At 42.7% G+C, this 72,089-nt stretch overlaps 1 protein-coding gene across 2 annotated transcripts; it reads right to left on the bottom strand.

The window, feature by feature from the left end:
- Positions 1 to 39,466: 39,466 nt before the first annotated feature.
- On the bottom strand, positions 39,467 to 56,604 carry SKA1 (spindle and kinetochore associated complex subunit 1). Of its 2 annotated transcripts, none has more exons than XM_047765054.1 (7): positions 56,323 to 56,604; positions 55,290 to 55,388; positions 51,043 to 51,167; positions 47,934 to 48,031; positions 44,451 to 44,588; positions 40,698 to 40,867; positions 39,467 to 39,781 (listed from the first exon to the last, which is right to left on the bottom strand). In XM_047765054.1, the coding sequence occupies exons 2-7, from the start codon at positions 55,375 to 55,377 to the stop codon at positions 39,633 to 39,635; spliced, it is 768 nt and encodes a 255-aa protein (XP_047621010.1). In that variant the 5' UTR covers positions 55,378 to 55,388; positions 56,323 to 56,604; the 3' UTR covers positions 39,467 to 39,632. The 2 variants fall into 2 exon arrangements, with proteins under 2 accessions (XP_047621010.1, XP_047621000.1); XM_047765044.1 differs by having other exon boundaries at positions 56,480 to 56,604.
- Between the last annotated feature and the right edge of the window lie 15,485 nt (positions 56,605 to 72,089).

The following is a 72,089-nucleotide window of genomic DNA, read 5'->3' as shown; positions in this document are numbered from 1 at the left end:
GAGTGCACTGAGCCTTTTTCCATTTCCATTTAAACTCTAGCCTGCCTGAAAAGGATTTCTATCAAACCAGGGACCCAGAAGTCTATGTGGATTAACATGGATTGGCATTGTCAACATCCTTCATCACATCATATTTTATTTTCCACATTACAGACTGATATTTTTCAACTTCTTATTTCTGAGCTGTTTTTAATGTTTGGCACACTTCTGGGTGGATATGATGCAAGACTTGTACCCCCTTCCAGATCATTTAAGTTAAAAACAATTGGGCCAAAGTGTAATTTTTCAGTACTCTGCCGGATGCCACCAACCAAGCTGCCATATGGTCTTTTGCCCTGAGTGTGGCCTTTCAGGCAGACATTCTGTTTGAAATTAACAGATTCTGAATGTCAAGTCTCTGTAATACTGACCCTTGTATTTTTCTGACTGCGTTCCTGATTTAACTAGAAACTGTAATTTATATCTTCAACCTGCATCCTAGGAATCTTCTCACTCGAAAGAAGGAGAGCTCAACTCAGGAAGGTAAATATGATATTGATGGTGAGAAGTAACATTTACTGAGGGCTGATGACACACCAGGCACTAGGCTAAGTATGACTGTGGTATAATGAGAAATAGATTTCTCTCCAGTGCCTGGCACAGAGGTTCTAAAACCCTTGGGAATTCCTGATAGGAGTCTTTTTTTTTTTTTTTTTTTTCTTGGCTCCACCCATGGCATGAAGTTCCAGGGCCAGGGACTGAACCTGCGCCACAACTGTGATACCACTGGATCATTAACCCATTGAGCCCAGGGAACTCCTGATAGGTGTGTTATTGTTCTTCATAAGGAAGCCCTTTCATCACACCTGAGTTTATGCTGATGAGGGGTCTGAGGTTAGAGCCACTACCTAACCTCAGGATGGTGCTGGTCACCAGAACGATGAGGCTATCTGAGAGTAGGAAATCTCAGCCCCACTCTCTGATCTCTGAGAAGGGGGAGGAGGCTGGAGACTGAGCTCTAGAAAAACTCGTAAACAAGATTCAGAGAGCTTCCTGGTTGGTGACTACACGGAGATGCTGGCAGGGTGGTGTATACCCAGAGAAGGCACAGAAACCCCTGCCACCACCCCCCACCTCATCCAGTACTCAGCCCTAGGCATCTCTTCCATTTGGCCATTTCTTCACTGCTTCTTTTAAAATAAACTAATAAACATAAGAATTTCCTGAGTTCCGTCAGCCATTCTAGGAAATTTCTGGACCTAAGGAGTGCATTGTGGGAACCCCTCATTTACAGCCAGTTGGTCAGAAGTACAGATGCCCTGGGACTTACAAATGGTGTTTGAGTGGGAGGTGATCTTATGGGACTGCACTCTTAAATCAGAGGCTGTTAGTGTCAGAATTGAATGGAATTACTGGGCACCCCATTGGCGTCCAGAGAATAGGTTATTGGTGATGAATGACCCACATATCCCATACTGAAATTCCAAAACAGTGTTACGAGGTAAGTACTATTATTACGCCCATTGGACAGATGTGGATCCTGAAGCTCAATGAAGTGGCCTTGAGTAACTTCTCAAGGTCATACCATATGTGTAGAGGCAGGATTCAAACCCCATTGTCTGACCCCTGACTTATTCAACACCTCAGAGGAGGAAAGGAGAATGGTATGGTCCCTGTGCCTTAGCATAGCAGCAGCAGAAGGGGAAAAAACTCAGTAGTTGAGTCAGTTGGCCTGCACTTGTTTTAGCAACAAGTATTTATGAAAAGCCTACCATGTACTTAACTGTGTGAGGCATCATGAGCGCCTATGGTGACCCTGTCCCTGTGCTCAATGAGCTTGCTGTCTGTTAACAGGAGCAACTGAATGTGCAAGACTATTACAAAGGAGGAACAGAACATGATGAGTGCATGGAAGGTACAGAAAATGGGGGATTCAAGGCAGATCAAGCGTTTCAAGTTGAAGGTACCAAGAAAAAAAACTGCAGACTTAAGAAACAACTTTTCTTCTCTGGCTTATCTGAAAAAAACTGACATCACCCCACCTCAGTGCTTTATTTTTTTGTCTTTATTTGTGTCCGTTTTAATAAAAATGCATGGAGGAGTTCCTGCTGTGGCTCAGCGGGTTAAGAATCCAACAGTGGGAATTCCCATCATGGCTCAGTGGTAAAGAAGCCAGCTAGTATCCATGAGGACATGGGTTTGATCCCTGGCCTCGCTCAGTGAGTTAAGGATCTGGAGTTGCTGTGAACTGTGGTGTTGGTCACAGACAGTGGCTCAGATCTGGCATTGCTGTGCCTGCGGTGTAGGCCAGTGGTTATAGCTCAGATTCAAATCCTAGACTGGGAACTTCCATATGCCATGGGTACAGCCCTAAAAAAAGACCAAAAAAAACCCAAAAAAATCCAACCAGTATCCATGAGGATGCAAGTTCAATCCCTGGCCTCGCTCGGTGGGTTGCAGATACAGCTGGGATCCTGCATTGCTATGGCTGTGGCATGGGCCTGCAGCTGCAGCTCCAATTCAACCCATAGCCCAGGAACTACCATATGCCACATGTGTGGTGCAATCCTTAAAAAAAAAAAAAAAAGTCTGATGCCCTTGCTCTATTTTGGATGAACCAGCTGCTTTATGCATTTTATGCATTCTTCTTTTGGGTGGAGCCCAGCAAGTTTTACCCCCAGAAATAAGCAGGGGGCTCTTCCTCTGGAGTTCAGGGTCTACTGCCACCATAGCATCTAGGCCAGTTATAGTATTTCCTCCTGGTGATAAAGGAGGCTCTCTGCCATTAGCCCTGCTCACCAAGACTGCCCTCTCTCTTTTTAAATAAAAGTTCCTAGGCCAGAGATCCACCCTGCATCTGAGCAGTGACCTGAGCTTCGGCGGAGGCAAGGACAGATCTTTAACCCACTGTGCCACAGTGGGAACTCCAGGACTGCCCTCTTAAGAGTAGATCTTAACAGGCAACTATATCAGTTTTTTTTCTTCTTTTCATGGTTGCACCTATGGCATATGGCAGTTCCCAGGCTAGAGGTAGAATCGGAGATGCAGCTGAGGCCTACACCATAGCCACAGCAATGCCAGATCCGAGCCGCTTCTGTGAGCTATGCTTCAGTTTGAGGCAACGCCATATCCTTAACCCACTGGGTGAGGCCAGGGATTGAACCCACATCCTCATGAAGACTACATCAGGCTCTTAACCCATGGGACCACAATGAGAACATCCATGTCAGCTTTATGCAGAGATGTGAGTCTCTTTCCAGGGTGATTCTGGTTTAGAATGCTATTCTGCTATCCTATGGTGCTCTCTTCCTAGTTAGACACGTCCTAATTTTAATTGTATGCCATGTGGTCACTGGAAACTTGATGAAGGATACTCTGAAACAGGCATCAGGAATCTTGGGCCCTGGACTAATCCCTATGATCTTGGACAAGAGAATTCCTATCCTGGAGCCTCAGCTTTCTCATCTGTAAAATGTGGCAGTTGGTCTAAAGTGCACACTCCTGATGAATTTCTAGTTGGGATGATTCTTCCTGGGTAGAACTGCTCACTGTGGCAGGAGGTTTAAGGTCCCTGAATTCCAGAGCTCTAACTGCCCACCCCCAGTCATTATGAAAACCAAAACTACCTCCAAGCATTTCCAGATGGATGCCCTGTGGCTGGGGGCTGGGGGAGGGTAGGGAAGAATGGGGTAACCCTACTCCAGTTAAGAATCACTGAGCTGGAGTTCCCATTATGGCTCAAGGGGTTAAGAACCTGACTAGTACCATGAGGATGTGGGATCGATCCCCGGCCTCACTCAGTGGGTTAAGGATCCAGTGTCATCCTGAGCTGCTATGTAGGTCACAGACATAGCTCGGATCCCTTGTTGCTGTGGCTATGGCGTAGGCCAGCAGCTGTAGCTCCAATTTGACCCCTAGCCCAGGAACTTCCATAGGCTGCTAAGTGATTTCCAAAAGGACCTTCCAGACTTATGATTCTAGTCGATAAATATCAGGATAAAGTGTTGTCCCCAGGCTATCTCCCTGGAGAATTTGAAGTGTGCTGTGCCAACAAGGACTTGTAAGAACTTTATCAAAAAAAGACCTACTTGGTTGTCAGGTGTGCTAGAGCATTCTATGTTTTAATGTTGATGTTTTGTTCTATCTAAATGCCTATCGTTGTATGGAATGCTGAAATGAATAATTGAGGCCTCGGGAAAAGGTTCATCTTGACAGCCAGCTCTTCATTCTGGTCAGACAGAACAGTCATTCGTGAGATAATGACTCTGCTGCTTCTTCATCTTCTCTGGTAGGTTTGCTATTTCTAATTTATGCCTCTTCTTAGCTACCAAGCAAAGCTCCAATACTAAGACTTTCTGGTTTATCACTACAAATTACCCCAAATTAAGAAAAACCCATAAATGGTCCAAAATGTCTTTCTTGTGGCTAAATCAGTGTTTCGTCTACTCAGTTTAGTCCCTGGAACTATGGGCTTGACAGCTAGCCGCCTCCTCTCAGGAGCTCTCTCTACACCAGCTGCTGGCAGAATTTGTGCTGCAAATGGCACCACTTTGCTGTTAATTGAAGTGAAGTGGCATACTGTGTTTAAGGGACCTGAATCCCTGTGTGTATTTATGAAGCATGAATAAGTTATGACTTTGTGTCTAACAATCTCCTTTGAAAGTGGCTACTCTGGGCATCCGGCCTGGCCCTGAGCTTTGTGGCTATTCCTAGGTTGTAGCCTTGCTTAGCCAACACCTGTGACGTGCAGCTAATTGTTTTGTCTTTTGAAATCTCGTCTCCGAGCAAAGGCAGTGAATGCTTGTCACTTTCACTTTGTGACCCTCTCTCCTGAGCCACAAGTGGAGGACCCCATGACTGAAATTAACCTGCCCTGATGAGGACCTCCGCCAGCATGCAGGGAAACAGAAAGGACTTCACTGTCTCCGGTCCCCTCTGCTCAGGCTGGCAGCCCCAGAGGGCTTCTCCCCAGTGGTAAAAAAACCAGATGAGCCAGCTCAGAAGGAAACCAGCCTGGAGCAGGAGCCAGGACCTCAAACATTCCCCAGGCTACAGAGCACCAGCCAGGCACAAAATGCACTGTCTGAGCCAAGGCCAAAGCTGGCCTTCAAAGCAAGTAAAGAAGTGGCACTCTTGAAATATTCAATATTCTGCTCTGTGGAGAATCAATCTTAAAATGTCCACTGTCCAGAAAATAGAAGTATTTTCATTTTGCTCTCCTCAGCAAGATCATTAAGCTCTGTTCTTTATTTGTTCAGAGAGTTTCCAGTCTCACCACTCTTTCCCCAGCTCCGGCCAACACTCTGGTCCAGACTCTCCTTGATGCACCCTTTGATTACTGTTGTAAGCCCAAGGAGAGAAATCAAAGAGGGGGACAAATGCTCCTCTTACCACAGATCAAACACCTTACAGGCTCCCAGCAAAGACCATTTAATTCACTGATAGTCACTGTAGAATAAGACAAAAGCTCTGGTTATCTAGGATTATTCAAACATGCTCTGTGGAAAAGACATGGGAGGGATCCCCACTGGCGACTGAAAAAATGCACAACCTAAATGTAGAGAATTACATTTAATTTGGTGGACTTGCTGAGGATTTAAGCCTAGGAGGCAGCTTCTCAGATGGCTCTGAGGGGGCTCCAAAGACGTAAGGGAGGAGCTAGGATACATAGGAGTTTTTGCAACAAACAGGTGGTAGGAACATCAAAAGATCACTCGAGTTAATGAATTTAGCACTCTGCTTTGTATGGGATAAGGCAAAAGTCTGGGCTTATTGAAATCATTCCTTTGATATGCAGCTTAACTATCTAGGGCCAGTATCCTGTTTTTCTCCATCCTGAACCCCCTCAGGGTGGACAGTCAGGATGCTGCAGTGGCTGATGGCTTGATTACTGCAGCATCCTTAGTTTACTGATACGGCCTGGTGACATTTTTGGTCCACACACTTCTAACAGACTTCCCTACCTCCACTTCTAAACCACACCTACAGTGCCCTGTGCAATAAGCACTCCAATTAGTGTCCATTCAAGTTGCTGCCTTTGGGGGATGGGAGGAAGCAACAGATGAGAAAGACAACCTCACCTCCCAGAATTCTCAGACAGGCACCACATCCACTCAGCCTCCCCAGCTGTCTCTGCAAATCCTTTCGGGCACTTGGTCATAACACTTCATTTGCAAACCGTTCTTACTCACTTGGTATTTAGAATTTAACTCACATTATGATGATCCAAATCCTGCAATTGACAATTGTAGATAAGAACTTTGGGAAAATGCAATACAGGACTTGGCTATGTGTTCAAATTTCTCATTTTGCTGCACTTAAATTAGATTCAGTCAATGTTTCATGTAATGACACTGGCAATTAAAACACAGGATCTGATTCCAGAATTTTTCAACCTTTTACTCCATGTACAAGGATGGGCAGGAGTTTCCTCTGTAGCTCAGTGGGTTAAGGACCCAACATAATCTCTGTGAGAATGTGAGTTCAATCCCTGGTCTTGCTCAGTTTGTTAAGGATCTGGCATTGCCACAAGCAATGGCATGGGTTGCAGATGCAGCTTGGATCTGGTATTGCCATGGCTATGGTGTAGGCCGGCCGCTATAGCTTTGATTCGAACCCTAGCTTGGGAACATCCATATGCTATGAGTGAGGCCATAAAAAGAAAGAAAAAAAAAAAGAAAAAAAAAGGATGGGCAAACTACAAGCTTATAGGCCCACCACTAGTTTCGGTAAACAAAGATGTATTGTCCATACATCCACAGGCACTCATTTGCATATTGCCTACACCACCTTTGCTACAATGGCAGGGTTGAGTACTTGAGACGGAGACCACATGGCCCACAATGCCTAAAAATCTTTACTATCTGGCCCTTGCCATCGTCTGCCCTAAATCTATCAAGAGATGACTAACGAGAATCCAGATGTCCCTTCTGTGGGCAGGGCCACAGTCCTAGAGCATGGGCTTTGCCTTCAGACCAACTTAAATCCTGGGCCTTTACTTACTAGCTGATCTGGTTTAAATAGGCACTCTTGTCCTCCTCTGCCCAGACTCTAGCCACAGTAACAAATATCCCAACTCAAATAAGCTAAAAAGTTTGTGGACAACTGTCATCTCACATAACAGACAGCACAGAAGTAAAACAGCCCCCAGGGTTCATGGACTCAAAGATTCAGCACTGTCTCTCAGGCCCCAGGTTCCTGGCATCTCTCTTTTCTCTGTCCCTCTCAGGGATGTCTACATGCTCAGACTGATCACAGGTGATCCACAGCAGTGCCAGGTAACACATCTAGACTCAGATTTCCAGAGGAAGAACAGAAACCATCTTTCCCTTTGGTGCTCTCTTAGGAGTAAGGACAAACTTCCAAAGCCCAATAGCTGATCTTCTCTCATCCCTTGTTGGCAGATATCAGATCACATGACCATGGCTATGGGCTGTTGAATAACAGCATTGGTTTAATTTATGGACTCACTCATTCTTATGTAAGAATGTGCGCATTAATCAGGAAATGGTGGGTCAGATGAAATGGATATAATAGGAGGATTTGAATGCCTCAGAAGCATCAAACCCAGTAGAAGGAGCCTTTCCTTCCCTTCTGATGAGATTACTCTTTCCTTGCTTGAGCACCCCCCAAAGATTGCAGCTGAGGTGGGTACCTTGCTAAGGGAGTCCTTAAGATTTAGTTCTGCCACGCCTTTTTGTTTCCAGGCTTTTGACTAGATTCCAGTTTCCGGTACCTGCAAACTCTGGGATGTAAAGACAAACCCAGGAGGAGTGAACACACCAAAATTATATGTAGGATAGTGCTAATTTTTATTTTCAAAAACTTGCAGAATAGGGGTCTAGACAATGGAGAGAGATACATAATGTTAGAGCAGGCTGAATTTGCTGGTATTTGTATGTACCCCGAAACTCTGAATTCAATATGCCAGGTTGAGCAGGTGGAAGGGATTTTCGTAGTGTTTTCAATTAGGTGACTGATACTTGAGCTCATGGGTGGCCTAACTGCAAGATGCTGAGATGCCAGAAGTTTGCTGGCATAACTGCAGGTCTGCGCTTCTCAAGCTTTAATGTGCACATGAAGAGCATGGAGGTCCTGTTAAAATTCTGACTCTGTAAGGTCTGGGAAAGAGTCCAAGATCCTGGATTACTAACAGGCTCCAAGTAGGAGCCTGTCCTCATGCACTTTGAGCTGTAAGGACACAGGGAAAGGATCCAGTGCCTTGGAATACAGGAGTTTTGAGGTGGAGTTGAAACTGACAGCATTAACAGCCTGAACCTAGCCAGAACACAGATTGGGACTTGAACCCACATGCCAGGACTTCAACCCCGGCCTAAACCCAGATTGGTACTTGAACCCATGGTTTTAAATTAGAATCACTCACGCTGTGTCTGGACTCACTGAAGTTCAGGTTCTTCATGTCTCCACGCAGAAGGAATTCAGTGAGAGACAAAGTGACAGGCAAGAAATAGATTTATTAAGATAGGATGCTTGTCAGAGATGCAAGTGGGCAGGCACAGAAGCTCTGCCCCGAGGACCTGAGGATCTAGTGGGCTACAGTTTTTATCATCCAAGGGAAGTTGGGGTTGGAAAAGACCACCTCTTCCTTTCTGGGAGTACTAGCTCCTCCTTGGTATCCAGTAAGGTGTGTATTCAAATCCCAGAAGGGTGGTCCTCGAACTCTTGCCCTTGGTCTGAATCTGAATGCAGGCCTAATCCCATCCACCACCCAACAACATGAGGCAATTCTCAAGGCTCCACTAATGAAGCAAGCCTGCTTTGTGCTGATAGTTTTCTTGAGCAATTTATTAACTTACAGTGATCTCCCAATGCCCTCTGTTTCCCTCTTTAAATATGGTCCTTTATCGGGACTTTACTCCATCCTTATCAGAGTTATCATGGCCATCTCACTCACCCATTTCCTATGTACCCCAAGGGAACCCAGAATCTACTTCCTTTGTTAAGATCTTGAGAATTACATTGGTAAAAATGTTGTCATTATCCTCAAAAGTAATGGTAGGGCCTATTCTCTACAGGCTGAGGATGCTGGTGGGAGACCCTGATTTCAGTGACAACATTGGGATTCCAGAGGTAGATAAAATCTAGAAGCAGCATTTAGCTTCCAGAGACAAGATGGAGATAGTCACTCAATAGGATGTGGGACTGAAGCAACAGAATAGTCTGACCCATGGGGACCTTTAGCAATGGTTACTGATCATGAGCTCTTTAGTGTTAGGGCCTGCATGGGGGCTCATTGTTAAAATGGCCCTTTACGCTGATCCACGGGACTGACCACCTTGCTCAAGTGACATCCTATCTTCACCACTGGTGCCGACTTTCCCAAGACCACCCCTACTGTGAGACACCTCCAACTTTCTGATGACTACATGACCAACAGAGTCCAGCTGCAGGCAAAAGATAAACTAAACTCCCCTCCCCTGCTTCAGTGAATCCAATTCCCCATCCTTAGAGTATAAGAAAGACCTGCCAGAAGGGTGGGGTCTGCTCCTCAAGGGTCAGTCACCCTCTCCCTTTCCCTTTCCCCTCCAATAAATTTTCTTCTCTTTGCCTGAACACCTGCCTCATTCTCTTTTTCTCCGCGATCTCTTTACATTCTGGCGCCAAACCCAGGGAGAGGAAGTCTCGCCCCATGGCTTGGCAGGGTTTACATCCAAATCTTCTCCTGGCGGACTTCCCCTCCCAAACCTCCCAGGAAACAGAGACAAAGGAGCCTCCGGGACTCTCCACTTGCCTTGCTGGATGGACAGCCACACACCAGCTCACATTTTGTCCACCGGTTGCAAAGGTGAGTGAAACCCCGTCCCACCGGATCCTCTCTTTCTCTCATCTTGTTGTCAAGTCCCTAGCGCTAGGTGGGGAGTATCCCCCATGGCGTTTGGGCCCTCGGCCTTGTGCCCACCTGGTCTGCCCTTGAAATAGGGGATGCCCATTTCAAGGCAGACAACCTCCCTCTGGGAAGGCCTTGAGAACAGGGATGCATTTTCTCTTGGACCTTTCTCCTCACTTTTTTGTTCACCTTGTCTACATTCCCTGTTCTGCCACAATGGGAAATTCTCAATCCCAACCTTCAAAATCGACTCCTCTAGGATGCCTCCTCTGACACCTACAAGCCCTAGGTCTCTGAGGGGAGATCATACCAAAAATACTGATTTATTACTGTAACACTCTCTGGCCCAATACAGACTTGATAATGGATCCCAATAGCCAGAAAACGGAACTCTTGTCTACAATACTGAGACAGAATACTAACTCAGGTAGTTAGTGTAGGAGCATGGGCTCCTATACATTCTTTTGATATGGATATTGACTAAACTTTGTGGTTTAAGGGCTCCAGGGAATAACACCTTCTCAGGCCTTGTTTTATTATAGGAATGTGCGCTCCTCATAGGCTTTGTTTACTATAGGAAGTGCAAATCTCTAGCCCACTCCTCAACTGATAAAAAGGGAATGAGAGGAATAGTGACTTAATCTAAGGAAAGAAAAGGATAAAGAAACCATAAAACTTTGGGGACATTTCCAACCCTAAAAGCCCTGTTGGACAAGGACTGATACAGGTAATTGAGCAAGGCCAATGGGAGAAAATCACATCTTTCTGGACCCCATGTTGTAAAACCTCTAAAGGACAATAGAAAAAGGGGGTTCTTCTACGTGCCCCCCCCCCCCCCCCCAGCTGTCTTGGAAGCTATTTGCTTTTCTTTAATAAAGACTTTGCTTGCTTGTTCGCGGAGTTCATTCTTCCACTGCCGTGAACAAGAACCCAGATTCCAGTGTCATCTTTCCAGTATCAGTACCTTAGGGGACCTAAATAACTTTGCCGTTGCAACAGAAAGTGGTGAGAAATTCCCTATATTCAGGCTTTCTTACCTCTTCGCTCTAGCCCTCTCTCTCTATAAATCTTGTTCTACTTCCTAATACTCTTGCCCACTCTAGACCACCCCCTCCTAATACAACATCTCCTGACCCCTGTTCAGGTTTTCCTTCCTCTTCTCTTTTGACACTTCTGACCACAGCCCACCCCCACCACTCCTAACCCATTGCAGCTGCTCCAGATCCAATTCCAGTTCCACAACCTCCACCTTATGATCTCTCTCAACCTGACCCCCCTCCTATACCTGTTCCAGGAACTCGCTCAAAGCCTCGGCTCCACCCTCTACCCTGAGGATCTCAAGGACCTACCCCAACTTCCCTAAATTCCCTCCCCATACCCAGTCCCAAACGACCTTAAAGCAGGAAGCTTCACAACAGGACCCTGCTCCTTTCTCTTGCTCCCCTCCTCCCTTTAAGGGAAGTAGCTGGAACAGAAGGCATTGCCCGGGTTTCATGTCCATTCTCCCTTTCCAATCTATCTCAAATCAAAAAGTGTCTTGGCTCCTTCTCCTCAAACCCCTCAATGAGACCTTTTTAATTTGGCTTTTAAGATTTTCAATAACTGGGAAGAATAGGCAAAGTTAGAGAGGGCCCAATAAGATCAGACCAATACCACCTTTTAGCCACTGGCCCTATATGGCTCCAACTTTCATCAGTCAACAAAGACAAGAAGCCACCTGGGCCCTGCTTCAAATGTGGCAAAGAAGGCCACTGGGCTCACTCATACCCAAAGCTGAGGCCCCCTCCAGGTCCATGTCCCAGCTGTGGCATAAAGGGACATTGAAATATCGATTGCCCAAATCCCCCTCTAGGGATCCGGACGTCTCCTCCTGGTCCCGAGCAGGAGTCCTCCAACCCAGCTCTGCCCAGCCTCCTTGGACTCACTGCTAAAGACTGAAGATGCCCAGGGCCCCAGGCCCCAACTCTCATCACCTCTATGGAGCCCAGGGTAGCTCTCACAGTGGGAGATTACGCAACTGAAAATAGATCACAACCCCTTTGCAAAAGGATTTGGGGATGACTATGACACGCTTACTACTATGAATGATGCTAAGACGAATATTCTTGTATATGTACATGGGATTTTACTGAATACAAATCTATGAGAAGATTCTCCAGATGAAGGTGCACCAGAACTCCCAACGGGACTTGGAGGTGGCCATCAACAACCAGACCAACCTCGAGCTCTATGCTTCCTACCTCTGCCTGTCCATGTCCATACTAATTTGACTGCAATGATGTAGCTTTGAAGAACTTTGCCAAATACTTTTTCACCAATCTCCTGAGGAAAGGGAACATGCTCAGAAATTGATGAAGCTGCAGAACCAAGGATGTGGTGAAATCTTCCTTCAGGATATTGAGAAAGCAGACCATGATGACTGGGAAAATGGGTTGAATGCAATGGAATGTGTGCTACACTTAGAAAAAAGCATGAATCAGTCACTACTGGAACTGTACAAACTAGCCACTGACAAAAATGAGCCCCCATGTAGCCCCTAACATTTAGAACTGAAATGAGTGGCCATTCCATTTAGTTCCTTCTTGATCAATATAACAAAAAAACAAACAAAGAAACAAAATCTAAGTCTGATGAACAAAGTCCTGACCCACCACACCTCTTATGACTGCTGTGTTAGGTCAAGTTCTTTGGAAGCACACCTTGAAATGAGGATTTCTATGCAAGTTACTTGTGAAGGAAGTACTCCCCAAAGAAACTGGTAAGGACAGAGGAAGCATGATAGGAAAAGGGAAAGAAAACCAGCCAAGGTGCAATCTCAGGCAATGTCTCAGCCAGCATCTGCCTGATCCCACCGAGAGGTCTGGAGTTAAAACTATCTCAGAGTTTGTCCCAGCTCCAGCCTTGCATACTCTTGCTACAATCAGTCATTGACTAGGAACCCCAGGAGCGAGGGGGCCCATAAGCTCTCAGGCACTTCCTGCTCTCTGTGTATGGGACCAAAGTGGCTCCAATTGCCAAAGGATATATATCTGAAGACAGTTGCAGATATGGAGCATCAGAAGCAGAAGAACCCAGAAACTAGGGGAGGGTTGCACAGAAACAGTAAAAAGGACCTAAGGGGATATGGGTGAACACAGAACATCTGCTATAGCACCTCTTCCCAGGTTTAGTTAACTCATAGACTTAGAGTGCCCCAAAGAAAGGGCTTGTAAGGGACAGATCCTGCAGACTACTAGTATACACCCGAAGTGTTCCTTTTAGTCTTGGCCAAAGGGAACTGTGGTCACTTACTACAGTAAGTGGACTCTGGAGTATGGTGATTATCCAGACTCCTTGGGGATTATGAAACAATTCTGAGCTGAACTAATTCCTAAGGTCCCAGAATATTACAGTGGGTCATCAAGCACAGAGGAAACTTGGGATAGTGATGATGAGTGAAATCTGGCTCAAGTCTATCTCATGGTGGTTCTAGTGAGACTCCAACACTGATTCAAGGTTATTAACCCTTTCTGGAGGGTATAGTAGGAATAAATATACTCTAAAATTGGCAGAAATTCCACATTGACTCACTGATCTTGAGAAGAAGGGCCATTATGGTAGGAGGAAAATTAGAGCAAGTCCCTGGATCTCCCCTTCTTTCCAAAACTGTAAACCAAAACCAATACTGCATCCCCAGAAGAAATGCAGATCTCTTGAATGGTCCATGGATGGAAACTCCTGTTGTATCACCTTCTTAATCATATGTTTGGTTAGTATAAAAGACAGCCAGGTCTTAGAAAAATGACATGAGCTTAAGTCAAATGATACAGCAACTGTGATCGCTGTTCCAAAAGCTGTTTCTAGTAAACAGATTAACGCAGTCTCTGGAACCTTGTATGCAGCTATTGAGCTAGTAGGGGTCATATTAAATCTATCCTAAAAAAAAAAAATCCTGAAGAAAATTCTTCCTCCTATCAGGGGCTGCAGTACACCTTCACAGTTTTACAGAATGTTGCACTTTGTGGATTTGTCCTACTGTTTTCTTGTAGTTGTATTGTTCTGACCATTTATACACTCCAGCTCTGAGTGGGGCCCACGCTGAGAGAAGTCTTTTCAGCTGCTTCAGGCTGCTGTACAAGCAGCTCTGTCTCATGGTCCTTTTGACCAAAGACATCTGAGCAAGGCTGGCAGGTCAGCATGCCATAAGGAGCATAGGGCAAGCCTCAAGTGGACAATTTCAGCCACAGTTCTGAAGGGTTTTGAAGTTAAACCACCCCCTCTTTAGAGAGGAAATTCTTCTTTTGAGAAACATGAGAAACAGTTCCTGGATGGCTGCTAGACACTGGTAGTGACTGACTACTTGGTCACCGTGTGACATAGAATGTGAGTTTCTCAGAGTTCCCAAACCTGTCATGGCTCAGCAGAAATAAGCCTGACTAGTGGCTGTGGCCTAGGCTGGCAGCTGTAGCTCCGACTTGATCCCTAGCTTGGGAACTTCCAGATGCCACAAGTGCGGCCCTAAAAAGCAAAAAACAAACAAACAAACAAAAAAAAAAAACCAAAAACAGAGAGTGTGAGTTTCTCCTCCTAATGGGGGATTTCTGAAACACCAAGCAATAAATTCACATGTGCCCAAGAAGTAATATTATGTAGTACTTAGTCTCGCCCCAAGTGTTCCACCTCTGGTCTGATCCCAATGAGTCCACCTCTGGTATGCATGTCTTGTGTAATCCTCTCCCACATGGTGTCAAGGTTGGTCTGTATGGCCACCAGAATACAGCAGAAGTGATAGAATGTAACTTCTGAAGTCAGCTTATAGAGACATAATGTTGATGCCTTGTTTCCTCTCTTGGATCACTAGTTCTGGGACAACTTAGCTGCCATATCATGAAGACATTCAAGCAGCCTATGAAGAAGTCCATATGGCATGCAAATGAAGCCTCCTGCCAGCAGCTGGGGAGGAACTGAGACCCTGACCTCTGCTGTGTGAGGCAGCCACCATGGAAGTGTGTTCTCCAGCCCCAGTCAAGCCTTCAGATGACTGCAACCCCAAATGACACCTTGATTACAGCTTTATGAGAAACTCTGAGCCAGAACCACCCAGCTAAGATGATCCCAGATTCCTGATCCTCAAAAACTATGTATGATGATACATGTTTGTTGTTTTAAACTGCCATGTTTTAGTGTAGTTTGCTATGCAACCGATAACTGATATACAGCATAGTATATTCGAACAGGTCTTAAATTCACACATAAGTGTCATGAGGAAGTTCACACTCCCAAGGGGCTATATCCATCACTGTGACACCCCTCCCTCAACTAATGGGGATTGTTCTAGAGAGTTTGAGTTTTCAGAACACTCTGTAGGTTATGTAGGCACCAGTGGAAATGATATAATGGGCTTTAAGGTCAATGCAGAAGGAAATTCCTCCTTACAGAGAGAACTTGAAGCTGTGTATCTCATTGTCTGCTTTGCTTTCAAGCCTGCCTTGTGGCTGGGGTATGAAAACTAGGCTGGGCCAATTAGACACACTAGATGGGGTATTACTCAACAACTTATGCCAAAAAAGCAGGAATTTATTCTTGTGAAGGTGGTGTCAATAGAAATAGCTATGAACCATTTCCAGTGATTGCAACAAAGTCCAGGTTTCAGCGTTTTTTTGTTTTGTTTGGTTTGGTTTGGTTTGGTTTGGTCTTTTTAGGGCTGCACACATGGCATATGGAGTTTCCCAGGCTAGGGGCTGAATCGGAGCTGTAGCTGCCAGCCTGCACCACAGCCACAGCAACGCCAGATCTGAGCCTCATCTGCAAACTACACCAAGCTCATGGCAACACTGGATCCTTAACCCACTGAGTGAGTGAGGCCAGGGGTCGAACCTGAGTCCTCATCAATAATAGTCAGATTCATTTCTGCTGAGCCATGATGGGAACTCCCAGGGTCCAGTATTGATGGTATCAGTGATAACCAGTATAAGTGGTATCTTCATGGCACAAGCACCACAGAATCATTTTGGACATTTTTACTAGCCTTATTTTTATAGCACTCTAGGATATTCTGTAAGCTATCCAATCATTTAATAATTCCTTCTATCAAAAACTGGCCAGAATTGATCTCTATTATTTTCAATTGAGAACTCTGAGTATGGGACCCAATTAAGTGTAAAAGCTTTTGTCCAGCAAAGGAAACTGTCAACAAAGTGAAAAGGTAACTTACGGAACTGGAGAAAATATTTGCAAATGATATGACCAATAAAAGGTTAATATCCAAAATATATACACAGCTCATAGAAATCAATATCAAAAACAACAACAACAGATCAAAAAAATAGGCAGAAGACCTGGATAGACATTTTTCCAAAGAAGACATACAGAGAGCCAATAGGCACATGAAAAGATGTTCAACATGGCTAATCAAAGAAATGCAAATCAAAATCATAATATCATCTCACACCTATCAGAATAGCTATTATCAAAAAGATGACAAATAACAAATATCGGTAAGGATGTAGAGAAAAGGGATCACTTGTACACTATTGGTGGAATGTAAATTGGTGTAGCCACTGTGGAAAACAGTATGGAGGTTTCTCAAAAAACTAAAAATAGAACTACTATAGGTCTAGCAATTCCACTCCCAGGTGTATATCAGAAGAAAACAAAGACACTGATTTGAAAAGATATGTACATTTCAACGTTCATAGCAGCTATTATTTACAATAGCCAAGATACAGCCACAATCTAAATGTCCATACAACAGATGAATGGATAAAGATGTGGTACACACAATGAAATACTATGTAGCCATAAAAAGAATGAAATTTTGCCTTTCGCAATAAGGATGGACTTGGAGGGTATTATACTTAGCGAAATAAGCCATACAGAGAAAGATAAAAGTGTATGATATCAGTTATATGTGGAACCTAAAAAACACAATAAACTTGTGAATATAACAAAAAAGAAACAGACTCACAGATATAAAGAACAAACTAGGAGTTCCCGTCATTGCACAGCGGAAAGGAATCTGACTAGGAACCATGAGGTTGTAGATTCGATCCCTGGCCTCGCTCAGTGGGTTAAGGATCTAGCATTGCTGTGAGCTGTGGTGTAGGTTGCAGACATGGCTTGGATCCTGCGTTGCTGTGGCTCTGGCATAGGCCAGCAGCTATAGCTCCATTCAACCCCTAGCCTGGGAACCTCCATATGCCAAGAGCACAGTCAAAAAAAAAACAACAAACTAGTGGTTACCAGTAGGGAGAGGAAAGGGGGGAAGGGCAATGTAATGTAGGGGTGAGGGATTCAGAAGCACAAACTGCTATGTATAAAATAAATAAGCTACAAGGACGTATTGTGCAGTATAGGGAATATAGTCAATATATAACCTTTAAAAAAATGTGAAGTATAACCTTTAAAAAATGTGAATCACTATATAGTATACCTGAAACATATATTACAGTATACCTGAAACATATATTATAAAGCAAGTATACCCCAATAAATTAATAAAATTTTAAAAAGAAATGTTAATAAAAGAACCCGCACAGATGAACTTATTTTCAGAACAGAAACAGACTCACAGACTTTGATAAAGTTATGGTTACCAAAAGGGACAGGTTGGGGGGGAAGGAGGGATGGACTTGGGGTTTGGGATTGTTATATGCACGCTGAGGTATATGGAATGATTGGCCAACAGGGACCTGCTGTATAGCACAGAGAACACTAGCCAATATTCTGTGATAATCTATGTGGGAAAAGAATCTGAGAGAGAATGGTTGTGTGTCCAAGTAAAACTGAATCACTTTGTGGTACAGCAGAAGTGATCACAACCTTGTACATCAACTATACTTCAATGAACTTTAAAAAATGAGGGGAAAAAAAGAACCCTGAGTAACAGATTTGCTATCATTTATTCCCTCATATGACTATACTTCTTTCTGCCACCGGACTTTTGCACATTTTCCTCCATCTGTCTGCAATGGCTTTCTTCTCACTTCAGTTATTTCCTATTCAGTTTTAGGAACTCAGCCAATTATACTTCTTAAGGAAGACTTCTCTGATTCACCGCTAAATATTCTCATAGTGTCACTGACCTGTCCTTCCCACGATCTCCTTTGCATGGTGATTTGGTTAATATGCATGTTCCCTCTAGCATATACACTCCCTGAGAGCAAGGACTATTTCTGTTTGGGTCAACATATTTCCAGGGACTAGTCCTGCACTCAGCATGTAATAAGCACCCAATAGATATGTGTGGAATGAATAACTGAAAGAAAGAAAGAAAGAAATCAAAGATGTTTCTCCAACCATTCAAAGCATTAACATGAAGAATAAAATGAGCACATATGCAAAGCAGACATCAGAGGTCCTTGCATAGAGAAATAGATGTGGCTCAGATCTGGCTTGGCTGTGGCTATGGCTGCCGCTCTGGTGTCGGCTGGCAGCTGTACCTCTGATTCAACCCCTAACCTGGGAACTTCCATATGCTATAGGTGCAGCCCTAAAAAAGGCTAACAAACAAGCAAAAAAAACCACCTACATCTCTAGCAATTCCCTTGTGGTACGTTGGGTTAAGGATCTAGTGTTTTCACTGTAGCAACTCTGGTTGCTGCTGGGGTATGGGTTTGATACCTGGCCCAGGGAATTCCACAGCCAAAAGCAAAAAAACAAAAAACCTATATCACTAAACTGAAAAGGACTTTTCGATTTTGTTCTACCTGTGGAAGGAATCAAATCACCCTCAGAATCCCAGCTTGTTATAGTGACAACTGTTCTTGATTCCTCCACATGAGTTCCATGCCTGTAAGAGCTCTCAAAGCTAAGAAATGCTTTTCTGTTCTTAGATTCATTCATACAGCGTAGGCTTGTGTGCAGACTTTCCCGTCCCCCTCACTGATAAATTTATTCGGTTTCACTCCTTGTTCCTAGCTTGAAGTACCAATTAGAAGCTGCTCTGAGGGAGCTGATATAAGCATATGTGACTGATTATACATAGTGACATGAGGATTTTCAAGGGAGGGTGAGGCATGTGAAACACAGGAGCACCCGTAGAGTGAACTTGCATTTGGCACAGTCCCATCCACCCACACACAGCTTCGAGGAGAGGTTGCCATGGCATTTCTTTGACAATGAGAAAGACTCCCTGCCTGAATGCTATTGTTCTTCTAGAGATTCTTCCAGCACCTGCAAGGCCTGTTTAAATATCAGACCCCCAAAACAAGGCCCTTAACCACTTTGTTATTCAGTTTGGCCCTTTGCAAACACAAAGCCACCAGTTACAGGACCTGACCCAGGCTCATCAAAGACATCAGGGCGAGATGCTTTCCATTCAGAAGGTCTTTAATAGCTAAATTTTATTCATTCACTTACTCTTTCATTAATTCAAAAAAGGCAAAAAGCTATTTTTTAATCCATTAATTGCTACTTCTTCATTCTGTTTCATTTTGAAGGCTAAGATAAGGCAAAGGGTCTAAGTTACCTTTGGCAAGAAGGCTGCTCAGTCCAAATTACATTTTATGTAACTCACCCTAATTAGGCTGCAAAACTGCTCAGCAAGGAATCCAGCTGTTTATTGTAGCGAAGTCTTCTCTCCTCCTGATGAAATGAGAGCAGCCACCCTTTTTTTTTTTTTTTGTCAGAAAAAGCAGACCTGTAACACTAGGTAAATTATTCTTCCTACCAGTGTAGGAGGAAAATATAATAAAAGGAAGTCATTTATGCAGTAAAGGACAATCTAGCAGCACTAAGATAACACTCATCTAGATGAATTTTTTTTTTTTAAGGGCCACACCTGCAGCATATGGAAGTTCCCAGGCTAGAGGTCTAATCAGAGCTGCAGCTGCTGGCCTACACCACAGCTGCAATAAAGCCAGGTCAAAGCCACATCTGCAACCTACACCGAAGCTCAGGGCAACACTGGATTCTTGACCCATTGAGCAAGGCCAGGGATCAAACCCACATCTTCATGGATCCTAGTCTAGTTTGTTAACCACTGAGCCATGATGGGAACTCACCTAGGAGAATCTTAATTCAGTTTCTTTATCTGGGAAAAATCAGTGAGCAGCATCAGGGCCTTACCCCACTACTTATAGGTCCAGGGAGCTCCTGGCAGTAGATTGAGGGCCTGCCTCAAAGATAGCATCATAAAACTGTTGCCTATCAGCCTCTCTGAGATGCAGTCCTGAAGTTTTATGAGGTGTATGGTTTTTTTCTTTTTATATCCACTTCATCTGTGATTTTATTTGCAGCTGTAGGCCAAACAACCAGAACCTTCCTGAACTGAGACCTGAAAACAGCAATTTAATCTCTTTGCTTCCAAGAACACAAAACACTTGTGTGTTGTAAGGCTGGGTGATAGGGGTGGGGGCGGGGTGGGGTGTTGAGGATGGGGTGGAGGAGGATTTCTTTTTATTAAAACAGGAGAGTAAGCTGAATTTGTAAACTTGAGTTATATCACAGGTGCATCCACTTTCTAGCTGGGTCCTTTATCCAAATTACTTTCTCAGTTGCAAAATCAGAGTTAGATTGATAGTCTCTAACTATTGGAAATCAGAATGGAATTCTTTTAAACCAAACCTAAGCTATTTTAGTAAAACTGTTATTCATCAAAGACACAACTTCAGGGGAAAAAAAAGTAAATAACAGAGATGTTATGTCCTTTGCCAACAGATCAACAAATACTTAGTGACCACCTGCTTTATGCTAGGCACTTTCATAAGTTGATTTGCTCCAGCTTGTTTTCTAGGTGGCTTCAGGAAAAGGACCCTAGGGACTTATTACTGTCAAGCTATGCAGACCTGGCCTCTCTAGGAAGTCTTAGTACTGAAACCCAGCAGGCACTGTGGGGCTCCTGGGCACAAAAGCCTAGGTCCCCCATTGTTTTTTTAGGAAAAACAACTTTTTAGGCTTCATTCATCCTCCTGGATCTTCACGGAGTTCAAAACTGTTGCTAATCAGGGAAGGGAGGGTATACAGAAACTAGGGAGGAGGAGTAAAGAGACAACAGTGCAGCCTTGGGGCAGGGTCCTGGTCCCTTCTCAAGGAATATAGATGGGAGTTCCCATCATGGCTCAGTGGAAATGAATCCGACTAGCATCCATGAGGATGCCAGTTCAATCCCTGGCCTCACTCAGTGGGTTATGGATCCAGCACTACTGGGAGCTGTGGTGTAGGTCACAGACACGGCTCCGATCTGACATTGCTGTGGCTGTGGCATAGGCCGGCGGCTACAGCTATGATTCCACCCCTAGCCTGGGAACCTCCATATGCACGGTGCGGCCCTAAAAAGACAAAAAAAAAAAAAAAAAGGAACATAGATAATAATATCTTTTGAGTTCTTCTGCAGCACTAAACCCAACCAATGGACAATGTTAATAATGGGTTCATTCTGGAAAGAAGGACCACCAGAACCAGTTCTGGGACCACTTAATACCAGCTCTGAAAAACAATGAAAGCTTGCATCTACCCTGAGGCTTATCTGTGGCCCTGTCACTCCCAAAATATAAAACCACCTCCTATTCTCTCCCAATGTAGTCTGTAGGGCATTAGCCAGCTGTGAGCCTCCTTTGCCTGGCAAAGCAATAAAGCTATTTTTTAATCCTTCACCCAACACTGTCTCTGCATCTCTATTCAGTACCAGTGGACAGAGACCGAGTTTCAGCAACAGTACCAAGTGGCTTAGTATGGAGTAGCTCTCAGCCTTATGTGTAATATGAACAAGAGTGTCTGGGCTCAAGTGTCTTTCCTCTGGCTCATGTTTCTAGTTGGGCCCAAATGTACAACAGCCTAGCTGCCTGAGGCTAGCTAGCCTAAGGGCATTCAGTGGAGATAATTTAAAAATCTTTAACAGTTGGTAAGGCCCTTGCTCTCATCAATCAAAATGAATACTGCCCATCTTGAAGGTCTCACTAGTGCAAACAGCTGAATATCAGTCCTGAGTTTAGGCTAACAGTGATATAGCACAATGCCACAGGGCCTTTGCGCATACTGTTCACCCTGCCTGAAATGATTTCTCTCCCTTCTTCACTAAACTATGGCCCACTGACTCAGATAATTCCAATCCATCTGTGCATGAAGGTGCCCCAGAAACACGAATTTTCTATGCACACCCAACAGTCCTTGGTCTTGCTACTTCAGCAAGCAGCACTGATTAAATGCTAGCAGTATGTATGTCGTTGAAATATTTATATCTGTAGTTCTCTATGTGACAGAAGTAGTTTAGCAAAATTTCCCAAGGATTCTCACCCCCTCCCCCATCTCCAAGACAGTTATTCATTTGGCTAGGCATGATCTCTTATGTCAATGAATTATATGCATAAACTAATATATGCTTTTGAAATCAGGTATGCTTCATGTAATAACATTGGCCTGCTCTTGAAAGTGGTTTGTAAGACAAAAATTTCTACCAGGAGTCATTACTTCCCATTGGTTTTCATTAGTATTTCAAAGCTAATGTTGCCACTGAGAAAACATTTGTCTTAAAGAACAGCTAGAAATACTATTCAACAATGAAAAGGCCACAAAGTGTCTGATTCCATTTGTATGACATGGACAAGACAAAACTTCAGGTACAGAAAACAGATGAGTGATATCTAGGGACTGGGGATGAGGGAGGGGAGATTGACTGCAAAGGGGCAGGAGGAAATTTTCAGGGTGATAGAAGTGTATTCTATCTTGATTATGGTGGAGGTTACATGACTGCGTCAAAATTCAAATAAGTACACATCTTTAAAGGGAGAATTTTATCATATTTAATTTTTATCTCAATAAACCTGACTTACAACAACAACAAAAATTACAAGTGAAATAATTCCCAAAACTTCGCATGCCAGAGTATGTACGACTTTCTAGACAGAACAATAGCGGGCTGGGATGAAATCTCCCTTTTTTATGGTACAAGTGTCCCTCAGTGTAAAAAGCAAGACATTTTATGTGACACCCCTGCCTGGGTCATGTTTAGGAAAGGGGGGTTGGGGAAGGGCCTGGGATTGAGAGGCATGTCCCCAAGGCCAAGTTGAAGGCCACATTGCTCTGTTGTCAGGCCATATGTGCAGGGCAGAGATGAGCTCAGAATAAATTCTGAGCTGAACAGTGGGAAGCAAAGTAGTAGACCAGACTGGACAGAAGCACAGAGAAATCTGGATGCCAGCATAAGGGGGAGAACATACCAAACTGATGGAATAAACTGAGAGGCCAGCATGGAACCAGGCCCTAAAACGGTGGAAACCAGGGAATCTTGTCACTCAGAGCAAATCCTTGCCCCTTTTCATTCTCGATTTCATTAGATTCACACAAACACACATTCCAATAAGGGCAGTATTCACTGCTGTATTTTTGTCACCAAGAATTAGTCTCTGGCATATGTTAGCAACTCAATATATATTTCTTCTTTGTGTGTGTGTGTGTGTGTGTGTGTGTGTGTGTTTGTGTGTGTGTGTGTGTGTGTGTGTGTGGTGTTTTAGGGCCAGTCCTGCAGCATATGGAAGTTCCCAGCCCAGGGGTTGAATCTGAGCTGCAGCTGCCGGCCTATACCACAGGCGCAGCAACTCGAGATCTGAGCCGAAACTGCAAACTACACCACAGCTCAAAGCAATGCTGGATCCTTAACCCATTGATCAAGGCCAGGGATCAAACCCACATCTATGGATACTAGTCAAGTTCGTAACCCACTGAGCCATGGTATATAAGATCCATTCCATTAAGAAAAAAATATAGGAGTTCCCTTCGTGGCTCAGTGGTTAACGAATCTGACTAGGAACCATGAGGTTGCAGGTTCGATCCCTGGCCTCACTCAGTGGGTTAAGGATCCGGCATTGCCATGAGCTGTGGTGTAGGTGGCAGACGTGGCTCAGATCCCACGTTGCTGTGGCTCTACCATAGGCCAGCGGCTACAGCTCGCATTAGACCACTAGCCTGGGAACCTCCATATGCCGTGGGAAGCACCGCTAGAAAAGGCAAAAAGACAAAAAAAAAAAAAAAAAAAATATATATATATATATATATATATATATATATGAAGTTCCTGCTGTGGCTCAGTGGGTTATGAACCTGACTAGTATCCATGACCAGTACCCATGAACATAGGAATTAAAAACTATGGGTTTTAAGTTAGCAAGGGCTGGATTCAAATCCCAGCCATGTGACCTTGTGCAATTTATGTCACTTCTTTGCACCTGATAGTCATCTATGTAAAGGGGAGCTAATGCATCCTGGGGTCATATTGTAGACTGAAGTGGGAACCTGTACAAAAGGCTTAGCACAGTGCCAAGCTGGCAATAAGCACCAATAAACCAAAGGTCACAAATGAGCAGGTATTGATTATTGTAGCCGAAATCCACCTCACCAAAATGTTATAGCCTACACAGAGATTTTTTTTTTAAGTTAATTGCCTGCACTTAAAAATTGGGAACTTTTACATACATAGCTGAATCTGGGGCTTCTCTTTAACCACTGGAGACTGGGCAACCAGAGACTAGAACTCACTGGAAGCCTCTATCTTTAGACAGGACAAGTGCTGTCCACTTTCGTGTTGGCCAAGCCCACATTCCCAGGACATCACCCATCTGGTCACTGCGGACCTTTGTGTTTGTGCACCAGCAGTAAACGGTAGTGGCAAGATTCATGCTTCTATGATGACATGGCTGCTATTCCACTCACTATTCCATTCCTTTTTTAAATGTTCACAGCCAATGGAGGGCAATACAGATGCAATTTAAAATACAGAACAGCAGAGTTAATATTTAATAAACATTACACATGAGAGAAACTTCTTTAAAATGAACACAATGCTGATAGATGACATGCTACTTTTACTGTTGGCATCATCCAATGTAAAGAGCAGGAGAGGAGTTCCCATTGTGGCTCCGTGGGTTAAGAACTCGACATAGTGTCTGTGAGGATGTGGGTTTGATCCCTGGCCTCGGTCAGTGGGCTGAGGATCTGGCATTGCCACAAGCTGCAGCATAGGGCGCAGATGTAGCTCAGATCTGGTGTTGCTGTGGCTGTGGCACAGGCCGGTGGCTGTACCTTTATTCCATCCCAAGCCCAGGAACTTCCATGTGGCCAGGTGCGGCCCTAAAAAGAAAAAAATAAAATAAGAGAGTAGGTGAGATGTCTTCAGCAGAGCCTAGGGACCCAGGTACCTGAGATTCACCACCTAAGCTGCAAAGACGCAGGAAAAGCACAAAGAAATGTCTTCTTTGGGAGTTACTGTTGTGGCTCAGCAGTTAACAAACCCAACCAGTATTCACAAGGACTTGGGTTCGATCCCCGGCCTCACTCAGTGGGTTAAGGATCCGTTGTTGCCGTGAGCTCTGGTGTAGGTCGCAGACGCAGCTCTGATCCCACGTTGCTGTGGCTGTGATGTAGGCCAGTGGCTACAGCTCCAACTTGACCCCTAGCCTGGGAACTTCCATGTGGCACAGGTGAGGCCCTAAAGAAAGAAAAAAAAAAAAGAAGAAGAAGAAGAAGAAATAAAGAAAAGAAAGAAATGGCTTCTTTCCCTGTGCTTCCAACCTCCCAGAGTGTGAAGCCTGGCCTTGATTGACATACCACCGGGGATGGTCTAGCTAAGAGTTAAGAGCAGAAACTACAGGGATAAATCACCCAAGTTCAAATCCAAGCTCCATGATATCTGGCTGCTAACTTTGCCTGTCAGTTCAGTGTTTTCCATATCCGTAAAAGGAGGATGAAATGAATCTATGTGTTCAGTGCCAGCCTTACGGGTTTACAACAAGTATAGCCCCACAGACCCCCACCCCTCTCCCTAGAAAGGCCTCCTTCTTGGGGTTTAATGCCTACTCCCTCCCCCATCACCATCCTGAAGTTCTTAATGATTTTTATATTTGATTTTCTTGTGTTTTGTACTCAAAGTCTGATTGGACAATGGAGCACGTGCTAGGGACCTAAAGCCTCAGCCCATGTGGTCCTGCTTCCCACTGGTAACCCAGGTTGGATCCTTGGCCACCTGCTCTCTGGGGCAGTGACAACAGTGAGGTAACTGGGAAGATGTCCTGTGAGAACACAAATCGCTGATAACCAACCCAGCCTTCAGGGGATGGGGAGGCAGCCTCCATGCTGAGTCTGAATGGCATACAGAGGAGGCTCACCATATCTGGAGGTGAGATGAGATGGCAGAGAGAGACAGAGAGGCAAGTCTGGAAAGTTAAGCCAGAGAGGAAAGCAGAGGTTGGCCCGGAACCAACCTGTTCTAAGCCAGCTATGACTGCCAAACAGTCCTATTAACTCCAGCAAGAAAAACTCTGGACCTGGATGGAATTACAAAAGGTTTAGCACTTCCTTCCAGATTAAGTATGTTTATATGGCTTCTTGGTGGATGTTTCTAAATAATCAAATATCTGTGTTGCAAGAAATTTTCTTTCATCTAAATGCTGAGGATCTCAAGGTGGCATAAACCATATTGATTCTTAGGGAAATAGAGACAAGAGAAATTCAAAATCAGATGGACATTAACAAGATAATGATACTTCAGCTTCTTAACATTTTAAAGGATTCATAAATCCCTATGACTCAACTGAGAAGTCTCCATCTATAAACTCGTGTTATCATTGACAGCATGATAAGGAAAGCAGCAATAAGTTTATTGTAGCTTTAAATAACTAACTTGAACTTGAAAGGAATTCAAGTTTCCCCTCCCCCTGAATTATATGAGGTATTAATTTTCTACCGAATTCAACTATCAATTATGAAAAGTTTCCTTTAATTACCTTCTTCTGTTTTTGATAGTAAAGATTTTAAGAAAACATTCTGATTTTAACTATATGACTAAACCTAATATCCATGGCTTTTTGTTTTATTTTTCAAAGTTCTATAGAAATTTGGTAAATAATATCAACAAATGATAAAATAATATCAACAAATATCATGGAAACATATATCGAAAAACTTATCTAGATGTATAAAAAAGAAAACCGTAATGCCTCTTCCTACTCTTGCTGCTTTCATAACCAATTTTTCTCCAATAACCAGGAAAAAAACTCTTCTTTTTGTATCACTCCAACCTCAAATTCAGCTTAAGGAAGAACCCACTTTAGAGAAGTTCTAAAGCTAGAAAGAATTATCTATGTAGCTTGAAGACTTTTTTGAGATACTGTAATGCTGTTTATAAAAAATCTGGATGTCCCCAAATGCCAAACAATAATGAACTAATTAAATAAATACATCATATGAGAAAGCATGCAGCTATTTAAATGTTGTTATAGAATAGTATCTATAGCATGGAAAATTTTTATGAGCTATTAAGTTAAAATAATCGGTTATACATATATTGCACAAGCCTCTTTTATACCTGTAAACAATATGCAGCTGGAAAGAAAACAGACTAGAAGAATGTAACCCCACTTTTAACAGTGGTTACCTTTGGGAGGGAGAGCATTTTCTAATGACTTTTTTTTTTTTTAAATGCTATGTGTAAGGCACCACATCTGGTACATTAAACCATGTCTGATATTCATTTCTTAACTATGGCTCATACCTAGACTCTTGGTTGGTAGACAATTTGGAAATACCTTATGACTTTTTTTAAAAAAAAGACTGGATTCATATTTATCCTCACAATGACTTTACTGCTCACTTTACAGTCTATATACTCTTATTTTTTGGCCCAACCCACAGTATGTGGCATATGGAGATCCAAGGCCAAGGGCTGAATCTGAGCCTCAGCTGTGACCTACGCTGCAGGTGCAGTGGAGCCAGGGATTGAACCCAAACCCCGGCAATGACTAAGCTGTTGTAGTCAGATGCTTAACCCACTGTGCCATGGCAGTGATAGTGACGGAGTAGACACAGGTAGCTGTAGAAATCCCAATAAGGGACCATAGATAGGGAGGGAAACCTAGGGGACTTTGGGAGATCACCGTAAGTTAATAATTGCTCAATAAAGCCATCAGAACAAGGCAGGTTTGCTTGACTAGTGGAGGTGCAAGAATTGTCTCAGGTGGTTGGGTGGGGGATGGGATGAGGCCTGCATTCAGGTTCAGCCCCAGGGAAGGAGTTTAAGACCGCCCTTCTGCTGATTTGAATGCCGGATACCAAGGAAGGGCTAAACCTAGGAAAGGAAGAGGGGAGTTTTTTCCCACCCCCACTTTCCTTGGATGATAAAACTGTAGCGCACCTGATCCTCAGGCAGAGCCTCCTTTGCCTGCCCCCTTGCACTTCTCGCAAGCGTCCTATCTTAAAAAATCTATTTCTCGCTTATCACTTTGTCTCTCACTGAATTCCTTCTGCACGGAGGCATAAAGAGCCTGAACCTCAGTAAGTCCAGACACCAGGTGAGTGATTTGAACTGTGGGTTCAAATCCCAGTCTTGGTTTGGGCTAGGTTCAGGCCATTAATGCTGTCAGTTTCCACAGGAACTCCTACATATTCTTGTAAGCAGGAGAGTCAAGGTTGGGTAGAGACGTAGCTGGAGGTTGGGCATAATCCCGGATCTTTCCTGGGCGTGAGTCATCATGGGGATGTTAGAGACTGATGCTTCTGCTTGGAGCCCTCATCTAAGCACCCTCAGGCCTTGGCCTAGATATCACTTCCCCAGAACCCTTCATCGATCCCTTATATTTACGTTAGGTGTTTCTGTATGTCCCTACAATATCCTGTACATGCACACCAAAGCATGCATTGCACTAGTAGTTTTTACTTGGCTGTAATCCCTTCTAGAATATAAACTTCCTGGAAGCAAAACCTCTTATTTTTTTTTTTTTAATTTACTGATCCATTGATCCCCAGTTCTAACACAGCTGAGTCAAAGTGGATATTCAATAAACTTTGGTCAATTGGAGAAAGAGACCTATCTTGTTTCCCAGAGTGGAAAAAAGATGGAGGACCATGGTGTTAAAGGTCCCCCAGGATCTTCCACGGAAGCCAAGCGGGCTGAAAGGGTGTGAGGGAGCATGTCTCAGACCACATGTAGCCAGAACAAGAATAAGGTTGAGTTTAGGAACAGATGCAGGATGAGCCAAAGGGGAGATAGAAAAGGTCATTCAGAGGTGGCCAAACTAGGAGGTTCAGTCAGATAAGGAAATAGTAACTAAGAAACTGGGGCGTTTCCATCGTGGCCAAGTGGAAAAGAGTCTGACTAGGAACCACGAGGTTGCCGGTTCAATCCTTGGCCTCGCTCAGTGGGTTAAGGATCCGGCGTTGCCATGAGCTGTGGTGTAGGTTGCAGACACGGCTCAGATCTGATGTTGCTGTGGCTGTGGTGTAGGCCGGCAGCTGTAGCTCTGATTAGACCTCTAGCCTGGGAACCTCCATATGCCGTGGGTGCGGCCATAAAAGACAAAAGAAAGGAAAAGAAACTGGGTAGTCTCTTTCCATCCTTATCAAATAATCCCACACAATCCCTTATGGCAAGGAATAGACATTTCACCATCTAAGATTATAGACTCCTAGAGGAGGCTCTGTCAAAATAACATGAGATTTAACCTTTTATAAAATGAAACATTATACCCCTCCAAGGTTCTTAGGGCCCAATCTCTTAATATTGCAAATAAAATTTTTTTTCGGCCCTACCTGTGGCATATGGAAGTTCCTGGGCCAAGGGCTCGAATCAAAGCACAGCTGCAGCAGTGCTGGATCCTTAACCCACAACCCTGCATGCCACAGCAGGAACTCCACAAATATTTTAAAAGCAGGATTGCTTTTATCATTGTGTCTCTGCCCCAGTGGTATACACAAGCAGAAAATCACATCTCACACACATGAATTCCCACCCTGTGGGGTCAGAACACTGCTGTTTTCTGATCTCGACAGGGTACTCTGGGCTCCAGAACCAGGGACTATGACAGGTCACATGGCACAGAGTCTCTTCCAACTCAGAGCAGCTCAAGGCGGCAGAAAGAGTCAATATCCACCTCACTCCTCCCCCAAGACTGAAGTCAGGTTCACACTCACAAAGGGCAAAGGTGTTTGGGAACACGCCTCTCTAAATCCAACCCCAACTCCCAGCAGACCCTCGGAATAGAAGAGAACCACCCACCTCCATGCCTTGCCCACACACAACCCCCAGGCTTGGGTGTTCCCATTTCAGGAACAAATGACAGTAGGATCTATCATCATCTCTAACTTGGAAAGGATTACCAGAAGTGAATCATTACTTCAAGCTTATTAATGCTGACAGCTGCCTCTATTAACGGGTCAGACCAGAGAAGAGAGAGATGAAGAGTGCTTTTCTCAATTATTCGCTTTGATAATAAAAGTATAAAGAGAGCACAATTCTCTTACTGTTCTTCCAAGCTGAACAAACAGCTTACAAACAGTAAGTCTATGTATACATGTGTCCTGCTGAAAGATATTCCTAGATCTATACAAATGTCTAAACAGAAAATCGTGGCTCTCATTTCTCTTTCCTCCCAGTAGGAAAATATTTATGAACTCTTCAGAGCACAGAGCAGGTGCATGACATTTTTTATCACTAGTGCTCCAGGAAAATACGGGGGTAATGGGGTTACCTTGCTGTTCTCATCAAAAAAGTCTAGAGAGATAGATTCCTAGGTTCCAGTTCTGGTAATGGAAAAATAAAATGAACTAATTCTCCTACAGATAACAATAGTAAACTCTATTCAAAGTATTTGCCAAAAAAAAACTATTTGAAGGCTCTAGAAAATGACCAAAAGCAGACAGAACTGGAAGGAATATGCTCCTTGAAGAAAATGTGAATTACACTAAGTAATTTCCACATTCAGAGAGGTTTCTCCCTAAAGGTATTATTCTGATGCAACCGGAATTCCCATCGTGGTTCAGCAGAAATGAACATGACTAGTATCCATAAGGACGCAGGCTCGATCCCTGGCCTCACTCAGTGGGTTAAGGATCCGGTGTTGCCATGAGCTGTGGTGTAGGTTGCTGACGCAGCTCGGATCCAGCATGGCTGTGGTGTAGGCCGGCAGCTGTAGCTCCAATTTGACCCCTAGCCTGGGAACCTCCACATGCCAAGGATGCAGCCCTAAAAAAAGAAAAAAGAAAGAAAGCTGCAAACTTACCTTGGTTTGCGGTATTAGAAGAAGGATGGTAGGAATGCCAGAGTGGCTAGGAAGAGCAGGGTGAAATCTTGGAAATGGAGGAGCCGCAGCAGGGGAAGTCTACTCATACATTTCACTCAAACCCTTGCCATGTGCTGAGGGAAGGAGAGTCTGTGAGAAGCACGTGCAAAGCAACAGCTGAAAGGATGCAAATCCGAGTAAAGCTATCAGCTGCTGCCCATGAAGGGGAAACAAAGTTGGATATTGAATCCTCCTGAGTGAGACGGGTTTACTAAACATTGCTGGCTCTCCATGGAAAGAAGGGCCTTAGGAGAAAGCAACCTGGGTCCCAGGACCAATGAGTAAACAGATGGGGAACATACACATGGTGGGATACCAGATGGGGAAGAAAGAAAGGAGAAGTATTTGAAGGAATAATGCATCAGGATTTTCCAAAATTAACAACAGATACCAAACCACAGGATCCAAGAATCTCAGAGACCATCGAGCAGGGTAAAATATTCCCAAATCGACACCCAGGCATATTACATTCAAATAGCAGAAAACCAGAGTTCTTGTTTCCACTCAGCAGGTTAAGAACCCAACATTGTCCCTGCGAGGATGCAGGTTTGATCCCTGGCCTGGCTCTGTGGGTTTGGGGATCTGGCGTTGCTGCAAGCTGGGTGGTCACAGATGCAGCTTGGATCCTATGTTGCTGTGGCTGTGACATAGGCTAGGAGCTCCCATATGCCACAGGTGTGGCTGTAAAAAGAGAGAGAAAAAACACACACACAGAGAAACCAAAGAAAATGAGAAATTCTTGGAAGGAGGCAGGGAAAACAAAACAAAACAAAACCTTACTTACAGAGGGACAAGGATAAGAATTACACTGGATTTCTCATCAGAAACCAAGCAAACAAGAAGAGAGTGGAGTGAAATATGTATGGTACATGGGGATTAAAAAAAAAAGGGAGGAGTTCCCATCGTGGTTCAGTGGTTAACGAATCCGACTAGGAGCCATGAGGTTGCAGGTTTGATCCCTGGCCTTGCTCAGTGTGTTAAGGATCTGGCGTTTCTGTGAGCTGTGGTGTAGGTTGCAGACGCTGCTTGGATCTGGTGTTGCTGTGGCTGTGGCATAGGCCAGTGGCTACGGCTTTAATTCAATCCCTGGCCTGGGAACCTTCATGTGCTGTGGGTGCGGCCCTAAAAAGACAAAGGAAGTATCATTTACAAGCTAAGAAGAAAAGTGGAATCATAAAACACTCAAAATCAGATAAACTAGGAAAAAAAGGAAATATTTTTAAAAAAGAAATGAAGGACAAACGTAACAAATAGAAAATAGTAACAAGTATGGCAGATGTTAGTCCAAATATGCCAATAACCACTTTAAATGTGAATTATCTAAATATACCAATTAAAAGATAGAGACTGACAGAATGAATTAAAGAAAATCAAGACTCAACTTTATGTTGTCTACAGGAGACCCATTTTATTATAAAGACACAGATAAATTAAAAGTAAAGGACTAGAGAGATGTGCCTTGTTAATAATAATCAAAACAAAGGTAGAGAAGTTATATTAATTACAGACAAATCCAACTTCAGAATAAGGAAAATTACTGGTGATAAAGAAGGGTGTTAATGATTAAGGGGTCAGTTCTCCAAGAAGATATAAAATTTTTGTTGTTGTTTTGTTTTTTTAGGGCCGCACCTGTGGCATATGCAAGTTCCCAGGCTAGGGGTTGAATCAGAGCTACAGCTTCCAGCCTACACCACAGCCACAGCAACACAGGATCCGAGCCACGTCTATGACCTCCACCACAGCTCATGGCAACACCAAATCCTTAATCCACTGAGCGAGGCCAGAGATCGAACCCACATCCTCATGGATACGAGTCGAATTCATTTCCACTGAGCCACAACAGGAAATCCAAAGATATAACAATCCTTAATGTGTATACACCCAATAACAGCAGCAAAATACATGAGGCAAAAAAAAAAAGAACTGCAAGGAGAAATAGATAAAGCCACTGTCATAGTTAAAGACTTCAATACCCCTCTCTCAATAATCAATGGATGCAGCAGGCAAGAAATCAGTAAGGACATAGTTGAGTTGAACAGCACCATCAATCAACTGGATCTAACTGACTTTTATAGTATACTCTATCAAAAAAAAAAAAAAAGAATGCTTCATCCAACAAAGGCAGACTATACATTCTTCTCAAGCTCACATGGAATAGTCGCCAGGATAGACCACATCCCCTGGCCATGAATAACACTTAACAAATTTATAAAATAGAAATAATACAAAGTATGTCCTCAGATCAACGTGGAATTAAACTAAAAATCAATAACAGAAAGATAGTTGGAGAATCACAAAATATTTGGAGATTAAATGACATTTCTAAATAACACATGGGTAAAAAGGAGTCTCAAGAGAAATTTTGATAAGTTTTGAATTATTTTGAAGGAAGCAAAATGAAACTACAGTTTAGCAATATTTGTGGGATGCAGGAAAAGCAGTGCTCAGAGGGAAATCTGAAAGAGTACAGCCGCTTTGGGAAACAATTTGTCAGTTAAAACAAAAAAACTAATCATATAGCTATCTCAGGATCTAGCAATTGAACTCCTGGGAATTGCACTCCCAGATAAATGAAGATTTATGTTCCCACAAAAACCTGTACTTGAATGTTGATAGCAGATGAATTCATGAGAGCCACAAACTGGAAACAACTCAGCTGTACTTCAGCAGGTTGAATGATTAACTATGGTACAGCCACACACCAGGCCACACTACTCAGCAATAAAAAAGGAACAACCACCTGGGACTGAATTTCCAGAGAATTATGCTGCATGAAAATAGCCATTCTCAAATGGTATCATACTGTGTCATTCCATTTATACAACATTCTTGAAATGAAAAAAATTATGGAAATGGAGTTCCCATCGTGGCACAGTGGTTAATAAATCCGACTAGGAACCATGAGGTTACGGGTTCGGTCCCTGCCCTTGCTCAGTGGGTTAACGATCCAGCATTGCCGTGAGCTGTGGTGTAGGTTGCAGACGCGGCTAGGATCCCGTGTTGCTGTGGCTCTGGCGTAGGCCAGTGGCTACAGCTCCGACTCAACCCCTAGCCTGGGAACCTCCAGATGCCACGGGAGCAGCCCAAAGAAATAGCCAAAAAAGCAAAAAAAAAAAAAAAAAAGACAAAAAAAAAACAAAGAAAAAGAAAAAAAAGAAAAAATTATGGAAATGGAAAATGGATGAGTTGTTGTCAGGGGGCTAAGGGGAGTGGTGATGGTGGGCGGGGAGTAGGTGTGGCTATAAAGGGACAATGTGAGGGATCCTTGGGGTGATGGATATCCTTCATATCTCAACTGTGTCAATGTCAGCATCCTGGCTATGATACTGCACTATGATTGTGCAAGATGTTAGTATTCAGGTAAAGAGTAAAGGGTACAGGGCTCCCTCTGTAACATTTTTTACAATTGCGCGTGAACATATAATTATCTTAAAAAATTTAAGAAAAAGACCAGGGAGTTCCCACTGTGGCTCAGTGGGTTAAGAACTGACTGGTATCCGTGAGGATGTGGGTTTGATCTCTGGCCTTGTTCAGTGGGTTAAGGATCCAGCCTTGCCGTGAGCTGTGGTGTAGGTCACAGATCTGGTATTGCCATGGCCATGGCGAAGGCCAGCAGCTGCAGCTCCAATTTGATCCCTAGCCCAGGAACTTCCATATACCACAGGTACAGCCCTAAAAAAAAAAAAAAAAAAAAGACAGGGATGAGGGTTACATAGGTATATGCATATTCATTGACCTGTAACTTTAAGATCTGTGCATTTCCCTCTAAGTAAATTTAATCTCAATTAAAAAAAATAAACTATGTAGCCTCCTAGCTGCCTAATTTACTACTTTTCAATATGACAGGGCAAAAGAGCACTCAGAATAAAGAATTTGAGGTATAACTTGCCAAACACCATAATTTCTTATAAATGCTTCTCTTACCTGTTCCTTAGAGACTTATCTTGAGTCAATTTAACTTGAACAAAGTTCAAATGATATTAAATTATTTCTACTTTTTAATCATGTATGTAGTCTTGGCACCAGTCTGAGTAACACTGTTTGAAATACATCCAGGAAGAGTCCTCAACATTTTGAGTAACCCTCTTTTAGGCCACTTGTGTTAGTAGATATATTTATGGAATAATGGCAATGGTTTATTAGGAGATGAAATGTTTTGTAAAAGAAATAATTTAATATTATGAAACAAAACATAGCCCTATTCAGTATAGCACCATAGTTTGTTTTATGATTAAGCATAACATTTACAAATTGTGAAATCTTAAAACTATTTCTAGTAAGCAAAATTAATTAGAAAACTAAAGATTTTGGCTGAAAAAAATATTTTCATAAATGCCTTTAGTCAATGGAAGCTTATTTTTATTACTTAATAATTTAGAATTTCAGTATTTTTTTTGGTAAATTTCAACTTTCATTTTATTTATTTTTTGGCCATGCCCGCAATATGAAGGTGTTCCCGGGCCAGGAATGGAACCTGAGCCACAGCAGTGACAATGCCGGATCCTTAACCACTAGGCCACCAGGGAACTCCCAGATATCAGTATTTATTGATGCTTAATACTTTACAGATTCTTTGGTTAAAAGATGAGAGTTCCAGGTAATTATCAGCAGAGGGTTTTTTTTTTTTTAAATAATTTGTTATAATCCTTCCAGAGAGAATATCCTTTAATTTCAACATAAGAATATTTGCTGGGGATATTCAAATTATAGAATATTAAAATCAGAAGGTCCTGAGAGAAAGTTTCGTTCAACCATCTCAATAAATACAGAAGAAAACCAGAGGCTGGAAAAGTGAAGTCACTTGCCTACTGTCTCAAATTTGTCAGTTCATGTGCATTCAGTAGATGTTTATTTAGCGCCCTCTGCTGGAAAGCCCAGTTAGGAGTGGCTGGGGACACCATTGTAAATAAAAGGTATAAAACACCTGGTTTCGGAAGTTTACAATGCAGTGGGGAGAAAGACAAATAAATAGTAAAATAAATAAATCATCAGAGGGACATATGTGCTAGGAAGGAAAATAAAGCAAAGAAGGAGAGAAAGCGTTGCAGCGGGAGCTGTAAATTTAAATGTAAGGTGGTCCAAGAGGGTCTAAGGGATCAAACGACATTTGGGCAGATATAAAGGAGGTAAGGGGGAAGGTCACATGGGTGAAGGAAGAACTATCTGGGCAGAGGAAACAGCCAGTGCAAAGGTCTATGCTGGACCTGTTCCGGAAAGAGTGTGGCAGCCCGAGTGTGTAGAGCAGAGCTGGGAGATGGAGGAGTGGGAGATGGTACCACTGAGCTGATGAAGGACCCACCAAGGACCTCGCAGGCTTTTGTAAGGATTTAGCCTTCACTCAGTAAGAAACAGGGAGCTATGGAAGGTTTCTGAGTAGCGGAGTGACCGACTCTACCTTTGGTTCATGTGGAGAATGGAAGTGGGGAGGGCAAGAAAAAACCCAGAGACCAGTTAGGAAGCTTTGAATTAATCCAGGAGTGGTTTGGGACCAGGGCAGTAGCTTATGAGAAGTGATCAAATTTTTGAAGGTAGAACCAAGAGAGAGTAAATAGCAGAGGTAGAACTAGAATCTGGTTTCTGATGCTTTAATTTTCTTTTTGATGTACCATGTGGCTGAATTATTATTTATGGCCACACCCAGAGCCTATGGAAGTTCCCAGGCCAGGGACTGAATCTGAGCCACAGCTGCAACCTACACCGCAGCTGCAGCAGTGGCAAATCCTTTAACCCACTGTGTGGGGCCAGGGATCAAAATCCTTGCCTCGGCATCCAATGAAGCCATTGCAGTCAGATTCTTGACCCACTGTGCCATAGTGGGAATTCTTGAATTATTTTTTAAAGTTGAAGAGAGTGTTCTCAAGAAATAATTTGATTTCTTTGTTTGTTTGTTTTTGCCTTTTTTTGCTATTTCTTGGGCCACTCCCGCGGCATATGGAGGTTCCCAGGCTAGGAGTCTAATCGGAGCTGTAGTCTCTGGCCTACTGCAGAGCCACAGCAACTGGGGATCCGAGCCACGTCGGCAACCTACATCACAGCTCACGGCAACGCTGGATCCTTAACCCACTGAGCAAGCGCAGGGACAGAACCCGTAACCTCATGGTTCCTAGTCAGATTCATTAACCACTGCGCCACGACGGGAACTCCCAAGAAATAATTTGATTTCTGAGACACAAGTAAGGATGAGAGTTGCAATCTTTCGTATGCAGCAGAGGCATAGCTCACAATCACTAGCAAGAAAACTTGTGTAATTAGAATACCCACATTTGTCATGTTGACCCATTAGAAGGAAGGGAATTTTAATTACCTGAGTTTTGTGAGTTGCTGCATTGATCCTAGATTTAAAATATTAGACTGAAATTGAAATACAGTTGTTTAAAAGAAAAGGCAGGCAAATCAGCTCATCATTAAGTTAATCCTGCATTAGAAATGAACATCTGGACATCACCTGCAGGGCATACATTCTGCCCAAGCTTATTTGATAACATGGTTCTTTACAAGTGACACATTTTTCAGATATCAAGCGTAATACACTGTGTATCATTTCTCCATGTAGAAATTAGATGCCCCAACACCTTGCTTTGTGTGTAAACATAATGATATTTGCATCGAGCATAATTCAAGAAATTTCATCCAATGTATCAAGTTCAAACCCCAGCCCAGGCTCGGTGAGCAGTGCTGGGAAGCATGGATGCAGCAGCCTGAATTTCACAAGTACCAAGTGACAGACAAGCCCATAAATGGTGGCTAACAACCCTTCCTTCCTTCCCAGCTTCACGTCACCAGCCCACAAGTTCTGATCTATTTTCACGAAATGCAAATATCTAATCAATATGTGTGGTGCACGTTCTAAATTTTTATTAGGAAAAATAACACTCATAAAATTAGAAAGAATACAATGAATGGTGTTCTAATCATCAGCTAGATGGAACAATTATTAACCCTTTCCCCTATATACTCTATGCATGTATGTATCTGGTCATATTGCTTGGCCATTTTAAAGCACATTAGTTTATCCCTACCTACCTCAAATAAATCTGCAGAAAATGAGGATATTCTCCTACATAACCACAGGACTATTATCATACATAAGAAAATTGGTACTAAGTCTTTCACAACCTCTAATATACAACCTATATTAAAATTTCCACAATTGTCCCTAAACCTTTTTTCAGATGGAATCAAAGTCCATGGTTTATATTTGACTATGTTTTGTCTCTTCATCTAGAACAGGACCCCTTTACTTTTTTCTGTTACTAGTTTTCTAAGAGACCAAGTTATATCTGGATTGGTCTGGGTGTTTCTTAATGATGACATTCAGCTTGTTCCTACAAACTAGACGATAGAGCTGAAGTCTTCAACAGATTCAGATTTGACAGTATTTCACAGGCAGTGCTATTTCGTATGGTGTCACATTAGGAGGCATGTAATGTCAGGATGTTCCACTATTGGGGATACTATGTTTGAGTAGTGTTTTCATTATTCTTGTTGTATGATGAATTACGCAAAAACATAGTGTCTTTAAACTACAATATTCATTTATTTTTAATGATGTCTGTAGGTCCTGAACTCAGAGCACAGCAGGGGCAGCCTGTCTTGCTCCCTGATGTCTGGGACTTCAGCAAGAGCACTTGAAGTTTGGGTACTGGAATAATTTGCTTACATGACTGGTAGTTGGTGGCAGTTAATGTGACCTCTCCATGGCACCTGGGCTACAGGGTTCCAAAGGCAAGCATCTGAAGGAAGAGACCAGATGGAATTCACATCCTCTTTAATAGCCAGCTTGTAAATCAGTCAGTGGCATTTCCTCTCCCTTCTATTGGCTGAAGTAGTTACAAAGATATGCCGAGATTCAAAGAGAGAAAACAAAGATCCTGCCTCTTAATGCAAAAGTGTTGACATCACACTGAAAGAGCAGATGGGATGGAATATGGAATTCTCCCATCCATCCATCTTTGGAAAATACAATCTGCCACCAGTAGTGGCAGTCAGATCCCTTAAAGTTACTTTTTCCCACCACAAATCAAAACTACAATGATGTACCATCCCATACTGGTCAGAATGGCCATTATAAAAAGTTTGCGTGGGAGTTCCTGTTGTGGCTCAGTGGAAATGAGCCTAATATTCATGAGGACGTGGGTTCCATCCCTGGCCTCGCTCAGTGGGTTAAAGATCCAGCATTGCCGCCAGTGGTGGTGTCACAGACTCAGCTCAGATCCTGAGTTGCTGTTGCTCTAGGCCAGCAGCTGCAGCTCTGATTAGACCACTTCCCTGGGAATTTCCATATGCTGCAGATGCAGCCATAATAATAAGAAAAAAGAAGGGTTCAAGATGAGAAGATACAGATATCCAGGTTCTTTGAAAGTAAAGTTCATTAGTGTCTAAATTCTATTAATCATATTTCCATCTATAGGGAAAGTTGGATTAGTGTGATAATTTAGTTCCATCCATGTTGCTGCAGGTTGCATTATTTCGTTCTTTTTTATGGCTGTGTTGTATTCCATTGTGTATATGTATCACATCTTCTTAATCCATTCATCTGTTGATTGTCATTTAGATTATTTCCAAGTTTTGGCTATAAGGTTATTTTAGTAAATATAAATATTTACTGCAAGGAAGTGGATTTTAAAATATACATACTTTATTTTTTTTAAGTTTTATTTTCTTACAAGAAACAAAAAAAAAATGAAAAAGCTAAAGAAATTATATATAAAGAAATTACATATAAGACAATTCTAGGAATAACCTCTATACCCTGTTGGCTGGTTCAAAAGCTCACAAGAGCCTCATGTTATAACGTATCGGGTAAGTCCTCCCCCTCGGACCTCTGAGAGCCTCCGGCAGTGTCGTAAAATATTCAGTATCACATGAAACCTCTTGTCAACTTTCAAAGCTGTGAACTCCTTTATGTCAGCCTCCACTATAAAATAATGGCCTGAAAATAAAGATATTAGAGCTAGTTTTTATAAGAACAACTTTCAAGATGAGCCTTTAATGCATGACATTGTAAATATGGATGGCATTCATCATTTTTACTAATATTATCCAACCAAAGTGACAGCCGGCAGAATATATTTATGATCAGGTCACTTTGCTGTATAGCAGAAATTGACAGAACACTGTACATCAACTATGATAAAAATTTTTTTTAATAGTAATATTCTTTCAGCTGAAGTTGCATATGTTTACTGTAGCATTCCAAAAATACAGCCCTGATTATTATATCACTGGTTATCTGGTGGTACCTTTGGGACAATTCTCTTTTCAAGAGGCAACGTGGTATAGCGGTTAAGAGAATGATACCCACAGGAGCTTTATCACTGAACTGAATAACCTCGGGCAAGTAACTTAAGCCCTCTTCACCTAGTCTGCAAAACGGGGGTCATAATAGTGCACAATTCATAAGGATGCCAGGAGGACTAAAGCCCTTAGTATATTATCTGGCACCAAGTCAGTGCTATATAAGTATGGCCAACTGTTATCATTACTACTCTAATTCTGAAAATACTGCTTATAGTTAGTTCCATGATAGACGCTGACGCAGTGTTTCTCAGCCTTGGCATTTGGGGCTAGTTAATTCTTTTTCGAGAAGTTGTCATGTGCACTGAAGGGTAATTTAACAGCATCCCTGGTCTCTAGTCACTAGATGCAGGTAGCACCCCCTCCCCAACTTTTAACAACCAAAAATATCTCTAGAGTTGGCCAAATGTTCCCTGGTGGGGAAATCACCCCTGGCTGAGAACTCTCTCTCTAGAATTAGAATTTCCTAGAATTAACTTCATTTCTCATAATTTAGTTACACTGCAACCAGCTGACGTGTACACATATGTACACATCAACTCTCATTTTACCTTTGGTTTCCTTTGTTTCTTCATCGATAAATCTGTGATAGAGGTTTCTAGCCACAGAATTCATAGACTTTTTTGGTTGATAGAGGATCTTATATTTACCAGCTACTGCCTTGTTGATTTCTTTAATAACATCATTAATTTGACAATAGGTTAACCGGGATTTCATGTACCTGTAAAAAAGAAAGTAATTAGTTTTTTAAAAGAATCATTATACAAAATCATTTTCTTTGAAAAACATTGATCCCGCTGTGGCGCAGCAGGATCAAACCTATGTCCCGGGATGCAAGTTAGATCCCTGGTTGGCACAGTTGGTTAAGGATCCAGCGTTGCCGAAGTTGTGGCACAGGTCACAAACTGCAGCTTGGATCTGATCCCTGGCCAGGCAACTCCATATGCTACAGGGGAACCAAAAAAAAAAAGAAAGAAAGAAAAGAAAACATTTTGATAGGATGACTTCATACAGTAGCAATGTTATTAGTACTCTTTATAAAAATTTTATCAACCAGACACATCTCAACTGCTGAGAAATTAAACAGACCATAGCAGATGAGTGTTTTTTTTCCTTAGTTATATCTGGATGCATAAATACCTGTCTTCCACCTACAGAATTAACATTACAATCTAAAATTGGCTTAGAGTTCCCTGGTGACCTAGTGGTTAAGGATTTGGTGTTGTCACTATTGTGGCTCAGGTGTGATCCCTGGCCTGGGAACTTCTGCATACCATGGGCATGGCCAAGAAAAAAATAAAATAAACTCTGACTCAAAAGGACTGATTAATATGGAAAAACATTTTAACATGTTTATGAGCAAGAGAAAGAAATTAGTAAATAGTAGTAATATTATATATATATAATAGTAGTATTTACAGTAGTAAATACTATTATTTAGTATTAATAAATTATACAACTCACACCATTCTAGTTTTCTGCAAAAATGTATCTATTCAGAAAGAAGGAGAAAAGGACGGAGGGAAGATGAAGGATGACAAATATGACAACAAAGATGATAATGCTGATTGAGACAAAAAAGAACAGATGGTGCAGGGGTTGTAAAGAGAAGTCAAGCTGCAGAGCTGCCCAAAAGAGGAGGATGATGGACTGCCTTGCTCTTCATTTGGAGCTCAAATGCCCTTTGACCACTGTCTCTTTCACTTTACAGCCCACTCTTCCCTTCCTGCCCACCCTGCCAGTCCCTGGAGTCTCAGAATCTAATAGGAGATAGGGTCACATACCAAAAACAAAATTTTAAATGATCTGCTTCAATTTTTCCCTTCAATACATCACAGATTCATTACCTCTATTCAAAGAGGCGGTTTTCTTTTCTTTTCTTGGCCACACCCACAGCACACAGAAGTTCCAGAGCCAGGGATCAAACCCATGCCACAGCAGCAATCCAAGCCACAGCAATGACAATGCTGGATCCTTAACCCACTGCACCACCAAGGTAACTCCTCAAAGGGGCAGTTTTCTAACTGAAACTTCCATAGTATAAAATAGGGAGTTCCTGCTGTGGCTTGGCAGGTTACGCACCTGACTAGTATCCATGAGGATATGGGTTTGATCCCTGCCCTTGATCAGTAGGTTAAAGATCTGGCATTGCTGTGGCTGTGGTGTAGGCTGGCAGCTGCAGCTCTGATTTGACCCCTTGCCTGGGAACTTCCATATGTCACAGGTACAGCCCTAAAAAGCAAAAAAATAAATTAAAAAAATAAATAAAAATAAATATATATATAAAGCAAAATGTTCATATTCACCAAAACCTATTTGTTTTTATTATTCCCTTTTCTAAATTCATTTAGTTAATTGTGTCTAGACTGGTTTATCAATGCTAGCAAATGTACCACACTAATGCAAGATGTTAATAATAGGGGAAATTGTTTGCAGGTATGAAAACACTGTACTATCTGTTCGATGTTTCTGTAAATTTTGAGTGTTCAAACAAAGTGTATTAGTTAAAAAAAAAACAAAACACAACAACAAAATCCTAATGGACAACTCCTAAGCAAGTAAAATAATCATGCCCTTTGCCCCAGGGATTCTCCTCCTAAGACTCCAGTTCAAGGAATAAAGAAATTATAAAATAGAGTTGTCTAAAAGAAATTTCATCGTACCATTTTTCGTAACAATGCAATCAACACAAATATTTAATAAAGTCATGCTTAAATAACTTACAGGGTAGCCATATGATAAAATATTATACAACTACCAAAACCCAAGTTAATGATAGCTAATGATGGGATAATGCTCATGACTAAAAAACAAGCAATTGTAGGAATTCCCATCATGGCACAGTGGAAACAAATCCAACCAGGAACCATGAGATTGTAGTTCGATCCCTGGCCTTGCTCAGGGGGTTAAGGATCCAGTGTTTCTGTGAGCTGTGCATGGCTCAGCTCTGATCTGGTGTTGCTGTGGCTGTGATATAGGCCAGCCAGCAGATGTAGCTCTGATTAGACTCCTAGCCTGGGAACCTCCATATGCTACAGGTGTGGCCCTAAAAGCAAAAAAAAAAAAAAAAAAAAAGCGATTGTATTTGTAGAATAACTGCATTATTGTATTAAGAATCAGAAACAACCTGTTAAATAGGTGAAATTAAATAAAATATGGAAGGAAATACTCTCTCTTGCCTTAGCAGTGGAATTACAGGTGAGTTTTCTTCTGAAAACAAACATTTTGTAACAATGTGCATTATTTATATAAGAAAGTATACAAATTAACAATATAAAGCCAAGAAATTAAGTAAAGCCCTGGAATTATGAGTTTAAAAACATGGATTTACAGGAGTTCCTGCTGTGGCACAGCAGGTTACAGATCCAGCAGTTTCTGTGGCATCTCAGATTCGATTCCCTGGCCCAGTGTAGTGGGTTAAGGATCCCGCATTGCCATAGCCATGGCAAAGGTCGAAGTTGTGGCTCAGTTTGAGTCCTGGCCTGGGAAATTCCATAGGCCACAGGTGTGGCTGGGGAAAAACAAAAACAAAAACATGGATTTCCACAATTGGTTCCCCCTTAATGTCATCTGAAAAGAACAAAGCAGTCCTCTCTTGGGGAGGCACCATGGCATATTCATCCCTGTACTCTTCTCCTCAGTGACCTAGGGCCTGGAATAGAGCACAGACCCAAACAAGTATGTGGCATAAGTTAATGGACAACTGGAAGCCAAACATGACATTCTCTGTTCTAATCTCAAAACGATGCAACACTTTCCTTAAAACTATAGCAAAACCGAGGCTACTTCTAAAATGTAATTGGATAAATCTGTATCACAAAATGACCCTGAGAAGACTCGCGAAAAAAACTGACCTATCTCTAGATCTCTCTACGAAAAGGTTTTACAACTAAATAAAAAACATAATTTTAAGCATCTTCAACAAAAGGTTTCCTGCATTTTCACAGTACGATGTAAAATTATTTTAGAAAACATCAGTGTTGGAACATAGCATAATATAATTAACATCATCAAGGTTTATACTTTAAGCAATCATGTTCATTTACTATTAAAAAGCTGACTGTGGAGTTCCCACTATAGTTCAGCAGTTAACGAACCCGACTAGCATCCATGAGGATGCGGGTTTGATCCCTGGCCTCACTCTGTGGGTTAAGGACCCGGTGTTGCTATGGCTGTGGTGTAGGCCAGCAGCTTTAGCTCCGATTTGACACCTCCTAGCCTGCTAATTTTCATGTGCCTTGGGTGCAGCCATAAAAAGACCATAAATAAATAAATGAATGTTAAAATTTATTTTAAATACTTACGCAGGAATGCCATTAAACTCGTCAGAAGTTATAAATAGCATTTCTTTAATATTTCTTTGTTCTTTGGGGGGCTTCCTTGGGGGTGCAGGTTCCTCAACCTTGGCTGGTTCTTCAGGGTCAAGATCTGATCCATTAACACTATAGAACCGAGATTCACAGAAATACAGGTAAACATCAGAATTGTGCAGCATACCAGAAAGCTTTGCAGCTGAAAATGATCAGTATCAAACCTGATTCATCTTGTTATAATTTTATAGACAACATTATTTTCGATTCCTACCCCTAAAACTCATGAAGATCTCAAGAGAGAATGCTAAAAAATTAAGTCCCTAAATATTCAGTAATAAAGTTCTGTTTACACACCAAAAATATGGTGCGAGGAGTACACGTGCCAAACAATTTCATCAGTTTTCCAACTGGCTCCTCAAAGTCAGTATGTGTAAATTTGAACTTCACTTCTTAACAGATTCTCTTCCTGACTTCCCTATTTCTGGACATGGAAACACTGATCATCTTATACTTCTATTTTTGTAATTTATCCCCTTGGTTGCTACTGTCAGTCCCCACCTGATGAAGACTCATTTTAGTTGCCAGCAAGGTGCATAGGTCACCCTTGGATCAATCTGACCCAATTTCTGGAGTTCGTGAGAAGCCTAATATAGAGCTCCTACCCATTAGCAAATAGAGTCTACAAACTGCCAAGGAGGCAAACAGACCCCTGCTGCCAGCAGCAAGTCAAGTGATACCGGCTCAACTGTTCCAAAAATGAAATGGGACACAGGAAAGAACAGATTCAACCCAGGACCAAGCGAAGGGAATCCCAATAAAGTCAGGGAAGTGAGATCCCAAGATGACAGCTGAGTACCAGACACAGGACGAGGCCTTACTCAGTCGGTGGGATGAGGAGAAGGCCAGGTGGTAGTTGGTCGAGATGAAGAAGCTCAATGTTATGATACCATCAGCCTTGTATGAATCCTAATATGAGACTCCATGGTGAGCCTGGCTGATTCTTACCTGTACTTGCTTGTCTTCAGGCCCTGCTGTGACCTGGCCCTGAAAGTGAAGCTAGGCCATAGTGAGTTTAGAAGAAAATTCCTCCTACTCCTTGGGACATATCTGCTGGGTGTCCAAAGTCCAGCCCAACAGCCCTGGCAGATATCCTACTACAATGACCTCTGATCCTAGCATTCATGTATGACTCTGCCCACTCATTTTCTCTTCTTAGAGGGAAATTCCAAAGTACCCTGACATGCCAAGAACTCATGTTGAGTTCATCTCTTCCTGGAGACCTTCAATCAGCAGCAGCAATGTGGCTCTTTTCCTACACAGCAAAGCACTGCCTTCCTTTCAGTTTTTCTTTCTTTCTTTCTTTTTTTTTTTTTTGTATTTTTAGGGCCACACCCTTGGCATATGGAGGTTCCTAGGCTAGGGGTCGAATCAGAGCTGTAGCCGATGGCCTACACCACAGCCACAGCAACTTGGGATCTGAGCCATGTCTGTGACCTACACCAGAGATCTGAGCAATGCCAGATTCTTAACCCACTGAGTAAGGCCAGGGATCGAACCTGCAAACCTCATCATTCCTAGTCGGATTCGTTTCTGCTGCGCCACAACGGAACTCCCCTTTCAGTTTTTCAAATCTAGACAGTATTATTGCTTAGACGAACACATATGCACAGCTGTGATTACCATAAATGACACGATAATTATCCCTTTGATGGAGGGTCTGCAAGAGAAATGCCATAAGTACTGGTGATGTCCTACCTCTTAATCTGACTGGTGGATGCACTGATGTTTATTTTCTTCTTTAATTTGCACTAATATTTTTTGGGGGGCCACACCCATGCATATGGAAGTTTCCAGGCCAGGATCCAAACAGCAGCTGTAACCTACACCACAGCTGTGGCAACACCAGGCCCTTAACCCAATGTGCCACAGCAGGAACTCCTATACTAATAATACTTTCTTTAATTACTCTTCTGCACATATGATGCATTTCAAAAGCCAAAAAAGTTAAGTTAGCCATAGAATGTTTTCATACACTTGGAGCCCCTTTTTAGAAAACAATTGTGATGGCAGAGAACTGGAGAGATGGGAGTGGAGAAATACTGGAAAGATAAAACATGGGAGCCCCCAAATCATAAAGACAAAAGATGATGGAGGATCTCATGGAGCCGGACAATGAGAGGGAGGGCAGGGCCGAAACCCCACAGTGGCAGAAGGACAGCTGAGGCTACGAGAAGTGAGACAGGTTGAAGATGCCAAGTTCCTGTCTAGGTGACAGGTGGGTGACAAGGAGACAGTTTTGTCTTGGACACACCAAGGTGGAGACAGAACAGCTCATTCATGAGATTCCCAGTAAGCAATGAAACAGCAGAACTAGATGCTATGTCAAGGCTGGAATTGGACATTTCAGAGCATTAATAGTGGTGTTAAGTCAGCAAGAGTGAAACAGAGCTTTAGGAGATACTTGGAATTTAAAGGAGGGCAGAGAAAAGGAGGCAACCTAGCCAAGGATGCAAGATGACAACTAAGAAAGCAGTAGAAGTGCAGATAACAGAATTTCAAAAACAACAAGATGGGCAGCAAAGTAAAATCTGAAAAGAATCAGGGCTGAAGAGAAATTTTTTACCTCTCTGTGGCCTTCAAGTAATTATAAATATGGTAGTAATAACAGCCAAAAACTAGGTTTTCAGAGCTTGGAGAAAAAGGGCAGGTATGAACATACACTGCCAGTGTACAGAAATTGGACAATAGTATGAGAGTGAAAACAGAGCTAAGTGTTTGTTTGTTTGTTTGTTTTGCTTAACAGGTGGCATGCGGAAGTTCTGAGGCCAGGGATGGAACCCGTATCACAGCAGCTTCCTGAACCACAGCAGTGACGGTGCTGGATCCTTAACCTGTTAGGCCCTCAGGGAATCTCAGAGATAAGTTTTAAATTTCTTTGGTTGTTTTTAAGATCAGAAGCTCATTAAGTTTATTTTTTCCCTAAGGCAGTGGTTCTCAAGGGTCAGGGGAAATTTTGTCCCTCAAATGGCAATGTCTGAGGCCATTTTTCCTGGTCACACCTGGGTGCAGGAGTGGAGTGGGAGGGGGTACAGGGGTGCTACTGATATTTAGTCAGGGGAGATCAGGAATGCCACTATAAACATCCTGTTTTCACAAAAAAGAATGATCTGACCTAGAATGTCAATAGAACCGAGGTTGACAAACTCTGCTCTAAAAAAAGGAAATGAGAAAAAGCAGAAAAAGAGCTTAGAGGAGACTCACCTCTGAGAAAGAGGGAGGGGGAGGCATTTTCTCCACAGACAGCAGGATAAGAAAACTGGTAAAGATAGGGGAAAGATTATTTCTTGTATAAGTGATTACCCAGGGTTTTTATTTTTTTGTCACTAAAATTGCAAGTATATGAAAAAGCATAAACATCTGAAGTGTTCGTAGTTTTATAAATGAGAAAGCAAGAATGATTATAAACATACTTACACGTTCTGGGTTACTGTTACTTGAGGCAAATGGGGAGGAATATTTTCTTTGAGATGTTCCACATCTTTATAATCTTCTTCGAGAGATTCACAGAGTTCCTAAAATTAAAAAAAAAAAAAAAAAAAAAAGGAGTTCCTGTCGTGGTTCAGCCATTAACAAACCTGACTAGTATCCACAAGGATACAGGTTCGATCTCTGGCCTCGTTCAGTGGGTGAAGGATCCAGCGTTACCATGAGCTGTGGTGTAGGCTGCAGATGTAGCTCGGATCCCATGTTGCTGTGGCTGTGGTGTAGGCTGGCAGCTACAGCTCTGATTGGACCCCTAGCCTGGGAATCTCCATATGCCGTGGGTGCAGCCCTAAAAATAAAAAAAAATAAGCTTACAAATAATCATCTGTCCTGCCTGTATGTGTTATGTTAGAAGAAGCATGAGAGACTGAACCATCACAATGATTCTGAGTATTCAGAAAGTAGAAGGGGTGAAAAGCAGCAAATGCAGCAATATTAAAAAAAGAGATATTTGGTTTCCAGAGCTGATTTTGGATGGCAATATATTGTTTTTCTCTACTGGATTTTTTTCAGAGAACAACTGTTAGAATCACGTTATAACAGGCAGGGTTGACATTTATGTCTTTCTAAAATACTTCAACATTGGGAAGCAACTACAAAGTCTATGAAAGATTTATGACTGTCACTCTGGTAAAGTGCTTTTGTTGACTTAGCAAACACGCTCCAGCACCAGAATGATAATGCTTTCCTGAAGCGCAAGGATGAGATGCTGTCTGGAACGGCTTTCATATATTCCAGCTTAATGAAAATGTCTACTTGATCATAACTGCTTTCGTTTTGTGCTGTCTTTATTTAAACTTCTCCTAGAACCTGAGGCTATGAACGCATGCAAATTTAATAAGAAAAATACTCTGTACCTTTAGATCTCTGTCATCTTTTTTTTTTCTTTTTTCTTTTCAGAGCAGCACCTGAAGCATATGGATGTTCTCAGGCTAGGGGTCAAATCAGAGCTATAGTGCTGGCCTATGCCACAGCCACAGCACAGGATCCAAGCCATCTGAAAACTACATCACAGCTCATGGCAATGCTGGATCCTTAACCCGCTGAGGCCAGGGATTAAATCCCAATCCTCACAGATATTAGAAGGGTTTGTAACCTGCTGGGCCACAACAGGAACTCCCTGATTTCCAATCATAATATAAACAAAAATTTCAAATAGCCTTTAATCCTGAGTTGAACATTCTGTAAACCCACACCTAATCCTGGGTGTTCTAGGGCAGCATTAAAGTGAAACCACTATTGGTTTCTGTTTGAATTTGTATAATACCTTTCTTTTAAAGAGTTGAATGGAAGTTCCCTTGCGGCATAGTGCGTTAAGGATCCAGCATTGTCAGTGCAGTGGCTCAGGTCGCTGCTGTGGCTCAGGTTCAGTTCCTGGCCTGGGAAAGTCCATGCACCACGGGCATGGCAGCAAGAAAGAAATACAGGGAGGGAGGGAGGAAATGAGGAGTTCCCATTGTGGCTCATTGGGGTAGGAACAGAATATAGTGTCTGTGAGGATTTGTGTTCCATCTCTGGCCTCGCTCAAGGGGTTAAGGATCCGGCGTTGCTGTGAGCAATGGTGTAGGTCGAAGATGCAGCTCAGATCTGGCATTGCAGTGGCTGTGGTGTAGGCCAGCAGCTGTGGCTTCGATTCATCCCCTGGCCCAGGAACTTCCCTATGCAGCAGGTGCAAACCTTAAAAAAAAAAAAAAAAAGCTGAAGGATGTTCAGAGATACTAATTTCATTTAATAGTAATTAGACATAATCATGCCAGTTCCTACAGCTGAAAAATTCTTAGCAATATCAAGGATTACAAGGCTGAAAGGGATCATAGAGGTCACTTTCTTCAATCCCATTGAATGTATCAATGGCATGAGGTAGTTATGGTACAGACTATTTCCCATCAGGAAGTACACAAGCACTTTTACTAGGGTAAAATGGTTTTTTTAAGAACAAAATGTGTGTGTGAATGAGGTTCAAGTTTTTCTTTACTTGAGAGTCCTTATATTACATTTCTTTGATAGATAAGAAATTGATTTATTAAGATAGGATGCTTGTGAGAGATGCAAGCAGGCAGGCAAGGAGGCTCTCATTACATTTTATAGAAATAGAGAAATGCAGACTAGAAGGGACCCAATAAATACTTCACTAGGACCCTTAACATTCCAAATGAGGACTCCGAGACCTCAAGAGGAAAAATGACCTTCTCAGGGTGGCAGAGGGTGCTCTGGGCAGCCAGGGTGGGAATCCACATTTCCTCACCCTGGGGTGGGCACTCCTCCAACACCACATTCCCAGGAGATCACTTATTTAAATTAAACATACCAAGAATTACTTAGGAAATCTTCCTTTTTAGAAAAGGTCAAGTCCATTGGCTACCAGCATGAAGACAGAAATACCTGTGGAACTCTGGAGCCCTTTATACTGGGAAAATAAAATGCAAATTGCACTCTATACCATTAATAATAACTTATGAAGCTAGGAACACCATAAACTTAAAGCATCCTTGAGAATTCCCTGGTGAGGAGTTCCCATCATGGCGCAGTGGTTAACGAATCTGACTAGGAACCATGAGGTTGCAGGTTCAGTCCCTGCCCTTGCTCAGTGGGTTAACGATCCGGCGTTGCCGTGAGCTGTGGTGCAGGTTGCAGATGCGGCTCGGATCCTGCATTGCTGTGGCTCTGGTGTAGGCTGGTGGTTGCAGCTCTGATTTGACCCCTAGCCTGGGAACCCAAGAAAATGGCAAAAAGACAAAAAAAAAAAAAAAGAATTCCCTGGTGATTAGGGAGTTTCTAAGGACTGCCTTTTTTTTTTTTTCCTTTGGACTTTTTACCCACCTGCAGCATATGGAGGTTCCCAGGCTAGGGATCTAATCAGAGCTGTAGCTGCAGGCCTACACCACAGCTCATGGCAACACCGGATCCTTATCCCACTGAGCGAGGCCAGGGATTAAACACAACCTCATGGTTTCTAGTTAGATTCGTTTCCACTGCACCACAACAGGGGAACTCCTATCAACTGCCTTTTAATTTTGTTTCTTCACTAGAAAATCATTACCTGGAGTGAACTGTTGGTTTGTTCTTGATACTCAATTTCCAATTCCAATTTATTTAGAAGTTCATTTACTACAATGATCTCATCTCCTATTTTATTTAATATTGTCTTCAAGGTAGGTTCTTGACCTGTTAACAAAGATAAAATGGAAAATATAGTGTAGTGAAAAAGCAAAAAACACATATGTACCCCACTGAACTCTTGGAACAGAGCTTTACCTTAAAGAAACACTGAGGGTGGAGAAAGAACTGCTGTTTCAGCCCCTAGGACCTGTCCCCATGGATAATCTTAGGAACTCAACTCTAAGTAGTATGAAAGAAAAGGAAAGGAGAGATAAGAACAAAGTCTCTCCGGAATCTTTCATTTCTGGCAAATTCTTCCTCTGTAACAAAACACTAGAAATGCAAGAAAAAATAAACACCTTTTTCCATGCATAGTTGATCTCTTAAGACAATAAGGTAAATCTCCAAGGGGTCGAACATGAAGAGAGAACCACAGACCAGCCAGTGTATGTGACCTGATACTGCAGCAGCCCTAATCTGAGGGATACAGAGGAATGCTGGAGGGAGGAGGCTGTTAGTCTCAGTAACCTAGTATATTTGGTTTTAGTGGGCTAAGAGCCAAGGCTTTGAGACTTCAAAGCATAGGATGCTGGAAGTGAGAATCCCAGAGGAGGTTAGGACCCCTCTTCATGGGCTGTACCTTCAGTCAATGTGTAAATCTGAAATAATGCTAATCACTGGCCAGGGAGATAAGCTTATGCTTTGGACCAGCCCTAAAGTGTACATAGGAGGTTGGGGAGAGTAGCAAGCGCCATACTCCCAACTCCACCTCCCAGCCCCTCTTTCTAGCTTCACAGCCACAAGGATGGGAAAACCAGAGTCCCCTCCTCCCTAGAAATAAAAGTAGCTTTAAAAAAATTTTTTTTAAAGGTAAATCAAAAAGCACCCAAGAAAAACTATCCCCATAATCAACTTTTTCCGTCTTCGCTACTAGCAACCAAGTCATAAAGTACACATAAGTGAAAACATAATCTGACCACATCTGTAGATTAACCACATCTGTAGATTATGGATGCAGCAGAGTGAAACAGCTAAAGGCTCCAGGGCTGAAGCCAGAGACACCAGTACCTGCCCTCAGAGGGTTACTGAGAAGATAGTAGCAAAGTACTAGATGGGTGAGCACTGAGAACCTCAGTCAAGTATTCAGTAAAGGCAAAGTGTTATTTATCAACATAATCTAATAAAGCAATGCTAATTGCATCTAACAGTAGGTTCCCAACAACTAAAAGAAATTAATAAGTAAACGAGAGTGCTGTTGTCTCTAATGAGACTAATTTCAGGGGTGAAACAACTAGTTAGATATACTGGTATCTCAAAAAATTTAGTCACTTAAATTTTAGAGCCATGAAGTTCCCATAGTGGCTCAGCAGAAAGGAATCTGACTAGCATCCATGAGGACACAGGTTCGATTCCTGGCCTCACTCAGCTGGTTAAGGATCCAGCATTGCCATGAGCTCTGGAGTACATCGAAAACACGGCTTGGATCCTGCATTGCCATGGCTGTGGTGTGGGCCAGCAGCTGCAGCTCCAATTCCACCCCTAGCCTGGGAACTTCCATATGTCACAGGTACAGCCTTAAATAGACCAAAAAAAAAAAAAAGTTTTACAGCTTTGTTTGCTGACTTGTAGTAGAATAATCAACTAAGCAAATTCACCACTTTTTTAATTACCTATTTTTAAATTCACTTTAATTTTATTATCTCATTTTTATTTTTATTACTCAATGAATTTTATTAAATTCATAGTCCTACAAAGCTCATTACAACCAAATTTTATAGTGTTTCCATCCCATACCCCTAGTGCATCCCCTAAACTGTCTAATTTTGAAACCGTAAATATTTCAAGGTCTGTAATTCACTATTTTTAAACTTTTGTTTATCTTTTTTCAGGGCTGCACCCACGGCATATGGGAGTTCCCAGGCTAGGGGTCGAATCAGAGCTGCAGCCACCAGCCTACGCCACAGCAGTGCCAGATCCAAGCCGTGTCTGCTACCTACATCACAGCCCTCGGCAACACTGGATCTTTAGCCCACTAAGCCACGCCAGGGATCAAATCTGCATCCTCAAATCCTCATGGATACTAGTCAGGTTCATTACCACTGAGCCACAACAGGAACTCCTAATTCACTCCTTTTTTTTTTTTTTTTGGTTGTCTATTTAGGGCCACACCTGTGGCATATGGAGGTTCCCAAGCTAGGGGTCTAATCGGAGCTGTAGCTGCCAGCCTACGCCACAGCCCCAACAACTAAGGATCCGAGCCTCATCTGCAGCTTGGATCACAGCTCACGGCAATGCCAGATCCTTAACCCACTGAACAAGGCCAGGGATCAAACCCACATCCTCATGGATACCAGTTGGTTTCATTAGCAACTGAGCCATGACAGTAACTCCTAATTCACTACTTTTGATAGTAGTAATCTAGCATGTTACAGCAGTGAAAGTGGCAAACAAATTACTTCACTTTCCTAAACAGGCTTTGGAAACAAAGTATTCTCCCCAAGTACAAATGATGGCTACCCAGTATTCAGTAATCTAATAGGTTAGATTCCTTTGCCAGGCCTCATGCTTTGATGGGGTGATTTGGATTCAGGGTTTGATAGTTTCATAGATCTCTAAATTATATCTATCAAATAGTAATCTTGTCTTCAGTAAGAGAATCTAAACAAGACTACTTATTAAAAATCTAAATGTCCTATTTAGGTTATTCAGTCAAAGTGGCATAGCAGTAGCCAAGTTCTACACTGGGAATCTGAATACGAAAACCACAGTCCCAACAAACTACCCATCAGCTGGGGGAACCTGGACAAGTCACCTGACTTCTAAGCCTCCGTTTCCTCATTTACAGACCAGGGGCCTTGAAAAGATGAACCCACCACCCCTTGGGCTTTTTATTGACTTCCTCAGCCCCAAACTGTAAAACAGATGATGCTCTTTATTAGTGGTTCACAACAAGAGAAGGAAAATATCAAAGTCTCAGGAGGACATCTAAAATTCGAAAGGACATACCAACATTATAATTTCATATTGGAATTTTTTAATATTATCAATTCTTAATACAAACTACAATAAAAGTTCAACAGCATCTTCCCAGCAGATGGAATTCCACTGATCAATAAATCTTTTTTTTTTTTCAGGGTTGCACCCTCCACATACAGAAATTCCCCCAACCAGGGGTTGAATTAGAGCTGCAGCGGCCAGCCTATACCACAGCTCACAGCAACATCAGATCCTTAACCCACTTAGCAAGGCCAGGGATTGAACCTGCATTCTCATGCATTACCACTGAGCCACAATGGGAACTACCGAATCAATAAATCTTTAGCTCTCCTAGGTAGGGTTAGGGAGCATAGCATTTTTGTAAATGCTATTTTTCTAGATTTTACAAGTATTCTCTATTTTTTTTTGTTTTGTTTTGTTTTTGTTTTTTTAGGGCTGTACCCGCAGCATATGGAGGTTCCCAGGATAGGGGTCAAATCAGAGCTGCAGCCACCGGCCTACGCCACAGCCACAGCAATGCCAGATCTGAGCCATGTCTGCTACCTACACCATAGCCCTTGGCAACACTGGATACTTAACCCCCTGAGCAAGGCCAGGGATCGAACCTACGTCCTCATGGATCCTAGTCAGATTTGCCTCTGCCGAGCCATGACGTCAACTTGTGGATCCTCTATTTTTCTGCACTTCCATGACCTTATCCACTTTCAGCTCTTCAAAATATTTTGGAATATGGTTACAACCTCCAGATTTCCTGATGTGTAAAAAACTGATTTCATTTTCATTTAGTTATTTCTTAGGGATATAAATTGCTAAGTTTCCTCCAAAGCAGGCTGTAAGATGGGCTAATTCTACCTCTGTGGGTCTTTCCTACTTTTGATTTTCTTTGCCTTTTAGTAGCTCTATTTGGCTCCAGAACTAGAAAAATGCTACAGAACCTTCAATCTTACTCTTCTGCCTTGTGTGTCTCAGAAAAGCATTAAGTAAATAAATGTAATTAATAGAAAATTCACTGTTCAATGGAACCTGCATTTTAGTATCCACTGTAATATTCACAATACCAATGCTGGAGTGTTTTAAAAATCATTATTAGAAACTTAAAATCACCTAACATATCAGGTATATCACTCAAAGTGGCACAATAATCAAAATGCATTTATTATGTACAAAGCCAGTGGAATCTGTTTTACTTACCACAATTTCTTAACGACAGAGTTTTTTTAATATTGCCAATTTTTTCATTAATATGTGAGCACAGTTGTTCCAGATCTGACAAGGCCATCCTTTAAGCCGCTGAAGAAAAAAAAACACATTTATTAAAAAAAAAAAAAAAAAAGCCAGACAAATTTCAGTTCACTTTCAAAAAAATCCAAGAATGGGAGTTCCCTTTGTGGCGCAGTAGAAACGAATCCGACTAGGAACCATGAGGTTGCAGGTATGATCCCTGGCACTGCTCAGTGGGTTGAAGATCCCGCGTTGCTTGGGCTGTGGTGAAGCCCGGCAGCTGTAGCTCCCATTAGATCCCTAGCCTAGGAACCTCCATATGCTGTGGGTACAGCCCTAAAAAGACCAAAAAAAAAAAAAAAAAAAAAAGAGAGAGAGAGACAAACTCCAAGAATGGTAAATATCCAGTAAGATACTTCTCGGAAAGAATATAGGAATTCCTGATGTGGTGCAGTGGGTTAAGGATCCAGCTGCGGCTGAGTGGATCCCTGGCCCAGGAAATTCCATATGACACTGGAGCGGCCAAAAAAGGGGGGTTGGGGGGAGAAAGTACAAAAACTCAACAGCAATTTCTTTGTTGTGAGCCACACGGGAAGTCCAACAGCAATTTCTTTCAATTCTATAAAATTCAGTTTCTAACCAAAGTCCAGTATTGACTTGTCCTAGAACCTTCTGTAGTTAATGTCCTACAAATCAGGGTCCAGGCGATAAGCGTGCATCATTTCCTTAAGGATTTAGAGGAACAAATGCACTATGTATATATAAAGTATTGGTAATTTATTTTTTTTAATGTTTTCTTTAAAAACTCAAAATATATAAAAATCTTAAAGAATTCTAAGTTCAAAGAAACGGGTCCAAGTAAACATTTCTGCCATGCTGTGGGGGTGGGAACTTTACTATTTAGGGTAAAGAGACGAGGGAGGGGAAGGAAAGAAATCAGGTACTATCTATCCGCTCACTCCGAGGATACCTGACAAGTCTGCAGCATCCCCCCCCAGCTCACCCAGCGAGGTAAAGTGAAGCTCTGCTCCTCCGCCCAACCCGGCCCGGCCCCGCGCGCCCCCCACTCCGTCCGAACAATGCCTTCCGCCCGCTTTCCGATGGCAAGATCTTCAACTCTAGGCTCCAACCTAGCGCGGGTCCCGCAGCGAAGAGCCCACCTACTGCGGTCGCGAAGCGTGTAGACCACTCCAGTCTCGGCCGGAAGTCCAGAATCGCGAGACTCAACTCCCGGAGCGAAATTCAAACTACCCGCCAGGACCCGGTGTCGCGCAAGCGCACTTCAGGGCTCTCGGACAGTGGGCTGAGGCGCGCCAAGCATTTCCGTGTTTATACTGGGCCAAAGCTGGGCGGCGGCGGCGGCGGCGGCGGCGGCGGCGGCGGCGGCGGCGGCGGCGGCGGCGGCGGCGGCGGCGGCGGCGGCGGCGGCGGCGGCGGCGGCGGCGGCGGCGGCGGGGGCGAAGCGGGCAAAAGCTCAGCTGAGTCTGCTTTGGCGAGAAACAGAGCGAGGACGCCTGCCCTTCCTACTCCGTGCGGTAGTAGGTGATCTCAGTTGATCACCCACTCCTGACCTTGCTCCAGCCAGGAGTCAGTCGTTGTGGGAATCAAATCGCGAGCTGAAACAGTGGGTCTCCAAATTGGCTGCACGTTAGAATCACCGGGGCAGAGTGCCTAAGCCGTACACCAAATCAGTGAATTCACTCTGTTAGTGGGGTCCAAACCTTAATATTAAAAACAAACAAACAAAAACCCCAGCTAATTCCAAAAAGCAGCCAAGTTTGTGAGCTATAAGGCAGAGAGACTCTCTGCCTTCGTGGAGTTTACAGCTTCCGTAAGGGCGAATGCAAATTTAAAACGAGAAAAAAGTTTAGTTCTCCCTGTTGAAAAAAAGGGGAAATCATCCCAGGCCTGGTGTGGCAGCTCCACCATCATCAAGGATCCAGGATCCTTCCTTCTTTAGGCGCCACGGTCCCTGACATCACGCATTCTGGCGTTATGGTTGCTTGTGGTGCTTCTCAGTTTGTTTTGTTTTGTCTTTTGTCATTTCTTGGGCCACTCTTGAGGCATATGGAGGGTCCCAGGCTAGGGGGTCTAATCGGAGCTGTAGCTGCCAGCCTAGGCCAGAGCCACGTCTGCGACCTACATCACGGAAACGCCGGATGGTTAACCCGCTGAGCAAGGGCAGGGATCGAACCGCAACCTCATGCTTCCTAGTCGGATTCGTTAACCACTGCGCCACGATGGGAACTCCCTTTCTCAGTTCTTTAAGAGGCAAGGGTAACAAACAGGCTCACTTACTACCTGAAACAGCAACTTTAAAGAATTTTCTTGGAAACCACACCCAACGGCTTCTTTCCGCTTTCTACTGGTCACTCACATTTACAAGTGAGACTAGAAAAAAAAATTATTAAACTTTTTTTGGATCTGTACAGTTACATTGCATCCTCAACAACATAGGAGTTCTTTTGGAAAGGGAGAATGAGAGAGCATAGGTGAATAGCTCCCTTGGCCATTTCTCCTTGTTTTTACGTTTCTTATTATGAGAGTTCTCCTGTGGCGCAACGGATCGCTGGAAGCGCTAGTTTCAGACCTGCACCTTGAAGGGCAACCGGGCACAGGAGGTTAAGGATCTGGAGTTGCAGCAGTTGTGGCCCTAACCCTGGAAACTCCATAAGTTGCAGGGCTGCCAAAAACAAACAAACCTCTTTTATTATGGAAAATTTCAAACATTTGGTGTTAGAATTGTCCAAAGAACCCCCTCCTCAACTCATCATCCAGCTTTAACCATTGTTAATTTATCACAATGTTGTTTCATCTATTCCTCCTCTCATCACACCCCTTGCATACTGGAGTATCTTGAAGCAAATCTCAAACAGCATACTTTTTTCTTTTCTGTTCTTTTTGTTTTGTTGTTCTTTGTTTTTTGGCCTCACCCAAGGCATGGGGAAGTTCCCGGGCCAGGGATCCAATCTGTGCCACTGCAGTGACCTGAGCCACAGCAGTGACAACCCCAGATCCTTAACCACTAGGCCACCAGGGAATACCCTCAAACATTTTATCTTTTCATCCAAAAACCTTCCCATATCTACCTCCTAAAGATAGAAACTTTTTTAAAGTTGTTTATTTTAAAAACTGTTGGTTTGTTTGAATTAGAATCCAAACAAGATTTACACATTGTTATTTGGTTGATACATTTTTTAAATCTCTTTCAATCTCAACACAAAACCTTTCATTGTAGGACTAAATGTCAGGCTTAAAATGTCAATATTCTATGAAAAACAATGTAACAGAAATTCACCCTGCAGCATCCAGGACAAACATTATCAGCTTATCTCCCAGGAGAAAATAAGTAGGGAGAAGAAAGTATAAAGGCACTGAATACAAGAGGAGAGGTGGGGAAATGGAGAAAAAAATATGAATTGAGCAATTGGATCACACTGCTACTTCTTTCTGGAACTGGTTTACTTGGCAGGACTCCTTGAGTTGCAATGACAGAAATTCAATCCAAACTGATTTAAGCAAGAAAAAAAAAAAAAAAAAGACTATTTGGCTTATAAAACTGTATAATTGTGTGTGTGTGTGTGTGTGTGTGTGTGTGTCTGTGTGTGTGTGTGTCTGTGTCTGTGTGGTTATAGCTGAACCCAGGTACTCAAACATACTGTTAAGAAAGCCATCTCCATCTCTCAGTTATGTGTTTTCTGTGTTGCTTCCATCCTCAGGCAGCCTTTCCCCTATGGTTGTCTCTTCAGAGGTGTACATTCAGTCTCCAGCCCTTCACAGTGGGTTTTAAGGATCCAGAGTTGCCACAGTTGCAGCATAGATCGCAGCTATGGCTAGGATTCCATCCCTGGCCTGGGAAATTCCACATGCTGTGATGTGGAAAAAAGAAAAAGGAGGTAAGATAAGAGAACTGGCTGCCTAGTGAGGGGGAGAGACCAGGACAGAAATGAAAAAGAAGAGAGGTATTAATAGAGCAGATTTGTAAGACACACTATCTCCAGTTTTTCACAATTAGACATTGTGTTTTAGAACTTTTTTTTTTTTTTTTTGCCATATGCTTAGTTCACACCAAGGAAAAGAATAACCATACTATATCATTCAAGATCCCAGCAAGAATCAGAAGGAAAACTCAAACTAGATAATTGGAGAATTTAATAAAAGGGCTACCTGCAGTGTGTGGGCTGATTGTGAAGGGAACACGTGATGGTGAGTTTCCTCAGGGTTCATGACCTCAGGGTGCAGTTATTATCTCTAAGCTCAAAAACTTATGGTCATGGGAGCCTAGGGATGCAGCTCTGTGGGAGGGGGCCACCTGGCAGGAGCTGTGGCCTCTGGTTAGGGTCAGAGCAGGAAGGAAGCTGAGAGAATAAATACCTCCATTCTCCTCACACCTACATCTTCCTACTCCCATTGGCCACATCCATTCTGAAGCCAGAAGGCCCAGGAGACCCTTGAAAAGTATAAATCTGGCTACCTGGGTCCAGGGCTTGATGGAGAGTGGATTCCTGAGGAGCAAGTGGAAAGCAGCCAGGACACACAGTTAGATTATGGCATTCATGTATTGGACATATTTTGTGAATTTGGTAAAATATTTCTTTAAACAGCTGTCAATGTTTATACATAAATATTTGAAATCAAGTACTGTAATAAGTTAACGAGCTGTATCTTTTATTTGATAGATACTTTTCTCAAAGCATTTAAAACACCTAAAAGATTGGTGTTACGGAGTTCCCGTCATGGCACAGTGGTTAACAAATCTGACTAGGAACCATGAGGTTGCGGGTTTGATCCCTGGCCTTGCTCAGTGGGCCGATGATCCGGTGTTGCCGTGAGCTGTGGTGTAGGTCACAGACTTGGCTCGGATCCCAAGTTGCTGTGGCTGTGGCGTAGGCCGGCGGCTACAGCTCCAATTAGACCCCTAGCCTGGGAACTTCCATATGCCGAGGGAGTGGCTCTAGAAAAAAGACAAAAAAAAAAAAAAGATTGGTGTTATATGATATTTACAAAGTGGTCAATTGTCGAATTCTTAAAACAGAGAAGACGAAAACTTGCCAAATTTTCTGGAATCAATTAATTGTGGAAGAGCCTGCCAATGGAGTATCTAGTAACAGATCACAGGAAAGCCAGAAAAGACAGTTTGGGCATCATTTCTATCAATGTGTTCATTTGCTGAATATGTTCTAATATCTTGGAACTAAGGTGTTTTTCTTGCTTACCTTCTGAAAATTCTTTTCCTTAAGAAAAACTTAGCAATAACTAGAAAATTAAATTACAATTTCATTTTCTTAATGGTCATTATGTGTCCAATGCCTATGACGAGGTAATTTCCATGTTTTGGAAAACTTCTCTCTGCATAGATGCAACTGAACATCCTGAAGTACATTTTATACAACAAGTATTTGGAAATCTTGTGTAAGCCTTATATTAAGCTAAATTAATAATAACTCACGCATATCAGAGATGCTTAAATCGACTGCAAGATTTTCAATCTCTACATCAAAGATTTAATCACCTGAAACATTCCTAGGATTTACTGTGTCCCTGAAATCTCTAGATAACTTCCCAGATCATCTAGACAGTGGTCAAATTACATCAGGAATCTCTCACCCTTGCATCGTAATACTGTTGAGGAGAGGGAGCAAACCCAAGAACAGCACAGTTGCTGTTGATGTGTGAGAGACGCTGAGGTTGCTCTGGAGTCTGGGCTGCAGAGGAGGGCTCCCCAGCAGTACTCACAGGGAACAGCACAGTCATGCCAGCGCACATGTGCTTGTGGCACGCTGATACCCAGAGCAGCAAAGCTCAACCCTCTGCCATCCACAGCTCAGGAATCATGCACATTTTGATGTCACTGTATTGAGTGGCTTGGTTCCAGTTACCACACCCCATAGAAGCTGCCTCTAGGGCCTTCATTAGCCTAGACTTTCCCTCTGGCCTCTTCCCTTGTAGACAGCATGGGTTCTCATACCAGGCTGCCAAACCATGTCCTTCACCTCGATGCCTGGGCCCAGCTGTTCGCCTTCCCTCCCCTCTCCACACGGTGCATTTCTGCACTATCCACCCCATTATTTGTCTGGGTCCAGATCTCCCACCATCCATTATGCTCCAGAACCTCTTGTCCAGCTGTTACCCTGCCCCTTCTACTCTAGCCTGACTCACCGTCATCCATGGCAGCTTCGGATTTGGTAACACCATTGTTCTTCCTATCACTCTACTCACACTTGCCATTGTTTGCAAAAGTAGAATCAAAATGGTGATTCAACTGACACAAGGGCAGCCAAATCAGGGAACCTGGGACAGGATAGTTGGGGTGAGCGCAATGATCACAGTAGGGCTCAAAGTTCCCTTTCTGAAATGATAAAGTTGATGCACAGGTACACCCTCAACCTGGCCCCTGCCTGCCTCTCAGCTTCAGCTCTAGCACCTCTTGCTGGTGGGGATGCCTCCTTGCCCTTGTGTGTGGTCTCTGCCAAGACACACGCACACTTTGCCAGCACATCCACGTTGTTGTCACTTCTCTCTTTGCTCATGATGTTCTTCTGTCTATGATCCTCTTTATTTTCTATCTCTATCATTTCCATTCATTTTCTTCAAAATTCAGCAAGTAAACCCTCGTCTATCTGAAGCCTTCCTTGATCCTTTCTTTTAGGTTGGGTTTCCTTGCAAATTTTCTTTGGCAATTCTGATTCAATTGGTCTATGGGTAGGGTTCATGATTAGAATTTTTAAAAATTCCTCGGATAATTCTAACGTGCCTCAGGGTTAAAAAGTCATTGAGAGGCAGAAAAACTAAAAACAGAACTACCACATTATCCAGCAATCCCACTCCTGGGCATCTATCTGAAGAAAACCATGACTCAAAAAAATATGGGTACCCCAATGTTCATTACAGCACTATATGCAATAGCCAAGACATGGAAGTAACCTAAATGTCCATCAACAGAGGAGTGGATAAAGAAGATGTGGTACATATATGCAATGGAATACTACTCAGCCATAAAAAAGAATTAACTAATGACATTTGTAGAAACATGGATGGACCTAGAAATTATTACACTAAGTGAAGTTAGACAGAGAGACAAACATCATTTGATATCACTTATATATGGAATCTTAAACAAAAGGATAAAAATGAAATTATTTTCAGAACAGAAACAGACTTTGAAACTCTTATGGTTACCAAAGGGGACTCAGTGGGAGGGGAAAACTGGAGGTTTGGGATGGAAATGTTCTAAAATGAGGTTGTGATGATGATTGTACAACTATAAATATAATAAAATTCATTTAATTATTTTTAAAAAAACATTGAGAGGGAAGAAAAGGGAGATGGGAAGAAATAAGGAGGTGGGGATTTGCAGGTACCAATCTGAGGCTGACTGGTCTCCTACTGAAACATAACACCAAGAAGTGCATGGGTTGAATTGTTCACCCTACCCCTCAATTCATGTGTTGAAGTCTTAACCCCACTACCTCAGCATGTAAATTTGGAGACAGGGTCCTACAGATGTAATAGAATTAACTGAGGTCATTGAGTGAGCACAAATCCATTATGACTGGTGTCTTGATTAAAGGGAGAGATTTGGACACAGAGACACATATAAAGGGAAGATGAAATAAAGAGACACAGGGAGAAGGTGGCCAGCCACAAGCCAAGGAGAGAAGTGTGGAATGGATCCTTTCCTCACAGCCCTCAGAAGGAAGAAACCTGCCCACACTTTATTTTATTTTATTTTATTAATTTTTCTTATTTTATTTATTTATTTATTTACATTTTGCTTTGTAGGGCTGCACCCGGGGCATATGGAGGGTCCCAGGTTAGGGGTCAAATTGGAGCTGTAGCCGACGGCCTACACCACAGCTCACAGCCAGATCCTTAACCCACTGAGCGAGGCCAGGGATCAAACCTGCAACCTCATGGTTCCTAGTGGGATTCGTTTCCTCTGCGCCATGTAGGGAACTCCCCACAATTGATTTTAAACTTACAGCCTCCAGAACTGGAGGCAACAGATCTCTGTAGTTTAAGCCACCCAGTCTGGCATTTGTTTATGGCAATCCTGGCAAACCAATACAGGGCACACTGTAAGAAACAGATATATCATGCCCTAGAGTTAGTGAGCCTGGGCTCTTGCTCATGACAGAGCTATTTAAAAAACATGAGCTCTAAAAGTTAGGTTGTTGTGTCTAATACATTCATTTTAAGAATCAAGTGAAGATGTTCATTTAATTTTTATGTAATTCTTTTATTTTTTAATTTTTATGCCTGCAAACCATGGCATATGGAAGTTCTCAGGCTAGGGACACCAGGAATCAAAAACAAGCTGCTGTAACCTATACAACCTGCCACAGCTCTGGCAACATCAGATCCTTTTAACCCACTGTGCCAGGCTGAGGATTGGCCAGGTATGGAACACGTACCTCTGCAGAGATCCAAGCCATTGAAGTCTGATTCTTAACCCACTGGGCCGCAGTGGGAACCCCAATTTTTATGTAATTCTTCGAGAATTAAGCTTTGAGTGGGAAACTTAACTCCAAGAAAATGCCAAAAGGTTGAGATATTACCATGCAACAGAATAGTTTATGTGTTCGGTTTCAATAAGGTTTCAACTAAATCAAACTTTTACCTAGAACACAGTGTATTTGCTGCCTTCACATTGTTGAAATGCTGGTTGGAAGGCACCCTTGCCACATGGCCACTAGAGGGCAGGGAAGCATCATTCTTCTTGAGGGCACTAGCAAAACAAAATGTCAACCAAATGTGTGGTCACAGATACAGTCTACCTGCTATAAAAATGTTTGAAAATAAACTTTTAGAACTTGCTTTTTCTATCATATAATAAGCACATGTTTTTAACTGAAAACTTGAACATCACAGAAAAGTATAAAAAACAAAACAAAGGAGTTCCCTGGTGGCTCAGTGGGTTAAGGATTCAGTGCTTGTCACTGTTGGGGCTCAAGTTGCTACTGCGGCGCAGGCTCCATCCCTGGCCCAGAAATTTCTGCATGATGTGGGAACAGCCAATAAAAAAGAATACAGTGAAAACTCTCATTATTCTACCTGTTAGAAACAAACATAGAGTCCTGGGCTACTCCTAGGATAAAATGGATAAATGTGGACCATTCCTAGAATTCTCTGTAAACATCCTCTGCTCAGGCCTTCCTTCTCTCTCACTATCTATGATATCACCCAAACCTAACCATAATGCCACTTCCAATCCAACATCAAACCATAAGCCCCCTTTTAAATGTAGAATGGCTATTTTTTTGAAATTTGTTAGCACTGTGGGTGAAAGGTTTCATTTACCACTGACATCACTCACCATGGATACCAAATCGTGTATCCATCTAAGTAAAACTGATAAAATGTCGTTTATATATATATATATAGCACTGACATCTGAAGAGATTTCACAGAACAACTAGGCTTGATAAATGTCCATTTCAATCTACTGCCTATATTTTAAGATTGGATTGTTGAGCTTTTCTATTATTGAATTTTGAAAGTTCTCTCTATATTTTAGATAGAGTGTCTGTGTTGGATGTGTGTTTTTCAAATATATTTTTCCTAGCCTTTGTCTTTTCGTTCTCTGAACAATATCATTCATAGAGCAAAAGTTTTGAATTTTTCTTTTCCCTTTCTTTTTTCTTTCTTTCTTCTTCTTTCTTTCTTTCTTTCTTTCTTTCTTTCTTTCTTTCTTTTTCTTTCTTTCTTCTTTCTTAACTTTGGCTACACTCATGGCATATGGAAATTCCTGGGCGAGGGATCCAATCCAACCTGCAGCTGTGACTTATGCTACAGCTGTGGAAACACCAGATCCTTAACTCACTGGGCCACAGTGGCAACTCTTAAAAGTTTTGAATTTTAATGAAGTCCAGCTTATCTACTTTTTTGTATTTACTTGGTCATACTTTGATGTCATGTCTAAGAACTCTGCATAACTTTGGGTCATGAGGATTTTTCTCCTATGTTTCCTTCTAGAAGCTTTATATATCCATGCTTTACATTTAGATGTATTTTCAGTAACTTTTTGTGTAACGTGAGGTTTGGGTTGAAGTTCCTCTCTCCTCTGTCTCTTTGCATGTGGGAGTCCAACTGTTCCTACATTACTTATTGAAAAATACTACCTTTTTCCCATTAAATTGCCTTTGCACCTTTGCAAACAATCTATTGGCTATATTTGAGTGAATCTAGTTCTCGACTTTTCTATTCTGTTGCATTAATATCGTTCCCTTCACAAATACCATCCCATCTTAATCTCCTTAGTTTCATGTCTTAAAACCACGTTGTGTGAGTCCATCAAATTTCTTCTTTTAAAAATTGTTTTGGCTATTCTAGCTCCTTTGTTTTTATGTAAATTTTAATATCAGCTTGTGTTTATATACACCAAAAAATCCTACTGATATTTCACCTGGATTGTGTTGGATCTGTAGCTCAACCTGGGGATGATTGACATCTTAAATTTATGTCATCTAATCCATGTACTTGGCCTGTTTTCTCCATTTAATTACATCTTCTTTGATTTTTTCTTATTAGCATTCTGTAAATTTCAGCATACTGATATAGCACATATTTTGTTAAATGTATACCTATGAGTTTCATTATTTGGAATTATTATAAATGGTATTATTTTAAAATTTTTGGTTTCAAGTTGGTATGATGTCCATATGGATACATGATTAATTTGTCTGTTGACATTTTATCTTGTAGCATTGCTTGACTACTTATGTTCTAGGAGTTTTTTTAAAGAAATTTTCAAAATTTTCAATGTAGAAAATCATGTTTGAGAATAAGGGAAGTTTATTTCTTCCTTTCCAATCTGTATGCCTTTAGTTTTTTTATTGTCTCATTTTCCTGACTATGGTGTTTAACAGGAGTGGTGAAAGAAGATATCAGGCAAGGGACATCTGTTGCATAACAGTGACAGTCCCAGAGTGTCAACCCTGTGTGGTTTGGAGGTGTCAGGGGTAGTAGAAAAAGACATGACTTGCATAGATGGTGAATGGAACAAGGCATTCCTCATGCAGAGAAGAGACAGACCAAGATCAGCTTCAATGGTGAGTACCTGCCCCTCCCCACCAGCAGGGCTCATCCCACAGCTGACACAGGGAAAGATATTTCCAAAGAGATACGCCTAGCACTGGCCACGAGGGCTCTTTATCTCTTTGCCAGGATTTGTTCCAGGCCCATAGGCCACTCATATACCACTGTGCAAGGGGCAAGAAGCTGCACATGACTGCCTTCTCAACAGCAGATATCCTTTCATTGTTTCCAATCTTAAGGAAAAAGCTTTCAGCATTTAATTTTTTTTTCTTTCTTTTTTTTTTTTGGTCTTTTTCCCTTTTCTAGGGCCACTCCCACGGCATATGGAAGTTCCCAAGCTAGGGGGTCTAATCAGATCTGTAGCCGCCAGTCTACACCACAGCCACAGATGGCACGCAGGATCTGAGCCGCGTCTGCGACCTACACCACAGCTCACGGCAAGGCCGGATCTTTAACCCACTGAGCAAGGCCAGGGATTTGAACCCAGAACCTCATGGTTGCTAGTTGGATTCATTAATCACTGAGCCATGATGGAAACTCCTTTTTTTTCCTCATTATTTTTTAAGTGTGATGTTAGCTATAGAGTTTTTACGGATGCATTTTATCAGGTTAAAAAATTGACCTTGTACCTTGTACCTTGCAATTTTGTTTAATTTGTTTATTAGGTCTCTCTCATAGCTTATTTTTTGTGTATTATTGGGATTTTCTTTCTTTCTTTCTTCTTTTTTTTTTTTTTGTCTTTTCTAGGGCCACACCGCAGCATATGGAGGTTCCCAAACCAGGGGTCTAATTGGAGATGTAGCTGCCGGCCTACGCCAGAGCCACAGCCAACGCAGGATCCAAGCCACATCTTCGACCTCACACCACAGCGCATGGCAACGCCAGATCCTTAACCCACTGAGCCAGGCTAGAGATCAAACCCAAAACTTCACAGTTGCTAGTCCGATTCGTTAACCACTAAGCCACAATGGGAACTCCTTTTCCCCATCTTTTCTAAGGACTAACTTTGTTTTTGTTGATTTTCTATATTATTTTTCTCTCTCTGTTTCACTTATCTCCCCTCTAATCTTGATGACATCCTTCCTTCTGCTAACTGTGAGTTTAGTTTGCTCTTCTTTTTCTAGTTTAAAATGTAAAGTTAAGTTATTGATTAGAGATCTTATTTATTAATGTAGGCATTTATAGATATACATTTTTCTCTGAGCATACCACAAGTTTGGTGTGGTGTGTCTTTATTTTTACCTTACCTAAAGAGAAGCAAGGGTAAGAATTTACTTGGACTGCTCTTCAGAAACTGTAAGCAAGAAACTAGGGTGAAATACTTAGGGTGTTGAAAGAAAAAAAATCACCAATCTAGAATTCTGTGTCTAGTGAAATTGTTATTCAATGTGAAGGAGAAACAGAGACTTTCTCAAACAAAATTTGAGGAAATGTCGCCAGTAGAGCTGCCTTACAAGGAATGATAAAATAAGTTGTTTAGAAAGAAGGGAAATGATACAGGGCAGAAATTCAGATCTATGTAAAGAAAAAGAAGAAGAACATTAGAAAAGGCAGAAATGAGGGTAAAATAAAACTTTCTATTTTTCTTATTCTTTTTTTTGTCTTTTTTGTTGTTGTTATTGTTGCTATTTCTTGGACCGCTCCCGCGGCATATGGAGGTTCCCAGGCTAGGGGTGGGTTGAATCGGAGCTGTAGCCACTGGCCTACGCCAGAGCCACAGCAACGCGGGATCCGAGCCGCGTCTGCAACCTACACCACAGCTCACGGCAACGCCGGATCCTTAACCCACTGAGCAAGGGCAGGGACCGAACCCGCAACCTCATGGTTCCTAGTCAGATTCGTTAACCATTGCGCCACGACGGGAACTCCTATTTTTCTTATTCTTAATTGATCTAACAGATAATTGTTCAAAAAATAATGATAGCAACAATGTTTTTGGTAATTATAGCTTCTTGATAAGTGAAATGAATAATATAGGAACTTTCACATGCTGCATGTAAATATGTATGTGCTCAACAACTGAAATGCACATTTATAATTAATCACACCTGGCTGTTCTCCACGGAGACTGAGCAGACCTTCAGATCTACAGCTCTTTTTGTGTGTGTCTTTTTTTTTTGTCTTTTTGTTTTTGCCTTTTCTAGAGCCACTCCCGCAGCCTAGGGAGGTTCCCAGGCTAGGGGTCTAATCGGAGCTGTAGCTGCTAAGCCTATGCAGCCACAGCAACGCCAGATCTGAGCTGCATCTGCAACCTACACCACAACTCACGGCCTTGCCGGATCCTTAACCCAGTGAGCAAGGCCAGGGATGGAACCCACAACCTCATGGTTCCTAGTTGGATTCGTTAACTACTGAGCCATGACGGGAACTCCCAGGTCTGCAACTCTACTTGTCAGAATTTATACAAGGCAACAGAGCTTTCTGTGTGGTTTTCAGGTTGTTCACTGAGATGGGTAATCTCAGGTAGCAGGGCTGGGATGGTGTAGCCTGACTCCTTCTCTCCTTGTCCTCAAGGCCCCCAGGACAATGGGGACTACTACAACCAGAAGATTCTCTAGGAAGTGGATGTTCCAGGTGTTCTCAGGTGGCCTGACCTAGAGGACTGGTGACACAGACCCTGTGCTCCAGCTTGGCCATGAAAAGGATTTCTCAACTTTGCACTCCTGGTTGTGTCACAGTCTCCTGAGGCCCTTAATGCCCTTCCTCGATTCTGAGAGGTCAACCCTGTTCCCACCTGGGGCTGCTCCTCATTGCACCTGTGTCCAGACTGGAGCCAGCTAGGCCCTACTGCGATCTGCCTCTCCTGAGGAGGAGCTGAAGTTGAGTCCTTCAAGGAGGACCCAGGTTTGAGGTGAATGAAGAACTCAAGTGGTGGCTACAGACCCTGCAGAGGAAGGTATCCCACCCACCCCACCACCCCCCCCACCTGTCCTGGGTCCCAGGGGCTGGGCTGAGAGCCATCCCGGGAGTGGGAAGCATCTGGAGGAGTCTCCTTGGGAGAGTGCCTGGCTTGGGACGGCCTGGGTCTCTGGGTCTCCTGTCGCTGTGCAGAGAACCCCTCCAGCTCTGGGTGCCTGCTGAGCATCAGGGAATGAGGATTCTTTCTTTCTTTCTTTCTTCTTTCTTTCTTTCTTTCTTCCTTCCTTCCTTTCTTTCTTTCTTTCTTTCTTTCTTTCTTCTTTCTCTTTCTTTCTTTCTTTCTTCCTCCTTCCTTCCTTCCTTCCTCCTTCCTTCCTTCCTTCCTTCCTTTCCTTTCCTTTCCTTTCTTTTCCTTTCTTTGTCCCTCCCTCCCTCCCTTCCTTTTCTTTCTTTTTTTCAGCTGTGCCTGGGGAAGGTGCAAGTTCCCAGGTGAAGCAGCCACAGCCTCTGGAAATGCATCTTTCCCAGGAGTGGGTTCAAAATGGACAGTTACCACTCTGCTGGTAGGAGGATTCCTGGCAGTGCGTTGTGTCCCTATGGCCCCCAAGATCTCCATTTGTGGCCCCTCCCGCCTATGCCCTGGGGTGGAGCTGCATGAGGAGGGCTTCTGAGTGGGCAGGGAGGGGAGGGGAAGCTGCAGCCACTGCAGGAGGGAGGGGGACGGTAACCCAGGGAGAGCGTGATAACAACAATCTTCCCCACGTACTGTGAAAGCCCCAGCTCAGCATGAAATGGGATCCTCTCTGTCCTTTCTACTTTGGGTATTCTCTTCTCTTTCAGCATCTCTGGCGGAAACCCCCAAGGGGACTCCAGGATGCAGAGCTGAGTTCTCCGCTGCTTGGAAGAGAGAAAGATCACAAGTCTTCCATTCCCATGGTGAGGGGTCCAGTCCCCACCCCACCCCCACCTCCCCACACCCTTCTCTGCATGGTGCTGCCTAGGCAACCAAACTTCCTGTTACTGAAGGACCAGTAAATTGTCCAGGCAGCCACTTGGCACCTTGCAGTGAGAGATGAAAAGTCCCACTCCGAAGGCTGTCATCATGGTAAATGTTGCTGTGTCGGGGATACATGTGGGACCTCAGGCCTGGCCCAGACCAGTGGACCCAAAATCAGGCCTCCCCTTAAAGGGAGAAGGGAATCCAGTGTATCTTGCTATTTAAAAACTCAGGAGAGCTCCCGCAGTGGCACAGCAGGTTAAGGATCCAGCAGTTGCCTCTTTGGCCATGTGGGTTGGATCCCCCACCAATGCAGTGGGTTAAGGATCCAGTGTTGCTGCAGCTATGGCTGTATGTCTGCAGTTGCAGCTCCGATTGGATCCCTGGCCTGCCAACTTCCATATGCTGCCAATGCAGCCATACAAACCAACAATCAAAAAAAGTTCAGGAAAACCTTTTCCCACCCACAACCCGCATGGGCTCATTTTATACAACCTGTCTATTTGGAGAACTGAACTGTCATCATCTGGAGTGTTGAAAGGCTTTCACACTCTTAGACAACCCTGGGAGATGGTAAAAAATGTCCTAAAATCCTTTGGTGATGGTTGCACAACTCTGAATATCCTACAACCATTAAATGTTATACTCTAAGTGGGTGGATTTTATGGTACATGAATTATATTTTGATGTAGGTGTTTAAAAAGCCTCAACAGTAATACTCAAAACTCATCACTTCGTCATCACTCAACTACGTTTTACTCTTATTTGGTTCTTTTTTTTTTTTTTTTGTCTTTTGTCTTTATAGGGCCGCATCTGCTGCATATGGAGGTTCCCAGGCTAGAGGTCTAACCAGAGCTGTAGCTGCCAGCCTACGACACAGCCACAGCAACACCAGATCCGAGCCATGTCTGCAACCTACACCACAGCTCACGGCAAGGCCGGATCCTTAACCCACTGAGTGAGGCCAGGGATTGAACCCAGAACCTCATGGTTCCTAGTCAGATTCATTTCTGGTGCACCACGACGGGAACTCCTCTTATTTGGTTCTTGATGTTACTTTGTTGTATCTATGGTGGAAATGTTCTACAATGCTGCTACTGCCCATCTCTTCCAATTCCGCTTTCAGTCACATTGGGTTGGAGGCTTTCACTTTGCCATGGTTGATGTATGAACCAAGGAAAACAGTAAATGTTACAAACCCGGTCTCCTTTTATTTCCCCAGAGAGCAAAGTTTTAAATATTTTCCAGCAAACCACTGATTAGGGGTCATCAGTCTCTGGAATACTCTTCTGCGTTTTTGCCACATCTGGCTCCTAACTCAAATAGCTCTGCCACACTTCTGTGCCCACCTCCCCCCTCAACACTGCTTTCCCCTGTTCAGCCAGAGTCTAGGCAGCTATGTGTGCAGCCAGAATGCTGAATCCCCCACTCAAAACTGCTGCTTTTGATTTGTGAACAGTAGTAAGTTTTTAATTTCACCTATAAACATTCAAAAACGCAATCCATCCAAACCAAATAGTTCTGAGTACATTAAAAAAATAAAGAATGGGGAATTCCCATTGTGGCTCAGCGGTAATGAACCCAGCTAGCATCCATGAGGACATGGGTTCAATCCCTGGCCACTCTCAGTGGGTTAAGGATCTGCTGTTGCCATGAGCTATGGTTTAGGTTGAAGACGAAACTTGGATCTCCTGTTGCTGTGGCTGCGGCATAGGCTGGAGCTGTAACTCCAATTAGATCCCTAGCCTGGGAACTTCCATATGCCTCGGGCACAACCCTAAAAAGCAAAAAAAAAAAAAAAAAAAAACAAAAAAAGAAGAAGAAGAAGACTGGGTTGTTTCAAATGAAGGCCATTATCCCTCCAGTCTCACTCCCTC

This window comes from Phacochoerus africanus, chromosome 2 (assembly GCF_016906955.1).
Source record: "Phacochoerus africanus isolate WHEZ1 chromosome 2, ROS_Pafr_v1, whole genome shotgun sequence".
NCBI lineage: Eukaryota > Metazoa > Chordata > Mammalia > Artiodactyla > Suidae > Phacochoerus > Phacochoerus africanus.
This window is presented reverse-complemented; position numbering and strand designations above follow the sequence as displayed.

Excerpts from the sequence above, each read along its gene's own strand:
- SKA1 (XM_047765054.1), bottom strand. The coding sequence starts at position 55,377 with ATGGCCTTGTCAGATCTGGAACAACTGTGCTCACATATTAATGAAAAA. Across the intron at positions 44,589-47,933 it reads GTAACAGTAACCCAGAACGT|TGTTAATGGATCAGATCTTG; the intron begins GTAAGTATGTTT and ends TCGGTTCTATAG. Across the intron at positions 39,782-40,697 it reads AGAAACAAAGGAAACCAAAG|GCCATTATTTTATAGTGGAG; the intron begins GTAAAATGAGAG and ends CTTTATTTTCAG.